This window comes from Tinamus guttatus, unplaced genomic scaffold, assembly GCF_059628265.1.
Source record: "Tinamus guttatus ecotype Peru unplaced genomic scaffold, ASM5962826v1 Tinamus_guttatus_pri_ptg000060l, whole genome shotgun sequence".
NCBI lineage: Eukaryota > Metazoa > Chordata > Aves > Tinamiformes > Tinamidae > Tinamus > Tinamus guttatus.
The window spans coordinates 5,209,375-5,277,803 of NW_028288594.1; the positions used below are offsets into that span (position 1 = coordinate 5,209,375).

Sequence of the window (68,429 nt, forward strand, 5' to 3'; positions counted from 1 at the left end):
CCCGCTGTGTCCCCTGCTTGGTGGCTATGGGGGGGATGGGGTTCAGCCCCTGCGTCTTGGGGAGCAGGGGGAGAGCGGAGGGGCTGGTGCTGCCCTGCAGGAGGATGGGGAGGTGCCCGCGGGGACCTCGTGGCTCCCTTTGCTCCATCCTCAGCGGCAGGCAGGGCCCGTGGGTACCCCTCGGTGCTCCCTGCCAGGGGCACCGTGTGGCCCAGTCTGCTGGGGGAAACTGAGGCAGGGAGCGACGTGCCGGGCTGAGTGCAGGATCTGCCGGGCTGCGCCTGACCTCCGAGGGCTGATTCATCTCAAGGGCCGGTTCAAATCCCTGCAGAGCCGCCGTGTCCCGGTCCCCCTGCCTCGCGGGGGTTGCTGAGCTGATCCGTGCCTCAGTTTCCCCCGTGCTGTGACACCAGCGGCACCCCCGCTGCCGGGGGCGGCAGGCGCAGAGGGGCTGCAGGGCTGGGCCGGCTCACAGACCTCTCCCCCAGGGCACGTCAGGGCGCGGGCTGGGGGGAAGAGCCCCCAGTTTGTCCGGAGGGACCTGGCAGCTCCTGGAAAGGCAGGTGCCGTCTGCCATGAGCAGGAAGGGCTCCCTGGGGATCCTGCCCCACGGCAGCTCCGGCAGAGCCGGCTGGGCTGTTTTGGCTGGGCCCACAGCACCAGGTCGGAAATGCAAACAGGAACGGGGAGGTGTTGGGTGAGAAAATGTCAACAGTGCTGGGCCTGGTGGTTGGCTCGCAGCCTCCCCAGCCTGTTTGCCTTCCTGTGGGCCGCTGTGAGGCGGGCTCGAGCACCGGCCCCACGGCGGCAGGGGCTTTTTGCAGCATGTCCCTTCCATGTCGCTCTCCTGGCACTGACCACTTGCTCGCACAGCAGCTGCCAGCGCCCGCAGCCAGGGCTGGGCTGCCTCCCTGAGGGCACAGGGTGAGCAAAGAGGGGTGGCGGGAGAGGAAGGGGGACCGTGGCCATGCAGAGCCCCACATGTCCTGCCAAGGGGACCAAGGAGGAGGAGGCCGAAGGGAGATGGGAGGGAGGAGGAGATGGTTTTGGGACAGGCCGGTAGGGCTCTATGTGCTGTGGGGCACCCTTGCTCTGGTGCGAGGAGGGGACACCCCGCAGCCCCCTTCCCCCAGCTGGGCCATTCCCGTCGTTTGCACTGTGCTGTTCTGCGGAGAGCCGGGACACCCAGTAAATCTCTGCAGCTCCACGCTGCCCCCGCTGCATCCCCCATCCACCCCCGCAGCGATGCCGGGGGCCCAGTGCGCCCCAGAGCCCGCTATGGGGCACAGACACCCCGCAGCACCTACTGTGGGGCCAGGCCACCCGCTGTCAGTGGGTGCTGAGCAGAAGGGCCCCCCAGCCCTGCCGGCTGCCCCCCCTGGCACGGGGGCCGTCATGGGGCGCAGACCCTGCAGCGCCCCGCGGCCGGCCTGGGGCCTCTCGCGTGGGGGGTGCTGCACCGGGACGCGGCGGCAGGAATATTTGGGACCGGGGGAATGGGGGCCCCGCTCGCCAGCGCCCCTTGGCCTGGTGCCGCCACCCGGGCCCGGCTCCCGGTTGCCTTTAAGGGCGTTTTGGGGGAGGCGAGGGGAGCGGAGCGGGGCTGGGCGTGCGCGCGTCGGGCTTGGAGCGCGCGGCGCGGCTGCGAGAGAGGCGAGAGGAGAAGAAAGGGAGCGAAGGAGCGAGGGGAGGGAGGGCGGCGGTGGAAAAAGCCACCCGGGACCCCCCTCCTCCCCGCACCCCCCTCGCCGCACGGCCCCCAGGCTCCCCAGCGCCGGACCCCGGGCGGCCCTGGGGGTGCCGCGGGGCGAGGGGGGCCGGCGGGAGCCCCTCGGCCGCCGGGGTCCCGCGCGCGGGGAGCGAAGCCCTTGGGCTCTCCCCCTCCTTCCCTGCCCTGCCTCCTCCCTCCCTCCTTCCTTCCTTCCTTCTCGAGGCTGGTCCCGGGCAGGGAGGGGGCGGCCGCCCGCAGTCCGCCTTGACGCCTGCCCGCCCGGGCCACGCTGGGCTCCCGCCGGCCCCCCGGCCCCCGCCGGCGCCCCCCGCCGCCCCCGCGCGCCCCCCGGCCCAGCGAGGCCGCGGCGCCGGCCCTCGCGGATGTAGGCAGGAGAGACCCCGGATGGATTTCGGGAGCGTCATGAACCAGGTACCGCTGGGCTGAGGGGTGCAGGGGTCCCCCGGGGGGGCACACACATGCGGTGTGGGGCGGCATCTCCTGGGGTGGTGGGGTGCCGGGGGTGACACCAGGGCGTTGGGGCTGGAGACTGTCGCTGGGACCCCCGCCGTCCCCCGGAGCAGGGGCTCCCCGTTGTGGGTGCCGCAGGGGGTGCATGGAGGGGCAACGCGCACTTCGCGGGGGCAGGTTTTGGGGTGGGAGCCAGGCCTGCGTTCCTGCAAACCGCAGGGGGGCCGTGCCCCCCATGTCCTCTTCTGCACCCCGTTTGCGAGGCGGCCTGTGGGGTGTCCCCGTGGGGACACCAACACGTGTCCGGGTCTGCGCCACTCTGCAGCGTGGGAAAACCTGTCCCAGGGGAGGCCAGGCTGTGTGGGGAAGGGGACCCCTGCAGCCCCCCTGCAGCCGTGTCCCTGCAGACGGGAGCCAGCACGGGCCGTGTCCGGACATCTGTGCGTCCCGGAGAGCCCCGCCGGCCGGGGGCTGCGGCAGCCCGAGGGTTAACCCCGCGCCACCCCGCTCTGCGGGAAAGTCAATGGTTAAACCCGGTTAATGAGTTGTGAGGAGCCCGCGGCCGGAGCCAGCTCCTCAAATCTCGGCCGGGGCCAGCCCGGGTGCCCGGGCGCAGAGCGGGGCAGCGAGAGCCGCCGGCCGGGGCCGAGGGGGTTAAACTCGCCAGGGCAGGTCCCTGCGCAGATGTTTTTAGGCTGTGCTCCTAGGAGAGGAAACGGCCGAGCAAGGCATCGCCGTTTTGTTTTTAAGGGGAAAACAACAAAAAGAAAACTGCTGCGCTCGCGGTGCGCTGCTACTGCGCTGGCCCGGGTGGCTGGGCACTGCTGGCCAGCGGGTCAGGGACGTCCCCTGCGCCGTGTGCCCCTGTGGCTGTGGGGCTGCTGTGGGGCAGCGGGGGTGGGCGGGCAGGGCCGGGGGTTTTGGTGCTCCTGGGGTACCCGCGGTGGGTCTGGGTAGCATCTGGCTTGGGGGCTGCGGCACGCCAGGTTTTGGGGTGCTGGGGGTCACCCCATGCCCCTGCAGCGGGTGGATTTTGGGGGTTTCGGCATCCTAGAGCTGCTCCCCAGCTGTGCTGTGCGCCCTGTGCTGGGGGGTCCCTGTGCCCCAGCGCTGCCCCAGGCCCGCCAGGCCCGGGCACAGGCGGTGCCCACTCTGCCCCCACGCTTAGCCCTGCTGCGCGCAGGTGGCCTGATGCCCCCTGCCTGGTGCCAGCCTGTGCGGAGCGCGGAGCGCCCAGCCCGGTGAGCTGCCCTGGTGCTCGTGGATGGGTCCTGAGTGGACAGACCCCATCAGGGCTTAGGAGCGCAGCCGTCAGCGCTAACGAAGCCTCCCCGTTAGCAGCCTTGGCCGGCCGGGCCGCCTGTGCTGCAGGCAGGGCAGGGCTGCGGGTGACGCTTTGCAGGGCCCTGGCCGCCCGCCCGCCCGCGGGCTCCTCTGCGCAGAGCCCCTCTGTGCCGCCGGCTCCGGGGCCCGCGCCGCGTTCGGGGTCTGTTCGCGGCGCTTGCCTGGACAGGGGGCTGCTGAAGCAAGGCTGAGCCCTGAAATCTGCCCCATGCCGCCCTGCTGCCTGCTTGAGCGGTGCCCCAGCCTTGTGCACCCCATCCCCATCCTGTGGCACCCAGGGCCGAGTCCCCTGGGGTCCCCAAACCTCCTGCTCCCGCAGAAGCCCTGGGATGGCTCCGTTCCTCCAGGCCACGTCCCCAGCAGCCGGCTGGGCCCCCTCGTCCTCCCGGGGCAGGCGCAGCTGGGTGTGAGTCGCCGGCTCTGGAGCAGCTGCTCCTCGGCGGGTTTCACACGGCAGCTCCGGCTGCAGATAACGCGCCGTTCCCAGCGCTCCGGGCTTGCAGGCCTGGCTGCGGCACCGGGGCACCTTCCTGGCTCCCTGAGGCCGGTCATGGCCCCACGGCGGGTCCTGGGGCTATGGGGCAGCTGGGAGCCTGCAGAGGGGCTGGGTCCCCACCAGCATCGCGGTGTGCAGGGACACCATGGGCAGGGGTGCCATGGGGCAGGGGCACCGCAGGGCAGGGGCTGCGCAGCCTGGGGGCAGCGCCCATCCTGCCCCCTGGCACCTGGGCACTGGCCAGCCCCACATGGGAATCCCCGCTGTGTCCAGTCCCTTTCTGAGGATCCATGTGCTGGCCATTCGCATGCTGGAATCCACACATTGACCAATCCCGTGCCAGAATCCAGGCATGGGCCAATCCCCTCGGAATCCATGCCCTGATGAATCCGGTGCCAGAATCCAGGCATGGGCCGATGCTGATGCAGCCCCCGATCCCGGGGCGGAGGGGCTGGGGCTGCCCTGGGGTAGCGCAGGGGGCAGCGCGGCCGGGCCGGCTCCCGTGGGATGGAGGGATGGAGGGAGGCAAGGTCAGAGGGATGGATGGATGGATGGATGGAGGGAGGGCGAGAGGGATGGAGGGCTGGTGGCGTGTGCCGGGGCCGGCAGCCTCCGCGGGCTGTGGGGCCGGGCTGGGGCCGGAGCCAGGCGCGCGCTGGCCTCCGGGCCGGACCGGTGCTGGGAACGTTGCCTTTTTAGGTGCTGGAGCGCGGCGCGTCCCTGCCCCGTGCCGACCCTGCCAGCGCGCCGGGGAGGCCGCCGGCGGGAGCGGGAGGCCGCCCTGCCCTGAGCCCCGTGTCCAGGCACGTGGAGGCGCCTTTGCCCCGTGACCACTCTCCCCAAAACCCCCTTCCCCCCAAAATACACCCTGGGGCAGAGGTGATGCTGGTTTCTCCCTCTTCCCCCAGTGCAGCCACTGCAGCCGATGGGGCGATTGCTCAAACCCATTTGGAGCCAGGAGCTGCCCTTATTTGGGTTGAAACCGGGGCTATTTTGGTGCCACTGGTTCCATCAAAACCAGTCGGAGCCGGAGGCCCTGCAGCTCCCCTGTGTGTCGCCTTCCTGCTTCAGGCCCTCCTGGCTGCGACGGCTCCTGTCCAGCAGTCCCGCATCCCGTCCGGTCCGACCCATCCCGCATCCCTGTCTGGGGAAGGGGACCCCGCGTGGGCCGCCCGCCGGCTGCTGGGTGCCGCGGGGCAGCCCGGGGCACGGAGCGCCCTCCCTGGCCGTATCTCCCGTCCCATCTGCAGGGCCGAGCGCGCCGGGTGCCTTCCCTCGGCCACGCGGCGCTGGTTTGACCTGCTGCCGCGTTCCTGGCGGGGAAGGGCCCCGAGCAGGGCGCCCGAGGTGTTTCGGGAGGGGGGCAGAGCCCAGGGGACAGCAGGCCGTCCTGGCTGGGCTCCGCGCCGTGGGGCAGGGGCTCCGTGGGGTGCCGGGACCCCGGCTTGTGCCCGCAGCTATTTCACAAGGCAAAGGAGGCTTCTGGGCGCTGCAGGCGGCTGCCAACCTGCGTGCAGCTGCACAGTGTCATCCGCCCCGAACTATCCAAGTGCCCAGGAATGGGACTGGGGAGACGCCAGGGAGTTTGTGAGCAGAGGCACCGGGCAGTGAAGGAGCTCTGAGCCACGGGCTGCTGCGGAGGAGGCAGATCCTGCCCGGCCCCGGGTCCGCGTCGAGGGCTGCTTTAGGAAGGAGGGGGGCCGCATGCCGGGGCGCGAGGCACGGGACACGTCCCGCCGTGAGCTTAACCAGGCGCCCGTGCGTCAGCGCTGAGCAGAGGCAGGGCTGCTGCGGACGCTGTCCAGGACACGGCGGCCGCTCCGCAGCGCCTTGCTCTGCCCTTGGCCTGCAGTGCTGTGAACGGCCCCCTTGCCTGGGGCTTCCCAGCGAGAAGCCCCCGCCGGGGTGTCTCCCGGGGGGATGGCGCCGGGGCCGTGGTGTGTGCGGACGCTGGGAGCAGCGGGACGGGAAGGGGAGCGCGAGCCTGGGAGCCGCGAGACCTCTGTGCTCCAGCCCCTGAGTCAGCCGCTGAGCAACACGGGCTGCGCCGCCTCCTTGCCGGGGGCTCCCCCCGCCCGGCCCTATCCCCGGGGACCCGTTGTGTGACGAGGACCGAGGGGCTCCGTGCGCCGCACAGTGGGGCCCCGCTGCGATCGTGCCGGGGGGAGCCGCGCGCGGGGCCGGGCGGCGCGCCGGGAAACATGCTGTCCTCCCGTGAGGGACTTCTTGCATAAACAGGAGATTTATGTGCGAGGAACGTGCGGCTCGAAGGCCGGGCCCGGGAGCGGGGAGGCAGCAGGCAGCGCGCTGGGTGGCAGCGGGGCCGACGCCGGCGCAGAGAGCGGGGTCGGTGGCCAGAGAAGCTGTCGCTGGGGTCGGCCTGGGAGCTGCCAGCTGCTGGACACGCTGCTGCGGCCTCTCCCCGAGCTGCCCAGACTCATCTTCAGGGCTGGGGAGCTCCTGGGGCCCCAGCAGCAGTGTGGGGCCAGGAGGGCTCGGCCTGCTGGGCAAGGCTGGTCTGCCAGCTGCTGGAAGGGGGACAACCTTTCCCAATTCCCCAGCGTGGCGGCCCCAGCCCTGCTCTCCCAAAGCGTCTGCTGCCCCTGGCTCCTCCATGCTATGGTGCGAGGGGCTTTGGTGCAGCTCAGCTGCAGCAGTGGGGCCTGAGAGAAGAGCTCTGGGAGCCCCCAGGAGCCAGCCATGGCCGCTGGTTGTCTTTGGGATCCCCCCTTGCCTGGGGTGGGATCTCACAGCGAGCAGAAAGCAGTGGGGCAGCCTGGGGAGGCGGCGCATGGCCCAGCTGGAACGTGGGGTGAAGCTCTGGTGGCCTTCCTGAGGGAAGGCGTCCCCCGTGGGGTGGCATGGGGCTGTGGAAGGGGGTCTTGGGGCTGTGGTGACGTGGGGCGGGCTCAGGGCGGCCGCGCTGGCGTCTCAGCACGCAGCCTGTGTCGGTGCCCCCCCAGCATCGTCCTGCTGGGCACTGAATGTACCGCTGAGTCACCATCCTCTTTGGCAACTGAATTTTCCGCTCTTCAGCACGGTTTCGTCAGGGTCCTGCTTCTTGTCCCTGTCCCTCTCTACCCATTTCTGGGGGTCAGAAGTGCTGACGGTGTTTGGGTACCTTGCTCTGCTCTTTGGGGGCCCCTCCTGGGCTGAGAAGCCAGGGGGGCAGTGCCTGCGTCCATGAGGCCGGGAGTGGTTTCCAACCTTTCCGCCCCGCGTGCGGCCGGGGGGGTCCGTTTTGGCAGGCGCGTCGCGGCTCCGAGCGCTCTCGGCTCCCTGCGGCGTCCCCGTCCCTCGCTGTGGGCAGCGGGGACGCGCTGGCGCTCGGGATGGGACCGGCGCCTCTCACCACAGAGCCAAACGTCTGGGGCCGCTCGAGCGCCGCGCGGCGCTGGGAGCCGCTCGCTGCCTCCGCTGCCCCGGTCCCTCTCAGCGGCCACTTGCGTCCCTGGGGCAGCGCAGACACCCCCTCGGCCGGGCTCCCCCCTCCTCGTGTTTGTGGGATGCTGCCGTGGGTCGACAGCCGCCTCCAGGCCCTTCTCATGCCTCCCGTGGCAGCGCCAGGGCTCTGCTCCGGCCCTGGCCGTAGCTGGGATCTGCTTTTCGCGTGACTTGAGTGTGTCGGGATTCACGCGAGGGCTCGGCGGCCCGCGCCGCCCTCCTGGCGTTGCAAGGGTCAGCGCCGGCCCGGATACTGGACAGCTCAGGAATGTTTATCAGAGCTCCTGGGGAAGGGAAAAACAAAACCCGCCACCCAAAGGAAGGGATATGCGTCAGAGATGGGCCCGTGCAACCCACCGGCAGCTGGGCCGGCCGGGCCACGGGCCAGCGCTCACCTCGCCCTGGCCCCGGCCGGAGAAGCCGCTGTGCCGCGCGCGCCCGCTGCCCTGCGGATCCCGCCCGCTGCCCTATGGATCCCGCCCGCTGCCCTGTGGACACGGGCCCTTGTGCCGAGGTTGGTGTCCCAACCTGGGCCGGGCAGGTCCCACCTGTGGGCCATGGGGGGCAGCTTGGTGGAGAGGGGTCGCTCCAGATGACTCGCTGTGACATGGGGAGGCATCGGGGGGCTCGGCGGAGTCCTGACTTTGCAGTGACTGGCCAGGTGCTTGAGCTTGGCAGAGGGATGGATATGAAGTTGCCACAGGCATCGCGATAGCTGATAGCTGGGTCAGGAGGAGGGTGAGGAGGGAGAGCCCCTCAGCAAAGGGAAGGCTGCAGTGTGTGCCCAACCCTTTATAAGACATCAGAGAGTCCACAGAGGCCCACAGCGGCAGATACGGACTCATGTGGGAACTGGGATGCATGGGCTTTGCTGCTTGACTTTCACCTTGAAGGAAAATCCGTGTTTAAGGGCAGCGGCTGATGGGTTGTCCCATGCGAGCGATGGGGCCGAGGGGTGCAGAGCCCTGGCGGCGGGAGCAGCCGGGGACCCCCAGGAATCGGGGGGGTTCTGTTTCGCGGGCGCCCGGCAGAGGCGGAGCGGCGACGTGTGGGGCCGGCGGGCGCCGGGCCGTGGCCGGCGGGGGGCCGTGGCGGTGCCGCTGCGCCTCGTTCCGCACATTCCTGGGCAGGGCCGCCGGGCGGAGGGTCGCGGCGGTGGGAGCCGGCCGGCAGGAATGCAAACACCGGGAGCGGCGGGAGAAGAAAGGGCGCAGTGTGCGCCGCAGAGCCCGCCCGAGGGGCGCGCGGCCCTGCCGCTCGCCCAGCGCGGGGGCCGGCGGATGCAGGTGGGCCCGGGAGCCCCCCCAGCGGCCTCCCTTGCCAGGAGCCAACCCCCTGCTCCTGGCAGCGTCCTCCTCTGTTGGGACGGGGCCGGCTTGGGAGCTCGGCGGTGCCGGGGGTCTCGCCTGCCCAATGCATCCAGCTGGCCCCGCATCCCCTCGGTGCCCGGCGCTCTCCTCACCCCGGCAGAGACGGGGAGACGAGGAGCAGTGTTGTGAAACACCGTTTCTGGCCCAAAGCATTCCCCGCCGGCGAGTCAGGGCGACCCGGGGCAGGTGAGGGCTGCGCGGCCACGCTCGCGGCAGCCTGGCCACCCCCGGGGCTTTGGGGGTGTTTGAGGGGCCTCCGTCTCCTCCCCGTGGCAGCGATGGAGGAAGGGAGCAGAGCTGAGCTACCTGCAAGCAGGGGCCCTGCTGAGGCCTCGGTGCCCTTGTCACCCGTGCTGTGCCCAGCTTCCCCCGTAATCTGCACTGTTCTGGTGCAGGGGCAGGACCGTTGTGCTGGGTTTTGGCGTGCCCTTGGGTGCTGGGCCACCCTGGTGATCCGCAAGGCATGGCAAGGATTTGGGAGAGCTGGGGTCCCCCATGCCGAGAAAGGCTGAAGCTCAGCCCCGTGCTGTCCTCTCCTCTGGGCAGGAGGGATGCTCTTGCACACCTGGGTACAAGCCTGCTATGGGTGCACTGTGGGTCAGGGTCTTCCCTCGTCTCTGTGAACACTGCGGCTAATTTTTGCCAAGCTTGAGAGAGGGGAAAAAGCTTAAAAAAGTGTTAAGTTCTCCAAAGATTCCTAAAATTGCCTTTCTGAGAAGAGAGAGAGACACCCAGCCTGTGCTACTGTTTATCGTGGATTGGAGGAGAGGCATCTGGTGAGCACAGCACCATATTAGACATAAGAGAATCCACCAGGGTAGGAAGCGACAGCCATGGGAACTCAACCTTGTCCTTCTCCAGCTGCAGGAACCTACAAGGGTCCTGGTGCAGAAAGCAGGAGCCGGGTGCTGGTCCCATCTTCCCGCTGGACCTTTGTGTCCCAAGGGGGAGACTGAGCAGCTCCCCCTGTCACCGGTCCCTGGCACCAGGGCTCGGTGGCCCCCGGGGCTCAGGGAGCTTCTTTCATGGGCCCTTTTTTGAGCATCCTCACGGTGGAGGAGCTCCCCAGGCCCCGGGCCGCGGTGTGGGGCCCTGTCGGGGCCGCACGAGCTGCGTGCGGGGGCGCGCGGGGCTCTGCGCGGTCCTCGCCGGCCCCGGCCGAGGCTGCTCAACGCCGGAGAACATTCCAGGGAGGCTGGCGCGGGGCCAGCGCCGCGGGGCAGGGAAAGGGGCCTTTTATGGAAGCGTTTCTGCATTAGAATAAAATCATAATAATAATGCGCAAGGGAAGGGAGCGGGAGGAGGAGGAACAACCCCTGAACAAAACACGGAGGCGGGATTGGTACAGCCGGGAGGCCCGGGAGAGAACAGGCTTTGGGCACCGCAGTGCCCAGACTGGGATGGGTTGGGACTGGGGTGCTTGGAGAGGGATGGGATAGGGTGAAACGTGCTTGTCCCCTGGCAGGGGAGGCAGCGTGGGGTGCAGAGGTGGGGAATCAGCCCGTGAGCAGCGCCGGGCCGTGAGCGCGCTGGCTTGGTGCAGCAGGGCTGGGACAGGCAGGGGATGCCTGGCTGGGGTTTGCTGCCCATGGGGTCGCACAGAGGAGCTCGGAGGGGACGAGCGGTGCTCGGTCACAGCCTTGGGTTGCCCCCAGCTTCTCAGGGCCTCTGAGGGCTGTGAGGCTGTAGCAGCTATTCCTGGTGCCTCCCGCAAAAAAGAGCACTGCCTCTCTCACCGTGGCGTGCTGCTGGTTCCCAGTGGACTGGGGTGCACGCAAAACCCAAGGTTAATTGTCAGTAATTGCTCCTGGTAATTAAGGTAACAATAGCCGAGTTGTTCAGCTGGCGTCTGCAGAGGAGCTCACGAGGCCGGGCAGGGTTTTGTTCCAGGAGCTTGGGTTTGTTGCTGGCATCAGGCCGCCCCGCCGTGCCCTGGCATGGGGCTGCCCCCGCCTGCTCGCCCCGGCGTTGGCCGCTGCCGGAGAGCGCAGGGCGGCCCCGCGCCGGCTCCCGTCGCGCAGGGGCCCGTCCGCCTCCCCGGGAAGCAGGCCCAGCGGGGCACGAGTTGCCCGCTGCTGTCCCTTCCTCCTGCTGCCCATGCCTTGTGTGGGCGATGCAGCAGCCAGGCCCCTTCCCGTGCTCTGTGCTTAGTGTCGAGGCCACAGGGACTAATCTTCGCCCTTTTTCTGCTTTCTTGCAGGCCCCGACCCCGTGCTCCCCGCCGGTCAGCTATGAGCTGGTGAGTGACACCGCTGGCCCCGCGTGCGCAGCCTCCGGGGCCAGACTGGCTCTGCACTGCCCTGGGAGTCTGGGTGTCCCCTCCAAGAGCAGCCCTGGGCTCCTGTTGGGGGCTTAACGTCATAGCCAGATTTCGGGACTGTGCTCCTGTGCTTGTGCAGCGTGAGCAGATCAGCGCAGCTGTCCCAGGCTCCTGGAGCGGGGACTTCCTGGGAGAAGAGACTTTGTGGTTCCTTTGTGCAGGTCAGGGCCCTGTTCAGCCCTGGTGTCCCCTGCAGCTGAGGGAGCTGATGTCCCCCCTCCCTGAGCTGGAGCCGGGACAGTTTCTTGCATGCCCGGAGATGGCTCTAGCAGATGTGCCTTTGGCTCTGGGCGCGCGAGGCTGCACGTTAGCATCCCTTATTATTGTGGCCCCCTTGTTTTGTCCCTCCTGGGAATCTTTAATGAGTGGCCGGAAACGCACAGGGCTGGACGGAGCCTCTGGGGTAACACGCGGCCCTTCCCAGCCCATCCTCTCCAGAAGGAGGCAATGGGGAAAACAGCCAGGCAGCCCTGGGGCAGGGGGGCCGTGGGGCTGGGGCGCTGGCCGTGCTTCCCTGCCCGGGGCTGGGCTCTCCCCGCGCTGCTGTGGGGCGCAGAGGGGCCGGCAGGGCAGCGGGATGGCCCTGGGACGCGGGCGCCGCTGCTCTTTCTTGCCCCAAGCGTGTGCCAAGGCCTCCGTGTGCTGGGGCAGGCGCCGGGGAGCGGAGCCTGCGACGGGATGTCGGCTCCTGGCTTGGCTGCCAGCAGCCTGGCAGCAACTGTGCCCCATGCAGGACCAGGGCGCCCGAGAGCAAGGCAGGGTTCCCCCCTAAGTGGAGTGGGTTAGCGAGAGGGCCTGGCCCCAGCTGGGCTTTTTTTTTTGCCCTTGAGAACTTTAGGTGCAGCCAGGACACTCGTGCAGGGTGCGCGTGGAGGCTCCGTGCGCCCCGTGCGAGCTCAGGAGGGCAGCGAGCACGGGGCGGCGCGGGAGCGCGCTGCCTGCCGCCGCGGCCGTTATCTGCCCGCGTTTAATCTCCGCGCGCACCCCGTCCCGTGCCCGTGCCCGCCAGCCTGCCCGCCCGCCCCGCGGCGCTTATCGCCAGCAAAAACGTGTTGGCTTCGAGCAGGGACCGTTACTGCGGCTGCGGGAGGAAATTGACAGGGGTTTGCCCCATCCCGCCGGCTGGAAATGGCAGCCCCTGCCCCGCTCGCCTGGCTCCGGGGATGGGAACAGGAGGGCACAGCCTGGTCCCTGGGACCCCTGCATCCCCCTGGTCCCTGGACTGGAACCCCCAGATCCCGCAGTTGTGCCACCCTCCAAGCCTTCCCAGCCATGGGGCATCTCCTGCTCCCTAAATTTGAGGACTGGGAGGTTTATTCCTATCCCTCACACCTTTTCAGTGCTGTCCGTCTCCACAGGAGACATTTCACGGCATTTGCCCCTTTTTCCAGCATCTCAGACCCTCTCTCTCCTCTCGCGGTGCCTGTCCGTGGCCGCGGGGTCGAGGTGAGAAGCCCTGGGGACGTTTGCAAGCCCTGGGGGAGCTGGGTTTATCTGCAGGAGCTGTGTCTGGCAGCGGCCCCACTGGGTGTGGGGCTGCGCGGGACACGCTCGGTTGTTTACCAGGACGCTCCGTGTCCTGCAGCACCCAGCGCCCAGTGTGGGGCATGGCCGGGGTGCTCCCCTTGGTGCAAATCACCACAGCGCACTGGGCCCTGCTGCGTGGAGAAGGGACACGGGATGCCTCAAACATGGAGGACTAGAGGCCCCCCGCTGCCTTTTGGGGTCTGCTGGGGTCGGAGGGGACATGACCGTGAATCTGCCAGCGGAGGATCCAGAGGGGTCCTGGGAGCGCTGGGTGCCCACAGTGCGGTGGGTGCAGGAGGAGCTGAGCGCTCTCCATCCGCCCTCGTGCTCGGCTGTAGGGCCACATGGCAATGCCTTTGGTACCCGAGTGGGGCTCCAAGTTGCCCTGCTCCAGGCTTGGGTTTCGAGGGATTCCCGACCTTTAGGAAGAATGGACACATCCTTCCCATGGGGACCTGGGCAGGGAAGGAAGTGGGACCATGGAGCATTTCCTAGGAAGGGCCAGAAATAGCCAGGGGGAACTTTTGAACCCAGCCTTTGCCGTTTGTGTGTGTGTCTCTCAATCTCTCTCTCTCTCTCCCTTTTTCTCTCTCCTTTTTCTTGCCTTCTCTTTCCTCTTGCCTGTCTGCCCACAGTCTTCCCAGGGGGAGAGCATCCCGAAGCAGGTAGACACCCTGGTAAGTGTTTGCTCCCAGGCCTTTGCCAGGAAGGCTGGTCTCGACCTCGAGATGTTACTGGGAGTGATTTGTGCCCATTTCGTTGCCACAAGTCCCCGAGGGACACCTGCAGCCTAAATCCCTCAGTCTGCCTCTTTTGAGACCTGTGTGGTCCCCCAACTGTAGCAAGACCCTCCAGGCCCCCAGCAAACATCCCTGGCTGAGATGAGGGCTGAATTGAAGGCTGAGGGAGTTGCCCAGGGTCGCTGGAAGAGGCAGCATCGGAGCTGAACAGGGACCTGGAGGAGGCTGGGGCTTTTGCTGCAAAGCCGGCTTTCCTGTCCAAGAGCTGGGGAGATGTTATTTAATCCCAGGACATGAAGTTGCTAAGACAGTGTAGACAAACGCCCTGCCAAAGTCAACGCAGACGGCTTCCCCCTGCCCCGCCGCCGGCTCACCGTGCTTCCCTGCACACCGGAGCCGGGGCCGGAGGGATGGAGCACGTCCCCAGCCAGGGTGGAGGGACAGTGGCTCCTGTGAGGAAGTGGAGCTGAGGGTCTTTCTTGCCTAGGGACCAGCATTGCTTCATCTCTTTGGCAGTCCAGGTGTGTTTCTGGCCATCTCCAAGGTGGATGAAGAGCACCAAGAGCTTGAAAATGCAGTGGGGTGTCAGGGACCCCCTTGGCTGCCTTTGCTCTCTTTTGGGGGCATCTCTGATATTTCTCCATCCTGTGTCGTGATTCAGATTGCCCTGTCTGGAGCCAGAAGGGATCTGTGTTGTTCAGACAGTGCCTAGAGTGTGGGGACATGCCGAGTTGGCCTGGGGTGGGACATCAAAGGCTGATAGCCCTGGGTGGACCCTTCCCCCCAGATCAGTGACACCGGTCCAAACTGAGGCTGGGACCAGCCTGACCCAGCCTGCCCTGTGCCAGACCAGATATACAGCTTTGAGTGGGACCTCTAGGGTGTCTTCTCCAGAGGGGACCCTTGCAGCATCTCGGAGCCCGGCGGCGGGCAGCAGTGTTTAACAACACGAGTGCTTGTTGCTATCAGCTGATCGCTGCCGGGCGCTTCCTCGTGCCGCTGGCTGCGGTTAGCGCGGGGAGGGAGCGGGCGCCCGCGCGCCCGCACGGCCGAGCCCCAGGGCTGGTGCCGGGGTGGGAGCCGGGCGCTCGGAGGGGTCCGGCCGCGTTCGGGAGCAGAGCCACCATGCCCTGGAAGTGGATTAGCAGGGGCCTCGCCATGGCCAAGGTAGGGCGAGCGCGGGCAGGCGCGTCCCGCGGGCGCGCGGGGTCGGCTCGCGCTGCGGAGCGGGGCTCTCGCGTCCCGGCCCGGCTTGCGCTCCCGTGCCTGCTTCCCGCTGGGAGAGGGCAGTGCTGCCAACTCCCCTCGTCATCTCTGCCCTGCGAGGGGGCCGCTGTGGGGTAAAGGGGGCTTGCGGGGCTCCACTGGCTGCTTGGAGACGTGTTGGTGACCCTGCATGTGCCCACTGCAAGGGCTTAGGCAGAGCACAGCCAGGCAGGGAGCCTCTCCTGGGCACCCCAAACCCGTGTTTGGGTTCACGGTTGCTCTGTTGTATCCCCCACTCTGCCTGTGGCAGTGTTGCCCTCCCTTTTTGCTCTTTTTTAACTCATTTTTGCCTCACAGCTGTCTGAGAGACCTCTGGGCTGAGTGGGGGATTGGGGGCACTGCAGAGAAGGGGGAACGTTGCTGGCATCAGACCCCCCAGCCCTTGCCCGTGGCCGCAGTCTCCTGGCACGGCTCTCACTTGGGCAGGGAGGTGGTTGGCCTGGAAGGATCCCGACCGGATCGGCTCCCCCAGCGCTGCCGAGCTCCACTGCTTCATGGCTCTGCTCCGCTGGGCAGCCTGACCTTGAGAGGGGAACGCGGGGCGGGTGGAAAGCGGGAGCCACTGCGGCAGGGGACACTGGCTGCGCACGGCACGGTCGAGCACGGAGCTGGGGACCATGACGGGTGAGAGATGGTGGGGGAAGGATGTTGTGGAAATCTGTCCCACCTTGTCCTCCGTGTGCTGGGTGTGAGACTCACTGCGGCAGCAGCAAGTCCTGCAACTCCAGGGCTGCTCCACGGGTGGAAAAGGTGCCCGTGGGAGCTGGCTGGGAAGCACGTACCTGATTTAACCGGGATTGGATCCTTCTGAGGGATTGGGGTGTGCTGCTCGTGCAAGATGAGCCTTTAAAATACTCCTGCTTGTTAGCTGGAGATACTAAAACTAATGAGGTGTGAGTATGTTTTCTCTTAGTGGTTTTTTTTGGAAACTCGGCTTTGTTTTTCGGCTGAGGTCACAAAGTCACCGAACAAACCGGCTGCAGATGAAATTCTTGAGGCCGGGGAACATGCATAAATAGAAGTTTCCTGCTCTGAGAGCTCAAACATTTCCTCCCGGCGCTGGGCTCCGCGGAGCCCCGGCCAAAGCAAACCCTGGTGCCTCGCTGGCTCCTCGGCGCTGCTTGGGAGCGGGCGTTGCTTGCCAGGCCGTAACCTGCCCCTTCTGCCGGTGCCAGGCAGGTACAAAGCTGCTCTATCAGGCCAGGTGTGCACACACAACAGCTGGCTGAGACCAGAGGAATTCGAGACGTGCTTGAGACTGTCTCCCTGCGAGCCATGCCCTCCTCAAAGGCCCTCCGTGGCGGTGTTAGTGCTCAGCTGTGTCCCCTGGTTTTGGTCCCCGTAGTCCCCTGGCTGTAGGAGAAGGGCAGCATCACCAGGGTCTTCAGTGCCGCCAGGTTGCTCGGCAGGACCATGATGGGGGACAACAACGCTTTGGGGATGCTGTGGTGCGTAGCGCAGTGCGTGGAGAGGAGATGCTCCTGCAGCACCTGGCTCTACCAGGACTGTTGTGACGCTAGGTGCTGTCGTGACATCTGGCATCTTGTGCCGTGTTTGCATGGCTGGCAGGGGCAGGGAAGGCAAGCAGAAAGGTTCCTTTCTGATGTGGTCCACGGTGCTGTGGAGACTCCTGGAGCGGTGGCATGTGGGTTTTGGGGACAAGGAGGGACAATGCAGCTGCTGACGGTGCTGCTGGCTGGGTCCTGTGGCAGTGACTCGTTTTTCCTCTCTCATCCTCTAGGATGCCACCAAATCCCCCAGGAGTGGGCAGTCACGCCACAAAACGTCCAGGTAAACCTCAGCCTGCCCCTGTCCGGGACGGCAGCTCCATGTGGAGAGGCCTCTCCTGCTGTAGGGGTCGCGTGGGGACGGTGCACGGAGGGACAGTGTTCCTGCTATGGCTGGAGCTCATAGTAGAGGGGCTGCACACGGGGTGGCTTGTGTGACTCAGTTTCCCCCTCTGGTGACAAGCTCTGCCCTGCCTGGCCCCACCTGATACTTCCTTCCCCATATGGGCCAGGTTGGCTGCTAACACACTGTCCCCACCTCAGGGTCCCCAAAGCTGCACCTTGGCAGGGCTGTCTTGAGGCAGGGTCGTTCTCCAAGGCCAGGGAAACACCGTCTGCAGCCTGCCCTTGGATCAGGAAAGGCTGCGGGCAGCCGTGCCCTGCCGTGCGTGCCCACATGTCCCAGCCTGGGTCACCTAACCCGAAGTTGGGCAGGACTGGGATGGTCACCCATGTCCCCTTCTCCACGCTGCGCCCTGCTCATGGCCCCCTCTTGCTCAGGAGCATGAGCGTGACCGCGGCCATGGAGAGCAGCTGCGAGCTGGACCTGGTGTACATCACGGAGCGGATCATCGCCGTCTCCTACCCCAGCGCGGCCGAGGAGCACAGCTTCCGCAGCAACCTCCGCGAGGTGGCCCACATGCTGAGATCCAAGCACGGGGACAGCTACGTGGTGAGGGACACAGCCCGTGCTGGCAAGGCTGGGGACAGGGTGCTGGATCCTGTATCTTTACCTTCTGCTGGTCTCCAAGCCGGAGAGGAGGGGTCTTTGCACAGGGAATGCTTTTTTCTCCTTTGAAGTTTTCCAGTCTCTCTTGGACTGTGGGAATTTTGGGCTGCTGTTGTGCTCTGTGAGGCATTGCCCATGTTAACATGCCCCAGGAAGCTTCTCCTGGGAGTTTGGGGAGCCTTTGGGGTGGGGAAGGGGTGGAAGGGTGACAGTGGCCAGGGGAGAAAGGTGTCTCCTGACACTGGCTTTTCTCTTGCCCTCAGCTTTTCAATCTCTCCGAGAGCAGACATGACATCAACAAACTTCACCCCAAGGTGGGTTGCACTTGTGGTGAGCAGTGGGGCTGGGAGAGGGGGTGGAGAGCTCAGGAAGGGGTGGATAGAGCTGACTCTGGGCCATGCTCCCTCTTGCAAGCTGGTCAGGGAGGAAAATCCACTCTATTTATTTACTGCGCCTCACTGGTGTAGGGCCAAGGGGTTAGCAGCCTACTGGAAGCGTGGGACTTCCTGATGAGTTTGCCGGGTCTCAGCTCAATGCTAACTGGTGCAAACCTAGCTGCTGGAGCCCTCCTGGTGGCTTCCCCTTGATTTCCCCTAAAGCATCATTCCTGTCCAGGCAAATGTTGGGGAATTCTGGGCAGCCAAGCTGTGAGTGACCCAGGGGTCGGAGATCTGGGCCTTACCTTCCTCCCGCTCGTCTGGGGTCTGGGCAGTGGGATGCAGATTTTGTGGAGAGGCTTTGAGGGGCAGTTCAGGGTGATGTGGTGGCATTGCCCACCCTGGAAACATGCTCTGAGCTTTGCAAACCGGTTGGTTAGAGGGGCTCTGGCAGGGGCAGAACAAGGCATGGACATGACCCCCCAGCCCTGCTGCTCCCCGTTCTGCACAGGTGCTGGATTTCGGCTGGCCTGACCTGCACACCCCTGCGCTGGAGAAGATCTGCAGCATTTGCAAAGCCATGGACACGTGGCTCAACGCGACAGCTCACAACGTGGTGGTGCTGCACAACAAGGTGCGCTGGGCCCCGTCGCGTTCCAGGGGTGCAGGAGGATGGGGAGCCAAGGGTGCATGGGGCATTGGTGGGGGCGACAAAGCTGAGCAGCCACATGGGTCGGCAGGAGCAGGGAATCTGTTTAGTTTGGTGTATCTATGTAAGGGTTGGGGTGCACCTGTGGAAGGTATGCGGATATAGGGCTGTGTGTGGCATGATGTGCCTGTAGGGGTTGGGGTTGCATGTGGCTCAGTGTCTCCATGGGGTTGTTGGGTGCATGTTTGATGTGTATGAAATGGTTGGTCTGATGTATGCAGGGGGTCAGCGTGTGGGCGATGTTTGTGTGTAAGGGATGATGTGGGTGTAGGCAGAGGTTGGCGCGTGTGCGGTGTGTGCACGTAGGAGCTGCGGTGTGCGGTGGGTATGTGGAGGCTGGCGTGTGCCCGCGCGCAGGGCAGCCCTGCCTGGTGCTCACGTGCGTTACTGCCTCCCTGATGCCCCTTTGCTGTTTGCCCGCAGGGGAACCGTGGCCGGCTGGGGGTTGTCGTGGCTGCCTACATGCACTACAGCAACATCTCGGCCAGGTGAGAGGGACTCCAGGGCTGCCTCTTTCCCTGCTGCCCGCCACCCACCTCGCCCAGGCTCCTGCAGCCCCTGGTGCGGCCCAGGGTGGTGCTGAAGGCTTCCATCCCCTCATGTGCTCTTTCATTCCTGCAGTGCGGACCAGGCTCTGGACAGGTTTGCCATGAAGCGCTTCTACGAGGACAAGGTGGTGCCGGTGGGACAGCCCTCACAGAAGAGGTGGGTCGTGGTCTGCATCGCAGCCTCGTTTCTTCCCCCTTGGCCTCGGGGCTCTCTAGAGAGGTTGGGTGCAAGCTGATGGGGTTGCTCCAGTGTGGGTCCTGCCCTGACCTGCCTGTCCCTGCTCTAGGTACATCCATTACTTCAGTGGCCTCCTGTCCGGCACTATCAAGATGAACAACAAACCCCTCTTCCTCCACCACGTCATCATGCATGGCATCCCCAACTTCGAGTCGAAAGGCGGTAGGTGCCCCTGAGCCTTCCCTCTGCTCTGGTTCCCATGCCCTAAGCACTACCCCATGCTGGTGGACTGTTTGTTTGCTAAGAGGGTTGTTTGTTTTTGTAGGTTTTTTTTTCCTTTTTTTTTGGTGGGGAATTTGAATTCTTTCCTCCCTTTCCACCTCTGGGACTGATTATTCCTAGTAGCAGGGCATGAGTCTTTTCCCACAGAGATGCCTCCCTGTGCAGCACTGCTCCTGTGCTGAGGTTTGCAACGCAGCAGTCAGGGCTGCAGGGGGAGGAGGCATTTTGCTCTATCCTATCTCCACCACCTTTGGCACAGGTCCTGTTGGACCTGGCTGGGCTGCAGGGGGTCCTGGCTTCTCCCCGTGCAGCCCTGTCCGGCCGGGGCGCGTCCCTTTTGGCCCATCTCGGCTCCCCGAAGCCGTTCCAGATGTTGCCCGCGGCTGGCTCCCTCGCCGAGCTGCCTGGCCGAGGTGGGGAGCGGCTGTTTGCCTTGGCTCCCGCGCTGTTTGGATTGCTACCCCGTGACTAATCCCTGCCCTGGCCCCTCCGCCCTGCCGGCTAACGAGGCGCCTTCTCTCCCTTCATTGATGTCTTCCAGGTTGTCGGCCCTTCCTGAAAATCTACCAGGCCATGCAGCCCGTCTACACCTCGGGGATCTAGTAACTATCTTCTCTCTCTCCTCTCTGCATGGGGTCCTGGGCTTATTACGCAGCTCAGGGGGGCTTTTGTGAGGGGGCAGATGGAGATTCAGGTCCAAGTCCCTGGTGGTTCCCATTGTCCCATGCCCAGTCCGTTTGTTGTGCCAGGGCTGGTGGGAATTGAAATGGGGGATCCACCTCCCTTGGAAGCAATGCCTGGCCGTGCTGGGCTATCCCAGACTGCGCTGGGCGCTCGTGCTGGGAGGGCTGTAGTGACTCTGTGCATCAGCAGAGGGAGCCTGGAGCTGGTTGTCCCAGGCAGGGCGCAGGGGACGGGGGACACCTCTCCCTCCGATGGGGATGGAGGCGTTTCCTTTCTCTCTGGCCAAAGAGCTGCTCCTCCTGCCAGGAAAGCTTTGATCAAGACATAAAACCCCTTGTATCCCTGTCCCTCACAAGCACTCTCTCCCAAGATATGCTCTCCTCGTGCTGGTTCTTCCTCTCCTGGGTACCATCATGTACCTGATAGGACTAAAACCTGCCTGCCCCTGAGCCTGTATCCCCATTCTTGGAGTTACAGAGTAAATTGGGGAAAAAGGGTATTGAAGAGCATCTTCCCCAGAGCCCCTTTAAATTGTCTATTTTTTTTCCTTCTGAAAGGGACCTCCCTCCCCAGTTTAGCCTCCACACAATTTACCCTGACACCTTTCTCCAGTCCGAGCACCCTGGACTGGGTTTGCACCCCGCACTGGGGTCTCCAGGATTTTTAGTGCTGTCAAAGGCAAAGTAGGAGCTGGTGTCTCCAGACACAGTCCTTGTGCTATATCCCAGACTGAATCCCTCTGCTCCCCTGTCCAGCCTGTGTCTGTGCCCTCATCTTTGGGGTATTCCCATCTTAACCCCACTGAACTGGGAACTCCCTTTCCCGCCGGCTGGATGTCCCCGTTAGCCAAGATTTACTGCCATCCTGGCCTCGCCTTCCAGCTTTTAATAGACTGTTTATGGGACGCTGGTAATAAACTCCAGGTTTATCTTGCCTGTGAAATCCAACTCCCTTCTTCCCTCGCCCCCCACGCTTGTGCCCGATTGCCAGACGCTGACACCACAGCTCGCAGGCAGCTCCCTGGCGTGCTGGGGAAGGAGCACTTTCGGCAGGGAAACTGAGGCAGGGAAGAGAGGAGAGGCCTGAGGTCCCTAAGGCTTCTTCCTCGCTATCCTGCTTGAAACACAGGAGCAGGGTGGATGGTATGGTAACCTAGTCCTGTTGCTCAAAGCCTGATCTGACACAGGGTTTTGGCGCCCTTACCAAACTGGCTCTGTGCCTCAGTTTCTCTCTTCTGTCTGCCTCCCACCTGGGATGGAGGTGCTCTTGGGGCCGGGGATGGGACCCTCCTCTATCCTCAGAGAAGGCATTTCCATGCTTTCAGCCTCTCCTTAGGGCTTTTCCCAGCTAATTTTGGGTGGAGAGGGCTGGTGGAGGCAGTGACGGATGCTGCGGGGGGAGCTCTCGCAGCTGCTCCCTGCTGCCTGCTGCCAGGTTTCTGCATTGTGCCATATGTCCTCCTGCCATCCCTCTCCACAGCAATGTGCAAGGGGACAGCCAGACGGGCATCTGCATCACCATTGAGCCTGGCCTGCTCCTCAAGGGTGATATCTTGGTAAGGAGCCTTGTCCCCAGTCCAGCTTCCCATGCAGGGAGCCCTGGGCAGCTGGGAGACCAGGGGGCTTGGAGCATCCTGCCTCGGCTTGGGGGTCCTGGAGCTCCCCTCCTGCCAAGCTCCGGGGGCTCATAGGGGTTAGCAAGTGTTCACAGCCCGTCTCTGCTCCTCTCCTCTCCACAGCTGAAATGCTACCACAAGAAGTTTCGCAGTCCAACCCGGGATGTAATTTTTCGGGTGCAGTTCCACACGTGCGCTGTGCACGACCTTGACATTGTCTTTGGCAAGGAGGATCTGGACGAAGCATTCAGAGGTAAATGTGCCTGTGTCTGCAGTGTCTTCTTCCTGTTAACGCCCTTCTGGTTCTGTGCTTCTTCAGTTCTGATGCTGCTCCCACTGCTGGGATGTCTGGGCACCCATGGATGGGGAGCGTCACCCCAGTGCAGCTCACAGATCCTGGAAACACCATCCGTGCTAGGCAGGCTGGCCCTGAGACCAGCTTTTCCCCTTATTGCTCATGCACCAGGGCCAGGAGGGCTTTGACAATGAGCAAGTGTTACCTCTTTGCACTGGCATGGTAGAGATGAAGAAAATGCTGCTGCTCCATAGGGTACCCATGGGAGCATAGGGTGGGACCCCAGGGTGGGACCCCAGGGACAGGAGATGGTATGGTCAACTCATTGCCCAGATCTTGCACCAATAAAGTGCAGTTGTTTGCCCTGTGGTTGTTTCTGAGCTGAGATGCTGGTATCTTCATGCTGGTATTGCCAGTGTTTGTGTCCTGCCCAGCTCTTGGCTGTGGAGGGCTGGGGCACTGCCTCATGCTGGAATATCTGGTGTCAGCTCCCTGTTCTTGAGCTGGCCGGGGCAGTGCCTTGTGCTCTGGATGTGTTTGGGGTGGTCATGTGTTGGGTGGATGTGTTTGAGATGCTGTCAGAGGGACAGACAGAGATGGTCCCTTTGCTCTGCTCTCTCTCTCGCAGATGACCGCTTCCCTGAGTACGGGAAGGTGGAGTTTGTGTTCTCCTATGGCCCCGAGAAGATCCAAGGTATGGCTGGCTCTCCCTGCTCTGCCACAGGGGCAGGCTGGATGCCAGCCCCCTTCTCCTTCTCCTTCTTCCCCACCCCTTCAACACCCTGCTGCCCTGTTTCTGTCCTGTGCTGCTCCTCTCTGCTGTTTGCAGCCCCCTGATCATGGTGGGGTCCTTGGGGCCAGGCACCAGCATGGCTCTGGGAGCACCTCCCTGGGGAAGCTGCACTCCAGGACACTTGATGGGCTGGAAGAGAGGGAGGGGACACCTGGGAATGGAGACTTTTCCCCTAAGAAAACCAATTCCAGCACTAGGCTTGCTTGCTATGGGCCCCCTTCCTATCCCTAGGCAACCCAAAACCCGAGCCAGCCCTGTACACCTTATCCGTGTGTGTTGATGCGCTTTCCCTCACCCTGTCCCTTAGCCTCTCTGTTTCTTTTCAGTGCCCTGGACACCCTCCTGCCCTCTCTGCCTGGCTCTATCCCCTTTCTTCTGTGTGTCCATCAGGAAATCCCTTGCAGTGCCTGTCCTGCCCTCACAGGGTACCAAATCCTGCAGAAGGGTCAATACATGACTCTTGTCCCTTGTTCTATGATGCTGACTCTCCTCCCTGGCCCCCCTTTTGCCTTGCCTGCCTCTCCTCTCTGCCTCTTCTCCTCATCCCGTCCATACTGGCTCTGCATTCCCCCTGCCTGACGGTCCCTCATCTTCCCAGGCATGGAACATCTGGAGAATGGGCCCAGTGTCTCTGTGGACTATAACACGTCGGACCCGCTCATCCGCTGGGATTCCTACGAGAACTTCAACATCCAACGTGAGGACAGTGTGGAAGGCTCCTGGGCCGAGCCACCCCTGGCTGGCAAACACCTGGAGAAAGGTTAGGGCTGTGGGCAGTTTGTGGGGTTATCTGCAGGTTCACCCTCCTGGAGAGGTGAATATGGGAAGAGGTGCCAAGGAGAGGTGCTGAGCTCTGGTGGGAGGCTCTTACTGACTTCTCTACCTGCACGGTGGCTGGAGCTCAGACTCTTGCTCTCACAGCCCTGCTTGCTCAGAGCGGGATTTAGCCTCGCTTCACATGCCGCTTGCTCCCAGAGCTTTGGGAAACCATGTCAGGATCCCAGCCCCACTAAATGCCCTTTGGGAGCCAGGAGCTGGCCCTCAGCATGGCCAGAGGGGGCCATGGTGTCTCCCAGATCCTTTCTGGTGGTGCCAGCATTGCAAAGTCACAGACGTAGCCGTGCCTCAGTTTCCCTTGGGGGTAAGGACACCGTGCTAGCGCTGGGAGACTGCGTTGTCGCGCGAAGACCAGGACGCTCTGGAGCGCCCGCTTGGGTGGCACGTGTTGGTCGCCGTTGCCCACGTGCCAGGAACAGGGCGTTCTTACCATCGAGGCGCGTCGGGCCCAAGTCCCAGCGGGGAAACCACCTGCGGCCCAACAGATGCCTCAACTTTCCTGGCCGGGTCCGTGCAGCCGCTCCGGGCAGGCGTCGCTGGAGCGGCGGCGTGAGGCGGGGACAGCTGCGAGTGCCTGAAGGTCACAGGCGCCGCCGCCGCCGCGCACGGCCGCCTCAGCAGCAGAGGGCAGCGGGGCCTGCGGGCAGCCGGGACATTGAGGGAGTCCCTTGTGCCCGGCCGAGCGCAGGGCTGGCCCCGCTGCGGCTGCGCAGAGCTGGCACGGGCGCCCGCCTTGGCGCGGGGCGGTAAACAGCGAGCTCGTGACGCGCGGGCTCAGCTATGCGGCGGGCGCCGCAGGCACCCGCGGTGACCCCATTCCTGCCGCGCGGAGCCGGGTGCCGGCACGGCCTCTCCTGGGGGCAGCGGTGGGCAGCGCCAGTGTTTACATTCGAGCGGGCTCCCTGCTGGTCGAGCGCCAAGGTGCGGAGAGCTCTGGCCTGGACGCGGCCCGAGCAAACGGCTCCCGCGCGGAGCCGCAGGTGTAGGGCTAGGGAAGGGGGCGCGTCCTGCGCGAGCACGGACCCGTCCCCAGGCTCTGACTCTGCTTCACACTGGTGGCACTGGCTGGCACCCCCTTTAGGCCTCGGCATACGTGTATTTCACCTTGCTCTGTGTCCCGGCCCTCGTGCTAGGTGCCTGGTGGCTCTGTCCTGATGGGCCCCTCTCCGCACCATTTTGCCTGGGGCGAGTGTCAGCATCCGAATGTGGGTTTCCAAGAGGAACAGGAACTGTCCATGGGACAGCAGGGTGCAGAGTGGTGTCCCCAGCCCTGCACTGGTGCTTCATCTCGGGAGCGCAGGACACCACAGGATTCCCTGCCGTCCCCTGCCTGTGGGGTCTGCTGCGTTTTGCCTCGCTTGGCCTGAGGCCACTGGAGCTGTGGTGGGGAGAGAGTCGCCGCAGGCTCATGGCAAAGGGGCTCAAGCTCTCTGCTTCCTTCCTCTGCACTGAGACATTCCCTCTTTACCAGCTCCGTTTCCTTCCTCCTCTGCTCTCCCCTGGCCTTTTGCTCCAGCACCCCATGGAGAGCGGGCAGGCGAGGGCTGCGGAGCACCAAGGCGTGTGGTGCAGAGGGGCCGGGATCGGGGCCCTGGTGTCCGGGGAGGCGGAAAAGGAGGCTGTGCGAGGGGGTCCTTGTTTATGGATGTTCTCGCCTTATTTGGTCAGGGAATTGCACGCCACATTTTTGGCACGGCAGGCGCGAGCGAGCGGCGGCCGGGGGCGGAGGGGGGTGAGGCTGGCACGGGGACCGGCGCGGGCTGGGATCAGCTGCGGCTCCTCGCCTGTGCCACTGCCCTTCGCCGCGGCTCGCCGGAGGCTCCCCGGAGAAGCTGCTGCGCCGCGGGAAGACGGGAGCTGCTGTGAGCCGGTGGGTTCCCCCCGCCCCGTGTCGCCGCTGGCCCCCGTGCCGCGGCTGGGCACCACAGCCCTTGGTGCGGGGTGGAGGGCCCTTTCCCTGGGAGCTTCGGCTCCATTCGCGGGTCCCATCCAGGCTTGGAGGGACTGCTGAGCTAGATGGGCGCCCAACGGCCTGGGGTGACCCCCAAGGGGAAGGTAGCCCTAAAACCAGAGGTGCAGGTGGATTCCCAGGGGGTCTCCCGGGGAAATCGCTGGGAATGGCGATGCCTCGGTGCCACCCTCACCTCCAGTTTGCTTATTTTCAGGGGCTGGAGGAAGGGAAAATTGAGCTGCAGCACAGGCAGGATAGGACAGGAATGCCCTGCCGATTGAGCCCTCGTCTCCCTTTTGGGCAGAGGGGTCTCGGCTGGGGCGGGCTGCTGGAGCAGGGATTCCAGCAGGCTCGAGATGCTCCCCAGCTGCAAGGTGAGCCCTGGTAGCGAGAGCAGGGAGCACTGCGATAGCACCCGTGGCCGTCCGCTTCTGCGCTGCGCGGGACAAACTGTGTCCCCAGGTGCCTTGCGGGTCCCCCTTCCCCTCCTGCCTTCTTCCCAGTGGGAGCTGGGGACTGGTGCCGGCTCTGTGGTGGGATCTCCCTGCAGTTGCGGCTGCCATCGGTTGGCTGAGTGGTTGGCTCTGGAGGCTGGGGATGGGGGTACCTCTTCCTTCAGCTGCCCTGGGGTTCAGATGTGTCTTCCCCGAGGTGGAGCAGAACGAAAGATGCTGCAACAGCACCTGGTGCCTCTCCTCCTTAGGGACATGGGCAGGGAAGACTGCAGCCCTCTACCTGGACACTGCATGGTCTCCAATGGAGGGATACCAGCAAGGTCCGAGTGTTGGGGTGCAAAATGCTTTGTTTTTTAGGCACTCTCTACTGTGAGGGAGCTTTGGACCCCTCCAGGTGGGTTGCTCTCCAGGGAGCGGTGAGCGGGGCCAGCCCCAGGGGCACGTGGGGCGCAGAGCCGAGCTGCAGGAAGCCTTTGCCCCCCGCGCTGCTTCCTCGGAGGCCTTTCCCAGCCGGAGGGCTGTGGGGTTGCTGCGTTTGTGGCTGGAGCCAGGATCCCTGCAGAGACTTTCTTGGGGTGCCACAGAGCTGGTGGACAGAGCTGGAAGGGGGACATTTGTTGTTTACATTTTGCTGAGCAAATCAGTGCTGATGCAGGGTGTGGGGTTAGGGTTTGCCCAGAGCTGGACCGGCGGGTTGTTCCTGGGTTTGGAGCACAGTGGAGCATTGGCGAGGGTGAACTCTGGGCTCTGTCCTGACCGCTGTCCTGCAGCAGTGTGAAATTGTGCGAAAGGGCCGGGCACGCGTCCGCAGTGGAGCAGCTCCCTGCGTCCGCGTCGCTCGGCTCTGCCAGCGCGTCCCTGTGTCCGGCCTGCGCGCCTGCCCCGCACGTCCCGGCCGTGCCGTCCCCGCTGCCGGCCGGCCCTGCGTGCCTGCGCTCTGTGCCGAAGGTCTCGCTGACGCTGGAACAGAGGCAATCGAGGCCTGGCCAAGTCCAACATCTGCTGGAGACTTGCTAAATCCCCACCTGAGTAATGCTTCTGGCGCGGGGCTCGCCTGCGCTGAGGCGCGTGCGCGCTGCCCTCCCTCGGTGCCGTTCGACCAGGACGTCCCTGCTGTCCCGGGGTGCTGGTGCTGCCGGGGAGAGATGGGGATCTCCGGCTTGGCCTACAGGAATTGCAGTGCTCCAGGTCAGCCTGGGCTGTGAAACATTCCTGGCTGGTGTTGGTGCCTTCCTCCTCCGGCCCGGGCTCCACCATCCTTCCCCAACCACCTGCCCGCTCCCTGCTTGCCCGGGGAGCCTGCGCCGCCCGCGCCGCCTGCCGGGGCCTGGCCCCGTGCCCCTGGCCGTGCTGCAGGACCGGCAGGTCTCCGCACCCCGTCCCAGGGCGTCTCCCTCGGCCGGGGCCGCGCCGCTCCCGCCGCTCCTCCCGCGCAGCGCCGGCCCCGCTTGACCCATCGGCGTGGGCTGGGCGCGGAGCTCGGCGGGGACGGGCGTGTGGCCGGGTGCGGAGCTGGCAGATGCCCTCACCCCGGCAGGGCCAGACCCGCCGCGCGGCAGCTGCCGGGGCTCAGGGCACCGAACCGAGTGGGACCCCAGTGGGACCCCAGGCTGGGGGCAGCTCCCCGGACAGGGTGGCTGTCAGCGGTTCCCCCCGACATGCAAGGTCCCCGCAACGGGGTGGTGGCTGTCCTGGCAAGCAGCAGCTCACTGAGTGGGGACGCGTCCTGTCACACGTGTCCAGGACCGAGGCTACCAGTGCATGGCCGTGTGTGCAGGCCGGGCACGCGGAGGCGGCGGACGAGCATTCCGGAGGCAGCCAGCCAAGACGGGCCAGGCTGGAGCTGTTAAAGCCATTGCCGAAGCTCCCGGCAGTGCCGAGCTGCTGCTCTCCCCCCTTCGGCTGGCTCCGTCCCCTGGCCGGGCTCGGCGGGGAGGGAGCCGCTGGCTCTCCTCTCGCCTTCACCAGCTGACTAAAGCCGAAGGAATCCGATTCCCCCTCCCCATCCCGCACCTCTCCGTGGTTGTCCGCTCTGGCTGTGACAAGGTAAGGGCTTGACGGGATGGGAATTCCGGGGGTGCGGAGGGCCTGGTGAGGGGATGCTGGCTCTGCACCTCCTCCTGAGCTGCTGGAACCAAGTAGGCTCCACAGGGCATTGAACCGGGAGAGTTTTTCCTTGTTTCTTGTGGTTGGTGCCTGTAGGGAAAATGCTGGAGCGCTGGGACGGGCTGGGGATGCAGGTACCTGGCAGGGCTGGCATGCCAGGCAGGGAGAGAAGGACAGGCTTATCCGCTCCGACAGCTCAGCGCCTTCCCTTTCCCTCTGAACCTCCCTTGAAGTCAAAGCACATGTGTCCAGCTGGAGCTGCCTCTGGGAAGCCAGTGCTGTCAGCCACGGCGTGGGGGAGCCGCTCGGCCTGACCGTGAGGTGCCCAAGGCTGCCAGGAGCTTTGTAAACGGGAAACAACCAATAAATAAATAAAGCAAGCAGAACAGAGGCAGGTTTTGTGAAGATGCTAACTTGGTGCTTTTCACTGCTTGGACCAAAGAGGGCCCTGGACCAGGGGGTTCCTTGGAAATGTGGCTCTTCTTAGCTCCCTGTGGGCATGGACCAGAATAGGGGAAATTTAGACTGTGGAGGGAGTAGTGTGGCAGTTTTGCCTTTCCTTATGCAATTTATATTTGCAAATGCATGCACAATTCTGCTGTGTGTTTTGGGTCAATGAAGCCGTAGAGGTTAGGGGAAAAGTGGATTAACCTCACTAGGCTTCCGAGCAGGACCAGGACACGGATTTGCACGCTGGCCCACAGTCACCTGGACTGGTCAGCACATTCCCAGTGCAGATTTTGGTCTGGACCAGGTAGGGCAGTGCCAGGCAGCTCCTGGGTGGATGTGTGTCATGCTGTGCCTGCGGCTCTGGGACAGGGCCATGGGCACCGTGGTCTAATCAAGTGCTCCCGTGTTCTCGCTGTGACTCTGGCAAGGGTCATTGGCATCGCTCATGGTGAGGAGGGTGATGGGGGTAAGGGCACAGAAAGGAATTGTGCAGATGGAGTGGATTTGGCAAATGGCATTGGGAGAGCCAACATGGAGAGCCGTGGCCTTCAGAAGGCGTTGGCGGTTTGGCCGCAAGTGGTTTCCACTCTTCTTGAACTGTGTATTTATTTAAGAAGGAGAAACTCAAGTGTCCATGGAGGCACTTCCATTTGCAGTTCTGGCTGTTCCTCCCAGCACACTTACAGCATCACGCCTTGCCTGAGGGGACATCCCCTCTTCCCACCCAGAACGTGTAATCGCTCTTTGCGGACGGATGTGACATGTGTGTGTGGCGGCACCAGGGGGTCACGAGCTGGGGGGTGGCCGCGGCTGGGCCATCACCCCAGCAGCTCAGCACGTCGTGCGGGGGTTTCTTGGGGCAGGGGAGACCGCCCGCCCGCCTCCCCGGCCGGCTCCCTCCGTGCCTAGGAAATGGTTAACGCGGCGCAGCCTGCGGAGGAAGTAGTTAATATTCACGGCTGGGAGCTGTCTGTCCGGCCAAGCCGTCCTTCCTTCATGGCAGCTGGCGCTCAGCCTCCCCGCTCCTCCTCGCTGGGGTTAACTGGGGCTGGGGCTGTCGTCACGAAATCAGACGCGGGCATCCCCGAACCCCCCTTCCCGCTGCCTCTCGCCTTCCCCTCCGGCCGCGAGCGCTCCCGTCCCTGTGTGGTCTGGGAAGGAGGGGAAGGGAACAGCACCTCCTCTGTCTCCAGCCCATCTCCGCCAGCTCCCGCCGCCTTTCCCTCCTCCATCCTCCCCTCCGGCGCTCTGCCCCTGGGACGGGCGCTGCACCCGTGTCCCTCCCGGGAGCCGCCTGGGATCCCTGTTCCGGGTCCCCTCGGTAGCGCCTGCTGCCGCCGCGGTGCGGGGACCCGCTCGCTTGCCCCCCGGGGCTGGCCGATGAGGAGGGAGTAGCTCCGTGAGAAGAAAAGCAAAGCCAGGGGGACCAGCGCCAGCCAAAGGCAGCCCCGGGCTGGCAGCTCCCGTCCTGGACGGACACACGGAGCCGGCTGCGGACGCCGCTTGAGCTGCCGTCGTGCCAGGTCCCCTGGAGAGCTCTGGTGCTGGAAGGAGTGAAGGAAGGGGGATTTGCCACCCACTCCTTCTCTTCGCCTGGGATCTTTTCTTCCCCATCCCCTTTGGGTAAGTCCTGACTTTGCTTTTCTTTGAGTGTGATGGGATGGGGGGAAAGGGGCAGAGGATATGGGAAGTCTATGACCGTGGCTCAGAGCCTGGGTCCTCTCTTGACATCATGTCTGGACACACGATGAAACCAGAGCTGTGGGGGGCTGAGCTCTACCCATGGAGTCTCAGCCTGGGTCCTTCGCTCTGTGAAGGACCCAAGGACCCTTTGATTTTGCCCACTGTCTCATGCTTTGGAGATGCTCCAGGGCCAGTGCTCTGTCTGTCCTGGAGCGGAGGGAGCAGGTGGGATGCTGCTTATGGCAGGATCAGAAAAAACATGATGATGCCCCAACTTTCCCATATATGCCGATGTTTGGATTCATGCTGGCGCAAGGTGCTGGGTGGTCAGGCGCTGCTGGCGCCAAGGGAGCTGGCTGGGATTTGGGGACGTGTGTCCTTCCTCTCCCCCCCTGCCTCTCCCCATGTCCTGTTGCCAAACATGGGGCCAGGTTTTCTTCCAGGGCTGAGCCGCAAGGTGATGGGGAGGGAGAGGGCAAATCATTGCCCCCCTGGGGGCAGTTAACAGTAACTGGGGCAGGACGAGCCAGAGTTTAGAGTCCTCCCAAGCATGGCAATACGACCAGACTGGGACTGAGCCCTGCCCAGGGCTGTACCTGAGATCTGACCTTCGGGCTGAAACCTGGCCTTGCCAGGAGCTGGGGAACTGTGCTGCAAATGGGAGCCTGGGATCTTGTTGTTTTGGGGATGGTTGTTTTCACTAAGACAGCCTGTGCCACCTTCCTTCATTCTTATTTTTCGGAGCAGTGAGATTTTATTTACCTTCTCAGGCGACAAATGGTTGATGACCGTATGATCGATAGCATGGTCTAGTGATGACGGGGGGCCTGGAGGTGTCAGGGAGTAGCAGACGCTTGGTCTTGGTATCAGAGCCCAGGAGATGGGGGCAGGGTGGGCTGTCAGCACAGCAACCAGGGGACAAGGAGCTGGCCGAGGGTGGAAGTGCTGCAGCCCGTGTCCTTCCTCACTACCCGGCTAGTGCCCTTGGGCTGGGGGCCACCAAACATCCCCAGAGAGCAGGCGGGCTGGTGTGTTCAGGCGCTCCTGTGAGCTGCACCGTGCTCCCTGCTGACCCCCCTTTCGAGATGTTTCTCCTGGCCCTGGGGTAATCCCCAGCCCACAGTCTATTTAAAGCCTTTCCTATCTATTTTTTCCCCCTGGAGCCATGTGCTTTCATTTATTTTTATTTATTCCCTTTTCCTTTCCCTCCCTGTGCCCTATTTATCCCTGCCTCCCCCACTGGCTCTTGCCGCGTGTCCCGGGACCGGCCAGCGCCCATCCCTGCCTCCCTGCACGGAGGGCCAGGCGATGTCCCGGCTCCAAGCGATGCCTCAGCCTCTTGGGCGTTGACGTCGCCCCTGGACGCTCACTGCTTCTTCCCTTCTCTCTTCATGAGTAGGGATTCCCTCCCTCTTTCCCCTCTCTTTGGTGAGGGAGGTGTTGCTGAGTCAAACGTTGTGGGTTCCTGCCTAAACCGGGTGGATTAAATTTCTCCGAGTCTCCAGAAGAAACTGTGGACTCCCATCCTCACCTCCTTTCCCGCACCCGGGTGCTCGGGAACCGCCAGGGAACTGCCAGGACTGCCCCAGCGCGGGGTCCCGGCGCGTCGTCACCTCAGGAGGGTCTTTGAGGTTTGTCCACCCCCTTGGGACACCACCGGTTGCTGTCAGGGATTCAGGAGAGGAGATCGGTGGCGAGGGAGAGCAGGGAGAAGCTGACTTGGTTTGTTGTGTGCTGGGTGTTATTTCTCCCTGCCAGGGCGGTCGGGCGGCTGCGTCTCGGAGCTGCTGGGGGGCCGGGAGCGCGTGGGTGCGTCGGGGCGGGCGCGCGGCGCAGCGAGCGGGCACGCAGCGGTTAACGCCGCGCCGGTGCCCCCCGTGCGGGGACTCGCTTTCGGAAGTGTTTTGCTCGCAGATAGGAGTGCTCTGATTTCACACTATCGCATTAGAGCCGTCTTCCGTTCCTGAGTCAGCCGCCTGGCCTCCGGCCAAAGAAGAGTCATTTTTTCCTCCAAAAGAAAGTGTTTAATGCTGCTCGCAGGCCCTTCCAGGAAACCTCGGCGGGGAGCTGGAAAAACAAGAGTCTGCAGCCCAGCCGGTGGCATGCGCGCTCGGGGGGAGGGACGGGCACGGCCCCATTGCCGTCTCGGCAGCCGGGGTCCCTGCGGCTCCTCATTGCACCCAAAGGCTGTGCGACCCCCTGGGAAATTGGTGCTGGGCACAGCCTGTGCTGCCGGGGCCGGGTGGTGCTTGGATGGCTGGAGAGGGCCGGGAGGCCAGCGGAGGGGGAGCCGGGGGAGCCGCAGCACGGGGAGTCCTGCCCAGGTTGCTGGAGGGCAAGGCGGTGACGTTGCTGTATCGTGGCAGGGCAGCCGTCGGGGCTTGGCTGCAGAGCGGAGCTGGCTGCTTGCACAGGCCCTGGATTGTGGCATCGGGGCGCGAGGTGCCTCCTCGGCGAGGAGAGGCTGCTTGTGTGGCAGGAGAGCATCTGCCTAGGAGGAAAGGAGCCGAGCAGATCTGTCCGACGTGAAGGAGGGAAGGGAGAGCACTAAAAGGGTGGGAGCTTTTCTGTAGCCAGGGAAGAAAATGTCAAGGCTGGGTGGCTGGCTGGGTGGGAAGGTGGCTCCCGAGTTCATCTGTCCTCCATCTACGGATGAGCACATGCAGCTGACACAGGCAGATCTGCAGCCTGTGCTCCTAATGCCTGTGCAGGCATCGCTCCCGTCCTTAGCACGGCCACAGCCCTGGCAGTCTCCCCTGCGCTGTGTGGCCCTCGGTTCAGCTGTGTGGAGAAGTGGGGACACTGTTATGTGCAAGCTGATTCCTTGTCAGCAGTCCCCACTGTCTCCATCAATGGGTCCTGGAGGAAAATTGCCGTTAACGCTGGATGGAAGCGGGGGGTTGGTGCTGGCTGGCTCCAGAGCACGCAGTGCTGTCAGAGCAGGACACTGGCAGGAAGGATGGCACGCGGAGCCGGGCAGCACGCGGAGCCGCGGCGCATGGGCAGGGGGGTCTGGCCCCAGGGACAGGGCATGGTGGCGCCTGTGGGGTTGCGGAGGGTGCCGAGGAGACGGCAGTGCTGGTAGTTAAGCGTTGCGGCGGCACGGAAGAGATCGAAACCATCGGCTAATGGGACCCATTAGCTCCATGCAGACAGCCAGCAATTGATCTCGGGTCTCGTGTTCATTTCTCCCCCTGCAGAGGTTGGGCACACACAAGGGCCCCTGGACGGGAGCCTCTACGCTAAGGTGAAGAAGAAAGACTCCCTCCACGGCAGCACCGGCGCTGTCAACACCACCCGCCTCCCGCTCTCGGCAACGCCGAACCATGTCGAGCACACGCTCTCGGTGAGCAGCGACTCGGGCAACTCCACCGCCTCCACCAAGACCGACAGGACCGATGAGCCAGGGGCATCCGGGGCGCCCAGTGGCCAAACGGTGCTGAGCCCTGAGGAGAAGCGGGAGCTGGACCGGCTCCTTGTCGGCTTCGGCTTGGAGAGCACGGCGCCCATGCACAACCGCGCACCGGGCCCCGTGCCCACTCGCTTGCCCACCATGACGGGCCGCCACGTGGTGCCAGCTCAGGTGCACGTCAATGGGAACGCCGCGCCGCTGGTGGCCGAGCGGGAGACAGATATCTTAGATGACGAGCTGCCCAACCAGGACGGGCACAGCGTGGGCAGCCTGGGCACGCTCTCCTCCTTGGATGGCACCACCACGGCCAGCGAGGCTGGGTACCATGAGGCACCCCGCGTAGGGAGCCTCTCCTCCCTGCCCAATGGTCCTTCGAGCTACAACGGCACCGAGAAGCTGCTCAAAGAAGGGCTCTATGATGCGGAGCTGCTCTCCAATGGTGGCTACCCCTACAACAACCAGAACACGCTGATGGGGCATCACGTCCGTGACCCACTGTCTCACTTGCGGCCGTCAGCATCCGCTCAGGAGAGCCTGGCCGGCTACCCACAGAGGCAGCCGGGCTTGTCATCCCCGGTCTGGCTCCAGCCCCAGCCACTGGCCAGTGTGCAGCCCTACCTGTACAGCTACGACCCTCCTGGTGCCTACCGCTCCCAGTCCTACCCGGCGGTGGACTTGGCCAAGTACGAGACAAACCCCGCACTGCCCCAGGCCCCAGCTCGCAGCACCAGCAGCCGGGAGGCCGTGCAGAGGGGCTTGAATTCCTGGCAGCAGCAAGGTGGGAGCCGGCCACCTTCCCGGCAGCAGGATGGTGCCTTGGAGAGCCACAGCCCCAGCGTGTCCAGCTGCAGCCCCCAGCCCAGCCCGCTGCAGCTCGTGCCCCCGCACAGCCACAGCATGCCCGAGTTCCCGCGGGCACCGTCCCGCCGTGAGATCGAGCAGTCCATCGAAGCGCTCGATGTCCTCATGCTTGACCTCGCTCCCACCGTGCACAAGTCACAGAGTGTGCCCGTGACCTCCCGTGAAGACAAGCCGGGGCCCCTGGTCTCCTCGCTGTCAGCCCAGCCTGTTTCAGGTCTCTATGGCCAGTCAACTCTACAGGTGGCCCAACCAAGGTCCTTCGGTACCTCTTTGAGCGCCACAGTCTCTGAACCTGTGCCCAAAGCCTATTCTCCTGTGGGTCGTGGTGTTGGGGAGCCAGACTACATGGTGCAGGATTACCGGGAGACCTATTCGCCCTACAGCTACCAGCCGCCTTCCGTGCCAGAGCCAAGGAGTTACAGCCATGCCCCGGCCAGTGCCCCGGTGAGCGTCGTCTCGCTCAGCACCTCGTACAGCCCCACAGGATCTCAGCAGCTCCTGGTCTCCTCCCCACCTTCCCCTACAGTCCCAGCACAAACCCAGCTACCCCTCAAGGGGCTTGAGAGCTATGAAGACTTGTCGAGATCAGCAGAAGAGCCCTTGAACCTGGAGGGCCTGGTAGCCCACAGGGTGGCAGGTAGGATGCTTTGATTCCTTGGGGGGACGGGAGGGATGTTGTCTCCAGTGTGGGGCGGCTCTGAGCCTGCCGAGGGTGGCAGCCTGTGCCTCTCTCCGTGGCCTCTCTCTCTGCATCTTAAACCAGGCTGCTCTGGTTTAAGGTGCAGAGCATGCGCCCTGTGTTGCATAGAGCTGGCTCCTCTCTGGCTGCAGACTCTTCCTTTCCCCTCTGAGTGCTGGCCTTGGGGCTCATGCCCAGCCTGGGTGCCGTCTGAGAGGGAAATGTGGTGCAGGGTGGCAACAGCATCCCCTGTCCTGCTTCAGGTCCTGCTCTCTGGGGCTCCTCAGCTCAGTCTTCTGCCCCAGTTACTGAGCTAGTTGGCCCTAGGAAGTTGGGAAATGGGCCTGGTGCATGCGGGGGCAACCGGGTGGTGGGAAGGCATTTCCCAGCCCATCTGGAGTGGAAGAACAGCATGGTGTGCCCTGTGCAATGCAGAGCATTGGTGCCATGGCTGGCTGAAGGTGTTTGTTCCATGCCATTGAGAGGAAAACTGTGTGCTCCAAATTCTTGCCCTCCCCTGGATCTGTCTCAGGGAGACTTGTGGGAGGGGAGTGCCAGCCCCTTCCCAGAAATGGGCTCCCATGACCCTGGAGCAATGTGGATGCCCTCCTTCCATGCCGTTTGAATGCGCAGTTGTTTAACAGTGGAGCGACTTTTGGGAAGGATTCGGGGCTGTGTCCAGGCTCGGGGCCAGCTCATGATGCTGAGGCTTGGCAGCTCCGTCCGTTCCAGCTCTGTGCTCAGTCCAGAAACTCGCACGGTATTAGAGGGAGGGGGAAAAGGCTTGGCTGGAAAAGTACAAGCAGTCCCAGCCCACCAGGTCCCGGACTGCGGCACTGCGGCACTGGGCTCGGGGGCAGGAGGGCTGCGAGTGACACGGGCAGGGTCTGGGGGCTGGAGAGGTGGCGGTGGGCAGCTTGCATCCATCCGAACCCGGTCTTTGTGATTCAGATGACAGAAGTACTCAGGGACCCAAGAGCTTGTGCAGAGGGTTTAAAAAATGCCAAGGATATACAGATACCCCTGTGTATCTCTGGACTGAATATTGCAATAAGAAGCAATCCAACAAACCACAAAATCCTCCTAGCAGCTACGAGGAGGCGTAAAAAAAAAGAGGTGGAAAAGAGCAGAGAGAAGGTGAGCATGGAGGGGCCAGTTAGTAGTCCCTGGCACCATCCCAATGGGCAATGCCATTTGCAGTGGGTTGGAAATGGATGTTTGCTTGTGTCCATCAAAAACTCTTGCCCCAACTTTAGGAGTCTGGGAGAGGGTCCTGGCGGCTGCTCCAGGATGACACACATCCCCCCGCAGCTCCGGGCTTGCCGGGAAGCGGAGCAGCCGGGGGCTGGTGCCCACCCACGTCCAGCTGTCACCGGCAGAGCCAGCGCGTCCGCGCCCGGTGGGACGTGCACCTGATCTGCAGCGGGAACGGGGCGTCCCGGGGCGGCGCTGGCGCGGGAGCAGGCGGCTGGGCAGCCGGGCCTACGTGTGTTTACATTCCCCGCTGCTATAAATTGCCCAGTGCATCCCAGGGCAGCAATGAGGAGCATCTCGCACCTCCTCCGTGCGCCAGGACGGGGAGCACTGACACTTCGGATTCCCGCTGGGCCGTGCAGGAGCAGGGATGGTTCTTCACGTCCCTGTTGCCTCCTAGATAGACTTCCCTTCTGTGTGCCCAGGGCCCTGGGCCATGTCAGGCCCCGGCATCCTGAGATGTAAAGCCCAGGATGACCATGGCAGGTTGTCCCTGGTTCCCCATCGTGGTGTTTGCTGCTCTGTTCGCTCCGCAGCCGCTCTCTGGCTGTGCCAGCGCGTGCGAGGCTGGTGCGAGGTGGAGGGGACCTGCGCGGTGTCCCATGGGGACGGGGCAGAGCATCAGTTGGGCATTTGTGGTGTGCTGCGAGGGTGCACATGGCTGGGAGCTGCCCAATTCCCGCTGGGAGCAGAAAAGGAACCTGGAGCCAGTGCAGGGGGCTGGACTGCAGGCCCAGCTGTGGGAGTCCAACTAATATTTTCTCTTGTTTTCTTTTCTCTCTCTCCCCATTGTCCATGTGATACGTCTTGTCTGTCCATCTGCCACCCCCTTCCCTGTGGTGGACGGCGTCTGTCTCCAACCCTCTCTTCCATCCCCTTGCACCCCCTGTCTGGCGGCACTGACAGAGTACAACGCCAAGCTCAGGGACCTCTGCAAGAGCAACAAAGCCCCCCGTCCTCCTCTGAACCAGCCACGGTCCTTCTCCTCCTCTGGTTTGTTCTGTTCTCCCTCCTTCCTTCCTTTTCCTCCTTCTTTCCTTCCTTCTCCTTCCTCCTTGAATCCTCTGCCTTCCTTCCTTCTCCTCTTTCCTTTTCCTCCATCTTTCATACTTCATCATTTTCCTGCATGCCGAGTGCTCTGTGTGTTGCATGGACATGGGATGGGGGGAGGCTCAGGAGATCCACACAAGGTTGACCCCCTTTTTCAGCAGGGCGATGCTCAATGTGTCCCTTTGGAGACAATGTCTCCCACACACCTTGAGCTCCTGCAATGGATGGGGAAGCACCTGCCTATGGATGTGAACTCTTCTGTCCACCCTGAGTTTTGCTTCTCATTCAACTCTGGCAGGGTTTTTCTGGGCTTAACCTAGGGCTGAGCCTGGTGTGCCTGGAGCACATCTCTCTCATCAGGGGCTGTTCCTCAGCCCTGCTGCACTAGTTTTGGGGTGAAACACAGATGGTCGTGTCAGCAAAGTGCCCTGGATGAGCGAAGAGGTAGACGTGGCCCTGGCCTGTGGCATGGATGAGGCCGGGGCCGCGCAGCGCCGTGCTGCTGGGGACACTGTGCCCTGCCAAGGCTGCGCTGGGCCTGGTGTCCGCAGGAGGGGCACCCGTGTGGGAATGAGGTTTTTAATTTTCAAGCATCGTTTCCAGCACATTGATCCCCTGGGGGTCGGTGGGAGCTGTGCTCGGAGCCTGGGTTTCCTCCAGGGGCTGCTACAAGCGCCCTGCGATGGTTCCCACTCCGGGCTCCTGAACAATGAGCTCCTTTTTCCTCTCCTCCCTCCCCTTGCTGCTGTCTCCATCTGTTTTCCATTTCTGGGGAGCAGAGAAGCAAAAGTCCACTGAACTCATGGCTGTCTTGAGCGCCGGGCACAGAGAGGGGGATTCAGCACCGCAGAGGCGCTTGGCCGGCGCTGCCGAGCGCTGCCTGCTCCCAGGAGCTGCGGCGGCTCCTGCCTCCCTTTGCTGAGCACTTTATGTCCAAGACCTGTGCACCGATCCCCGTGTGCCCCCTGCTCCCACCTCCTCTCAGCCGTTCTCCTTGGGGTGTCCGGCCACGGGCTCCCTGCCTGGCCCCTCTCCGCCTGCGTGGGCTCAGGGACACCTGAGTGCGTCGTGGCCAGGTGACACAGAGCCGTGGCCTGTCCCTGTGCTGGAGAGGCCCCGTGTTGCAAACAGGCGCTGGGGGCCCTGGCTGCCTCCTGAACTAGAGGAGCAGACAGTGGGCACGCACGCAGCGTGCGGAGGGAGCCGGCCGGGCCCCCTCTCCGCGGTGCCGAATCTCTGCTGCTCTCCTCGGGACAGGACAGGGGATGCTCCCAGTGCTGTTGCTGCAGCCCGTGCTGATCCACGAGCGCGCACGAAGCCGAGAGAAGAAAATGCAGAACTTTGCTTTATTCTTCCCCATTCCTTTTCTTCTTGTGCTTGCAACTTAGGGGCTCGTTTGCTTAGAACAAGTTGAGCAAAAGATTTAGGATGGCCACTCACAGCACTCCCGATCGGCCACCACGTCGGTCGGCATCACGGCTCCTCTGCTGCCCTCCTGTCCTCTCTGATGGCCTTTTTAACTGGCTGCCCCTGCCCCCCGGGCTGAGCCGCTGAGCACCTGCAGATGGGATCGGGAGTCGTGTTTCAAAGCCGCTCTTAGTGGAATTTTCCAGGCCGCCTCCGCGGCTCGAGCCAGCCCCGTTGGCGCGCGGCCCCCGCCTCTCAGCCCGGCCGCTTCTCCCCAGAGCGGTGATTTTATTGTTGTTGCCATTAGCTGCACTGATTGTTTAGAAATGCGTCCACCTCCCTCGCTAGCTCCGAGCTCGTGCCCGGGCCAGGGAAACTCTGACGCCGCTCGCGCGCGGCTCTGCTGGCGAGCGGGGATGGGGAGGAGAGGTCAGCAGGCGCGAGGAGGCAGCCCCGGCGAGCGCCGGGAAGCAGCTGATGGCTGGTTTTCCTCTGTGAGCCCGTGGGAAAGGAGTTGGTGTTTGAAAAGTGCATTTCCTGGAGAATGATACTGTGCTTTTATTTATTTATTTATTTAGTTTTTTGGCATGGGGAGCCGAGAGGATCATAAGCGCTTGCTGGGTCAACAGGAAGGGCTATGGGGACGGTGCTGTCCCCTGTGCCAGCCGCTGCTTTGCTGCTCTTGCTCTGCGCTCTGAGGCTGTGGGATGGTGTCAACCCCTCTCTGGGACAGGGCGAGCAGTGGGTCTGGGGTCAGGGGTGGCCTCACTGCTCTCCCAGCGAGGAGAGGGACTGTATCTAGCTCTGAATCGTTCCTATGATAACTGTCGCTGCCCTCCTCTTGTTGGGGGCATGAAAGGGGGGAAGTGGAGGGAGATGGAGAGAAAAGGCCGGTCTCCCATGTTGGAAAAGCTTTTGCTGGGCGGCAGGGTGGCAGCTGGAGGGTGCTGTGATTCCCTGCCCCATCTCATCATGACCCGTCCACCTGTTGGGTGCCCCCTCTACCTTGCTGCAGAAATGCACCTTTGCTGCTGCGGTGGCTGGAGCCGCTTCTGGCCAAACAGAGATGCTCCATGAGCATGGCGGGAACTAGCCCTCTCTCCCGGGAAGCACCCGTTCCCTGGGGGCACATCCTGGCTCTGGGGGCTCAGGCGGGCAGTGCTGTCAGCTGTCGTGGCTCTCTGGGCTGCGGGGGATGCTCGAGGCCCCGGTACGGTGCTGCTGGGGGATGCTCTGCCCAGCTGAATCGAAGAGCCAGGTGGTGCTTGGAGAGGCTGCAGCAGCGAGCTGCTAGCGACAGGAAAAAAAGCAAGCTGTGCTTGCCTTTCTGCTGGACTGTGGGCCACTTCTTTCGGGACTATCTGATCCGGTTTGGAACAGGCCGTGCCGGGGGTTTAGGTGCTGCCCTGAGACGGGGACAGGCGAATCTGCCGCCCTTGCGGGTTCTCCTGCCGGTGCCGGCTCAGCTGGTGTCTCCTGATGCGCCGCCCGCGCTCTGCTTCCCCGCAGGGGCGCAGTCCCGGGAGAAGCCCCCCGACGAGAGCGCCGTCCCTGCCCGCAAGCGGCCGCCCAGCGAGAGCCGCTATGAGAAGAGCTCGCCGGAGCCCGGCTCGCCGCGCAGCCCCACGCTCCGCTCGCCGGTGCACAGCGTCTCGCCCGAGGTGGTCAGCACCATCGCGGCCAACCCCGGAGGGAGGCCCAAAGAGGTGCGACGGGCGGGCGGCTGGCGGGGGAGGCGGGAGCCTCCGCAGCTTCCCTTGGCGGGAGGCTCAGGGATTAGCTTTTCAGCAGGGAGCCCGGGAAACCCTTCCCTTTGCCCCTTCTGCTCCCGGTGTCCCGGCGGAGCGGGCCGTGGGCTGGCACTGACCTCTCCCCTTGCTCTCCCGCAGCCTCACCTCCACAGCTACAAGGAAGCCTTCGAGGAGCTGGAGGGCGCCTCCCCCAGCAGCCCACCTGCCGGCGGCGGTGAGATTTCTCCCCCCACCCCAGACCTCCCCGTCTCGCCACAAACCCCTTACTCCGACCCCCGTAAGTGCCGCGGCTCCGGGAGGTGGAGGGGCTCGGCAGGCGGCTAAGCCAGAGAGATGCCGAGGGTCAGACGGCTCCAGGCACCCACCACCATGTGCATCACTCCTCCTCCTCCTCTCTTTCCTCCTTCCTCCCCTTCGCATCCCACCACCCACTGCCCAGTGCCTCCCGCTGCTCTGCAACATCCCACACCCAGCACCTTCCTCTTGGCTTTTCCCTGTCCTCCGTGCACGGGGGGCAATTCGCAGCAGGGATCCTCCTGGACAGGAAAGGGGCGACAGGGTGCAAGGCAGCATCGCTCTCCTCAGACTGCTCCAGCACTTTTGCATCTTCCCTAATTGCACAGCATAAACCCAGGGACGTTGCTGCAGCGGGACAGCGGGGATAGCAGCTGGGATAGGTGCTTGGGGCAGTTTCTCATGCACTGTCACTTCTCACTCACTATTTCCAGTGCAGGAGGGGCCGAAAGGCTGAGAGGTATTTGCAATAGCGGGGTTCTTTGCATGAGATACTTCTCTGCTCCTCTGGTTCCTTTCTGACTAACCCCGACCTGAGTCACGGTGGTTTGTGCATACTGGGTTTGTCTGACTGGCTCTAGCGGCAAAGCCCCACGTGGAGCAGCACGTCAGCACGGCGGGACTGGGGCTGGAGCAGAGCAACGGAGCAGCCGCTCACCTGGGAAACACAGCAAGGCGGCTCACAAAGATGGCAATTCCCCCCGAACTTCTGTGGGATGAGCTCTGAGGGATGCTCTGGCCCTAGGGATGCTGGGGCTGCCTGCAGCCCGCTCTGATGCCGTATTCTGACAGCACTGGTCACTGTGGACAACCGTGGAGCTTGCCCAGATGGGCTTGCGAGGCTGTTTCCAACTGTGTTGCTGCTGCTTCTCATCTGCGACATGCCAATGTCTGAGCCCTGTTTCATGGGATGCAGCGGATGGAGTGTGGGAGCATCCCCAGGGCATCTGGCAGCTGGAAAATGGCTCTGTTGTTCCAGGGGGACATGGAGAGCTTGGCCCCAGGATGGGAACTCCTTGGCATGGGGACAGTGGCTCCTTCTGGGGATGAGTCACTCAGGGAGGTGACGGGAAGGGCCTTGCTGGAGAAGCGCCCCTGAGGCCGTGTGCTTTGTCCAGCGCCAGCCGGGGAGGCCTGGGAAGTTTGTAGCTGAACCTTTCAGGCTTAGCCAAAGTGCCGGTGGGGTGGATTTGGGAGCGATTCCCCTCCATGAGGAGGTCGCAGTCCTTGGAGGAATTCCCAGCCAGGGGAAGACCCCACAGTTCATCAGCCAGTGGAGGCGTGAGCTTGATGCCATGGCTTGTGGCTGGGCCAGATTTGGGGAAATTAAACACCCGCCAGGGCCAGGGAACAGGCTGCCATCTCGCCCTTGCTTGGTTTCCCAGTGACTCGGCTGCGCGGTTGCCTCAGCCCGAGGCCGCCGTGAGGACGCGGCCTCTGCGGGGTCTGGCTTTCCCCCCACCACCCGCCACCTCCCAGCCCCGGGCGCTGCGCCCCGGCTGTAAGCGGGGCCGTGCAAGCACCATGCCCCAAAACTCCCTCCAGTCCGTCCTGCTGGAGGCGAAACGCCTCCCCGCAAAGCCTCCAGCCACCCTGGGGCTCAGGTCTCCTCCGATGGGTTAGAAAGCGGGATTGTTTGTGGCTTGGCTAAAAGGCGACATTAAGGAGACAGGAGTCAACCCTGTGGGGTGGGGTGGGACAGGATGCGCGGTCAGCTCGGAGAGAGCGACTGTTCCTCTGGCTCATCCACCGCTCCCACTGCACCAGGAAACCCCAGTACTGCCGGTGCATCCATATCCATACCCATACGTGCATATACAGCTCTGTCGTATATGTGTGTATGGATACACACCACAGACCACATCTGCATTTCCAGCTCTCAGAACATGCCATATACGACCATCCTCACCTGCCTCTTGAGCTGTTCTGAAGGATGTGGGATTTTTTAGCAGTTCTGCTGCCTGTTTTGTGGGGTGTAATGAGCTGTTCTGGGCCAGCCCGGCCTCAGCACAGCCAGATGGGGATCAGAATGGAAGAGCTGATGGGGGGAGGTGGTTGCCCTCATAGGGGTGACAGCAGAGGCTTGCACCTGTGGTAGGGCCCTTTCCGTATAGGAACACTGCTGGAAGAAGGGGTCTGGGCTGCCTCAGCAGGAACTGACCCTCCCCTCCGGCCTCCCATTCCTGGAAGAGGCTGCTGCTTTCTGGGCACCTCCTGCCCTGGGAACGTCCTCAAACACTGGTGCTGGTGCTGTGCCCCAGGGTGACACCTCTGATGGGGACTGGCTCCCTGCCCTGAGTCTTCTCCTTGAGTGCCTCTTTGCAGCCAGTGGGGTGAAAAGGTTGTGGGGGCGGCAAACCCCCAAGCAGTGACACCATGGGCCTTTCTGAAGCCTTATCTGCCCTCCCTCTGTTAACGCTGCTGTTTTTCCTTCCTGTGCCATCAGTGCGTTCTCCGCCTGGCCTGGCCAAGACGCCGCTGTCAGCGCTGGGGCTGAAACCCCACAACCCAGCTGAGATCCTGCTGCACCCGGTGGGAGGTGAGCGCGGGGCCGGGGCTGGAGATGGTTCTCCATGGGGGATGTCCATGGGGATATGCCTGGTAGTTCCCTTGGCTGGAGAGGGCACTTCTGCCTCCCGCCTTGGGCCTGGCAGCCCTAGAGGGTTTGCAGCTTCCCCTGAGTCATCTGGGACCATTTGCCGATGTGGGAGCTCAGTGCTGCCGTGGGGTGCTCATCCCAGCAGGGCCATATGGCAGAGGATGAGTGGTTGCGTTGATGAATTCCCCATTACTGGAAGTCTTTGCTGGCAGAGGCTGAAGAAGGCTGCGTCCTGTCTCCTCCGCAGAGCTCCCTTCATTCCCCCTCCTTCCAGTGCAGCTGGAGAGTTTGCCCTTTCAGGAGCGGAGCCTGTCAGCCAGGACAGTATCCAGAGCCCTCTCCATCCCCAAAACAGGTTCCTGAGTGCAAGGACTACAGCTGCCCCATGCTGGGCTCACTCAGCTGTGCTGGGGATGCGTCCCAGAGCTGTGGGCTAAGGCAGACACCTTGCGGCTCGCCAGCCCCCAGCCCGTGCTGGGGCATCTCAGAGCTGAGACCCTGCTGCGCCCTGGGGGAAACAGCTTAGATGTTGCTCCCCTGGTGCTTGCTGATTTTTTTTTTCAGAGCTGCCCTTCGTAGTCTCTTTCCACCAGTCTTCTCCCGCTTCCCCACCCCAAAGCAGCTCTCTCAGGTCTGGAAACCACCCCCAGGATGTCAAGCTGGTTGCAGTCACCCCAAAGAGCTGTGTCTGCGGTGCAGGGGATGGGTTGGGTGCAGGGTGAGGAAGGTGCAGGTCCCTTCCTTTGCTCTCCATGCGCCCTCATCAAAGCAAGGAAAAGCCTCTAAACTCTGATTTCTCTCTCTCTCTGTCTCACACCTCCCTTCTTCCATTTCTCCCCACATCCCATCACTCCCCTGCTCCTCCATCTTTCAGAGCTAGAAGGGGAGGCGGGAGTTGACTCTGTTGAAGGTAAGAAAGGCTTTTCTTTCTCTGTATCTTTTTTCCCCACTCCTTCCGACTCTCTGGGCCCATCACTCAGAGAAGGCTAAACCTGTCTAAGATAGCAGGTTTCCCTTCACTGGAGGGGCCTCTAAGTCACTATTTAGAAGTGATTTAGGAGCCTGAGTCTTGATGATCCCATGCCCTTTTGGGAAGGGAAACGTGTCTTGTGATGTGGTTGGATTCTCTGATGTCTCTGATGTGTGGGGTAAAGAGGGGCCGATGCGTTTCCAGCTCCTGGTGTTTGGAGTTCCTCTCTGTGGGGTCAATCCGCTACAAGGTGCTTGACAAGGAGCTGTGTGGTCGCTGCAGTCTCTCCTGGCTGCGCACCTCGCTCTGTAGCCACCTTGTCCCAGGAAGCACGCAGAGGTCCATCGCATAGGGTGGCAATGGTCCAAGGAGGCTGAAAGCTCTTTGTCTGCGAATGTGGCGCGTGATGTCCTCGCTGGAGACACACTGCGAAAGCTGGCACGCCTCAGCCACCACCAAATCAGCGTGCCCGGGAGCTGCGAGCAACAGCCCCGTTTCCAGGATCCTTCCCTCCCCCTCTGGCCGTGCTCCTGCCATTTGGAGGAGAGCGAAAATAAACCAAAGAGCAGCACAAAAGGTCACAAGGCGCAAAGGCCGCAAACATGCCGCTGCCTCAGCTGGGCGCCTGCCCGTCCTGTTGGGCAGCGGCGAAGCCCGGAGAGCCGCCGCGCATCCGCCGCCGGCTGGCGCAGCCGTGGGGAGAGGTGGCCCAAATTCCCACAGCGGCCTCCTGTCCCGTCCCCAGGCTACGGTTCCGACAGGACGCTGTGGCACGGGCTGAGCTGCGACGTCCTCGGTGTCCTCCCTGCCCGCGGCTCCGTCATGCAGGGGGATTTGCAGGGCTCCCGCGTGGGCTCAGGGCTGGCTCTGCCGCTCGGAGGTGTTGCGTGGCGCTGGGACGGCGCGTGGCCCCGGGCAGCACAGGCTTTGGGAGCGCCTGCAATTACCCAATGTGCCGGCTTCTATCTAATCGTTGTTGGGTGGTTTTGTGTTCTTGTTTAATGAAAGTTCAGGCCTTCGGGGCCAGGATGGGAAACTATTTGTTCAGAATCCTTTTTGGTGATGTCTCTTTTCGGTATGTTTGCTACGTTTTTCCGTGCCCCGTGGGAACAGTTAGTGTTTCTCCACAGAAATTCCTTGAAATACAAATATTAGCCCAAACATGAACATTTTGAAGGTGCCAGAGAAAGAGTTTGCTTAAAAAAAATTACACAAAAGTTCTTCCATTTCCAGAATTTCCAGATTTTTCAGATGGCTTCTTGGAGGCCTTAAAGGAAGAAAAGTAGAGATAAAAATAGACTTTCCCCTCAGATTTTCCTTCTAGACGTTTCCCAGAAACTTCACCTTTTTGCCCTCCAAAGACCCAAATATCTCCTCTCCTTCCCACCAAAGCTCTCAGGAGTCAGACAGAAAGGAGCTTCTTTGGTGTCATGTTTCTCCTGCTGCTTGTGTGATGCTTAGCCCGGGTGAGGGCTTTGGGCAACCCAGTGCTGGTGGGGATAAAATAGCCACCAGCAACCTCTTGCAAAACCGCTTTCCTTCTCTCAGCCTTTGAGATAATGCAGTGGCTTTAGTGGGGCTCGGTGCGCAGCCCTGAGCAGGGACGTTGTCGTGGCATAAAGGAGGTGGTGGCTGCTTTTCAGATTGCCCTGGCAGCGCATGAGTTTAGAGCCTGGCTGCCGCCTCCAAGGAGCCTTTGAAGAGCCTGTCCCAGTTGTGGCATGGGCTGTTTCTGCCAGGAGCGCAGCCCCCCTCGGACTCGGGGAGGGTCTGGCACACAGGGAGCTCCTCTCTGGAAGGGATTCCCAAATAACTGCCCACCCTTGGATGACTCACGGCCTCTCTATTCTCTCACCATCTTCCTGTCTCCAGAGCCTCTTCCAAGAAAACACAAGAAAGCGAGATTGGATTTTTCATTCTAAAAAAATCCTGCCTCAAACTTCCCAGTTGTTTTTTTCTTTCATGTAGTGAACCAGCCCCCAGAGACGTGTGCCCACAGTTGTGCACCCTCCCTTACTGTCACATATTTATTCTCGCCCACCCACCTGCACTTGCTCCTGCACATCCACGCATGGGCTTTCCCTTCCCTTTGCCCTTCTTGCTAAGCCCCTGGCTTCTGCCTCAACACAGTCTCCCTGCATTAGCAGGAGGGGCTGGTATTCACAGCCATTTCATCTTAACCTCTTGCAGACTGACTCATTTGTACTGTCTGGCTAATTTTAGGCTGGGGTGGGGACAAGGGGGGTGATGTGTGTAGCTGGGAAATTAATTTAATTACCTAAGCAGTGCTGAGTTTCTTGCAGCTGCCTCGAACGTCCCTCTGGATGCCAAGTGCCCTGTCCCTGTCACTCCAAGCCTTGTGTCCTGCCTCATCCATTGATATCCAGCCCACGCTGTCGTCATTGGGTTTTCTGTTCAGATCTTTCCTGGGATGGCTGAACGGGGCTGGGCAGAGAGCTCAGCCCCAGGAGAGTGACTCATCCTCCCCGTCTGTGGATGGGGCACTTGCTTTGATTCTCTGCTCACGGAGCAGTGTGGGGAGGGAAGGAGAGAGGGCTGTGACAGTCATTTTCCTTGCAACACCCCTGGGTTCAGCTCTGAACACAGCCCTGTGCATTGGTGCTGCTGGCTGGAAGCAGGCCGTCTCGCCCGCAGGGTTAGCCAGAGCCTGGTTGTTATGAGTAATGATAATAATAACGTATGTAGCGCTAATTACTACTGCAGAGCCGCCCAGGGCATGGCCAGCCTGGAGCTGGCTGTGCAAAGAGCTGGCGGAGCAGGGGACCTGTGAGGATGCTCAGCCCAAAGCATTTTAGGCAGTCCAGCGATGTGGTCGAGCGGGGAAGAGGGTATGGGAAGTAGCAGGAGACAAATGTCATTGGACCCGCTCGTCTTGTGCCTGGTGCTGCCAGCCCTAGTCCTGAAGAGGAACAGGGTCCCCTGGGTGCTGTGTGTCCAGTGGGGGTAGACTGGGGGTGGGGACAGTCTCCAGGCTCCAGAGGAAAATTACTTTTTCTGAGTATGCCTGCAGGAATGGGGAGGAAGCATTGAATGCTTCAGGCGAAATAGCTGGGATGCTGCCCTGGTCTTTGCCCCAGAGGTGGCACGGGGCAGAGGCTACGGGGCGCTACTGTCAGTCCTGCTGTGAGTCAGTGCGGGCTGGGCCGGGCCACCCGTTCTATTTTTATGGAGTAGGATGAGTGTGGAGCACAACGTGTGCTGCTTGGCATCCTGGCGGGAGAGGGACACTGATTCAGAGCAGGGCGGAGGGGCAGTGGAGTCGGAGCCTGCAGTGAAGCCAAGTCACACTGCAGGAGGGGACCATGGCCCTGCTTGCTCTGGGGAGGGGTGGGCACGGTCCTGGCTCCCCATGTGCTTGCTGGGCCTTCAGGAGCTATTGGAGTAGCCTTAAAGCCTGTACAAGGCCCATCCTGTCTGTTTTTACACAACTCTTTGGGGATGGGGGAAGGAGATAGTCGGATTTGTTTTAGGCTGTTTGAAATGGTGGTGCAGAGGCATGGGGAGAAACATGCAGCTGGAGGAGCCCAGATCAAGCACCTTCACTGCTTGAAATGGAGTGACTGGGGCGAGCATGGCACCATTCCCGCACTCTCGACCCCAGCGCCAGCCGTGGGCTCATGTGTTTCCCTTTCCCTTCTGCTGCAGAGCCCAGGAGCTACGTTGAGTCAGTGGCACGGACAGCCACGACAGGCAGGGGAGGGAGTCTGCCGACCGTCCAGCCAGAGACCACCGAGGCACCCACCAGGAATGGTGCCTTCCCCAACTCCTTCACCACCCCCAGTCCCATCTCCACCAGCAGCCCCATTCACAGCGTGGACGGGTAAGAGGGCATCTCCTTGCGGCTCTGCGTCCTTCTTTACCATCTGGCAAAACTGGGGGCCCCCTCTGTCACCTTCAGAGGTGGTTGTGACATGACACTCCCCAAGGGCACAGAGCTGGGTCACTGGTGGTCACTGGGCCCTGGGCAGCATCTCGCTGGGAACATAGTCCCTGGGGCAGGAGGAGGAATTGGGTCTGTGTTAACACTGCTGCGGCTGGGCAGAACGTCCATCCCTTGTTGTGCTGTGGAGCCTTCCAGCAAGTGACATATTTTGGGTGGAAACTGGTGTGTGTGGGAGGACCTGAAGCTGCCTCCTGTTGCTTTTGTGTGGCTGGCAGGTCTTGGACTGCTGTCCTGCTTGCTGCCACTGTGCAACCCAGTGGCTTGCTGACTCCCTGCCTCAGTTTCCCTGTGCGCTGCTTGGAGACGTGGCCAGTGAGCAGCCACAAGTTCCAGCAGCTACATCCCTCTCCCCTGCCCATGTCTCCTCAGAGCCTCCATCCGCAGCTACCCGTCGGAGGGCAGCCCCCACGGCACGGTTACGCCTCCCCACGCTTCAGCCGAATCTACTTACCGGTCGCCTGTTGCCTCCCAAGTGCCCTCTGCTCACAGCAGCTACCAAAACTCGTCTCCATCCTCCTTCATTGCGGTCCAAGGAGGGGCCCCGGGCACAGCGTATGGCAGCCCCGACTACCCCGACAGCCGTGGCGGCCTCACGCCGGAGCCCCAAGCCCGGCCGCAGCCGCAGGTCAGCGTGGTGGGGGTCCACACGCTGCCGGGGAGCCCCCGCACGCTGCACCGGACAGTGGCTACCAACACGCCGCCCAGCCCGGGCTTCGGGCGCAGAGCGGTCAACCCCGGCGTGACGGGCGCTCCCGGCAGCCCTGGCCTGGGCCGGCACGTTGTGGCAGCCCACGGCAACCTGGCCGCGGCGCCGGGGAGCCCCGGCCTGGCCAGGCACCAGGCCGTGGCGGGCGGCCCCCCCGGCAGCCCGGCGTACGGCTACGCCGCCCCGGAGGAGAGGCGCCCCGCGCTGTCTCGGCAGAGCTCCTCGGGCTACCAGCCTCCCTCCACGCCGTCCTTCCCCGTCTCGCCGGCCTACTACCCCGGCACCAGCACGCCCCACTCCTCCTCGCCCGACTCGGCCGCCTACCGGCAGGGCAGCCCCACGCCGCAGCCCGCGCTGCCCGAGAAGAGGAGGATGTCGGCCGGGGACCGCTCCAGCAGCCTGCCCAACTACGCCACCGTCAACGGCAAGATGTCCTCGCCCCTCTCCAGCGGCATGTCCAGCCCCAGCGGCAGCAGCGCCGTGACTTTCTCCCACACCCTGCCGGACTTCTCCAAGTTTTCCATGCCAGGTAAGGGATGCCCAGGGGCCCCCTTCCACGGTGACAAGAACGTAGAAAAAGGCATAGGAGAAGCTTTGGCTTCTCCTGGACGGGATGTCTCAAGTCTCCCTTCCCTGTCCTGTCTTTACCCCTTGCTCTTTCCTCTTCTGCACTGGTGAGCAGAGAGGAGGTCAGGTTGTGACTTGATTTGTTCCTCCTGTCGGTGTAGAAACCCATGGCACTTCTGGGGCATGGGCCGCTTCCTGCTTTTCTGCTTTTAAAAGCAGCGAATCCAAACAGGAAAATACTGACTTAGCATCAGAAGCAAACTTGCTGTCATGCTGGCATAAACAGTGCGGGAGTTTGTGTACGGGGACATCAAAGTCCCGGGAGGCCGCTCACATCCGCGTGACCTTTCTCTCCCGTGGGGACTCGCTGACCCCAGAGCCCCTTTCCCTGCTAGTTTTGCCCCGGAGGGACCCTGCTGCAGCACATCCGGTGGCCTCCTTATTTTGCAAAGCCATGCCCAGGGTGCCAGCGTGCCTGGAACCGTCCCCCTGCTCCTGTTAGGAGACACCTCCATGACGCCAAGATCGGGCTGATAGGACAAGAGGAATAAAGCGCCGGCGGAGCAGCGGCTCCAGCGGCCGGGTTGGTTTCGCAGCCCTTTGTGGGCGCCCTGGCCGCATCGCTCTCGTTTGCTGTGGGCTGCCAACCTCCGGGCCCGCAGGGAGGAGGGATGTGTCTGAGCTGTGAAGAGCAAGTGTGAAACCGTAGCAATTAGGGAGGGGGCTGGAGACCAGAGCGAGCTCTCCACAGGCAACTAGATTGCAGAGGGCTGATAATGCCTGAGGCGTTACCTGACCCGGCCTGGCAGGTTGTTTACTTGTCTGTTTGTGAAAAGCAGGTGGTTAGAAACGTGGAGTGAGCAAAGCACAGGTTTCATAACAGGAGCGCTGGGTCCCATTGGGGCTGTGCCACAGACAGAGCCTGGCAAGGTCGGGCTGCTCTGGGGCTGGGGAACAGCTGCCTTTCCTGAGGAGCATCTGCCTGTCGGGTCCTCTGCATGGAGCTAAGATAAGGCAAGGGATTTATATTTATGAACAATACAGCTCTGGAGAGCGGTGAAGATCCTCCAAGGTTAGGGGATCTCCTCCCCACGCTCTGAACATTCCATTCTTTTCCTCAGACAGCTTTTGTTCACCTGTCTGGCCAACTTTTAAATAATGAATGGCTTCTTTTTCTCAGCATACATGCAGGATAAGCTCTTCCCTGCATAGCTTTTCAAGGCTTGTGCCTGGGTTTAACTTTAGGTGCAGCCCCATCAGCTCCAGGTGCAGATCATCCTGCCTGTGTTTGGATGGAGCCTGCCACGACCAGAGGTTAAGGCAATATACTTGGGCTAAAATGGGGTGAAGATATTAATGCTCTTGAAGATCAGCTGGCAATGCTTCACTGCAGGCAGCAACTGTTGAAAACAAAAACAGGGTTTTATTTAGAGTCTCTCTTGACTTTTTTTCCTTTTCACCTTTCCTTCCTGCAGACATCAGCCCTGAGACTCGTGCCAATGTCAAGTTTGTCCAAGACACTTCCAAGTACTGGTACAAACCGGACATTTCCAGGGAACAGGGTGAGTGAATGCTCCTGGAGATGGCTTGGATACTCCTGGGTAATACTCCTGGGTAAATGGCTTGAGGTGAAAGTTTCAGCCAAGTGAGCCATGTTTGAAAGTCAGGATGTACCACTGTATTGGAGGCTGGAGTTGGAGAGAGCTGCAGGATTATGAGAACTAGAAAGAATTTATTTGAGGGAAAATCCTGGGGCTGGGTAGGGAGTGAAGTTGGGTGGGGGTGCTGGAGCTGTGGGAGAGTGGATTTGAGGCCCGAGTCAGCTGCAGGCATTGCACTCCCCAAGCCTCCCTTTGAGCACAGCCTCTCCCAGCGCGCAGCGGAGCTGTGCAGCTCGGCGTGCGGAGCAGCCGCGTCTTGCACGGACACTGCTGAGACGGGTCTCAGAGCTGCCTCCCTCTCTCCGCAGCCATCACGTTGCTGAAGGACAGAGAGCCAGGGGCTTTCATCATCCGCGACAGCCACTCCTTCCGGGGAGCCTACGGCCTCGCCATGAAGGTTGCGTCCCCACCTCCCACGGTCATGCAGCAGAACAAGAAAGGTATTGTGTGCCCTGCTGCTTCCCACGCGGAGATGCCTTCCACTGTGCGGGCAGCCGGGGCTGCTGAGCATGGTGTGCCCTTGGGTATGTGCTGAGGCGGCAGCACCCCTCCTTCCCTCCCATCTCTTCCTTCATCCATCCCTCCGGTGGCATGGGGAAACGCTGGACACTGTCCGCCCTGAGCTGGGAGGGTTTGGGGGGCATTAGCAACTGGTCCTTGGCATGGAGGAGTGGGCACAGCCCCCCAGCCCAGCAACAGGGGAGCCTGACTCGAGGTCAGCCCCTTGCAAAGGAGCTGATACAAGGCAGGCGTGCAGAAAGGCAGGGCCCCCTCCCTTGAGCTGGACAGGGACGGAGTGCTGGATTCCCATGGGATCCTGGGGAGGCGAGTGACAGAGTCCAGGTGGGGGCTGCTCCCATAGATGAAGGATTACGTGCAGCTGACAGGGAGGAGGAGGGTGGCTGCGGTGTGAAAACCTCCCATCTCTTCCCAGGAGACATCACCAATGAACTGGTGAGACACTTCCTCATCGAGACCAGCCCGCGGGGCGTGAAACTAAAAGGATGCCCCAATGAGCCCAATTTTGGTGAGTGTTCCCCTGTGCCTCCCTATCTGCAGGGCTGGGAACATCTTTGCTTTGCTGGACTCTATCAAAGCAGAGCAACCAGGTGTCTGGGAGGGCCCCTGCCTCTGCCACTTGTTCTTGCATAACTGAATCCTGCAGGGCCTTAAGAAGCCTCTGGTGTCATGTATGCACATATGTGCACACTTCATGTGTACATAGATGTACTTACCTTTACGCATGCCTAAATTTCACTGAAGAGCCCTCTATCTACATGAATATGGCATGAATAAATGCACACAAATGCACCAAAATGCATGTCTATACATGTGTGCGTGTGCGCACATCTGAACGTAAAGTGCACATGCTGCTTGGTCTCCTGCACATGCACACACATGCAGTTGTGTGCAAGTCAGAGCACAGCGTTGCACAGACCTTGTCAAAGTGTATCACAGATCCTCAGCTTTGGAAGTGCACAGCAAGAGAAAGAGAAATGATGCTGTTGGGCAGAGGGGAGCTTGGAGACTTCCCTTGTTCCAGTTATCGTGTGGCTAATGTGCTCCGAGGCAGGATAATCGGTGTCCCCAGCTGCATGATGATTGTGTCCTGTCTCTCTGCAGGGTGCCTCTCGGCTCTGGTGTACCAGCACTCCATCATGCCCTTGGCCCTGCCCTGCAAGCTGGTCATTCCTGACCGAGGTGAGAGTCATGCTCAGAAGGGAGCCAAGCAGCAGCATTGCCCCTCTGCAGCTTGGGATGAGATCTTGGTTCCCCTGCCAGCCAGAGCGACGTTCCGGGCTGTATTTCCCCAGCAGAGCCAGTCCTGGGACACATCCCTCTGCTCTCCATGTTGAGGACTGTGCTTCTCCACTGTTCCCCTTCCACCCTTGTGCTCAGGCAGCCCAGATCCAGGCTGGGCTCTTCCCTCGGGATGGCATGTTGGGAGGCAGCATCCATCCTGAGATAACCAGTGATTGGAAGGGGGATAGTGCATCTGCCCCCACAGCCCAGCTGCCAAGAAAGGGGTCACTTTTCAAGCAGAGGGAAGCAGTGACATCTTCTCTCTTCTAGATCCTACTGAGGAAAAGAAAGACTCTGCATCAGCCACCAACTCCGCCACGGACCTCCTCAAACAGGGTGCGGGTGAGTAGGCAGGGGCTGCCCGGAGCCCCGCTGCCATGGGGTGAACATGGCTGGGAGCGATCACACACCCTGTTTCTGCTCTGTCTCCCTTTCCAGCCTGCAACGTCCTTTTTATCAACTCTGTGGAGATGGAGTCGCTCACGGGCCCCCAGGCCATAGCAAAGGCCGTCTCGGAGACGCTGGTCGCCGACCCCACGCCCACCGCTACTATCGTCCACTTCAAGGTTTCCGCGCAAGGCATCACCTTAACAGACAACCAGAGGAAGTAAGAGCTCCTGGAGCCGCATCCTTGAGTCCCCAGGGCCCAAGCTTGTGTGGGACTTGGGTACCGTGCTGGGAACTGACTAGCTGTGACCCAAGGATTCCATTGGTAAAGGACTTCCCTGGGGTGGCATTAGGCTGCTATTTGGCAGGGATGAGCTCTGCCCTTGGCTCCTGGCACATCCCAGAGGAGACCTAGGGAAACGGCCCCCATGCAGATGGGTGCTCAGCAGTGATGGGCTGGTCCTGCTTGGGACTGTGGTGATGGGGTGGAATCAGGAACCTGGCTGACTGTGGCTCCCTGCCTTGTGTTTCAGATTGTTCTTCCGACGACACTATCCCCTCAACACTGTCACCTTCTGTGACCTGGATCCCCAGGAAAGAAAGTGAGTGCCCTAGCCCAGGAGGAGCTCATGCCCAGGCCCTTCTCCTCCTTCCAGGCTCCTGAGCTGCTTGGTGCAGGATCTTTGTTTGCTCAGTCCCCGTTTCCCTGGAGGAGGGTAGGGTTGGAGGGTGCCCCCAGATACCTTGGGGAAATGCCAGCTTCTTGCAGTGACTTCTTGGTCACTGCAAGGGAGATGCTTCTGGGTCGCTGCAAGGGAGATGCTGTGGAGAGCGAGGCCATCCAGATAATGTGCACAGGCTCTTCTGTGCACCCCTCCTGGGCATGGCTGCAGACCATGGGCCTACTTGCAGACCCTCCCAGGACTGCCATCTTTTTCTGAAGTACCAAACCTGTGAAAAGTCCAGACCATCCCCATGTCTTCATGATGACCCCAGTGGAGATGGCACTGGAAAACTACCTCCTTGCTCTGCAGGATGCAGGAGATGCGACTTCTCACATCTCTTCTTCTCCTTGCAGGTGGACTAAAACTGATGGCAGCGGCCCAGCCAAGTGAGTACTTTCTGAGCTCAGTTCCTCCCAGCCTCCACTGGGGTGGCCCTGGCTTGTGTTTGAGCATTAGCTCCAGCCCTGGCTGGGGATGCTCTATGCAGGGGGTACTCTTGGGTGGCCATGAGGTCCCCTCTCCAGCCATGGCAGGCCCCTGGATTGCTGCCTGTCACAGTGATGCTATACGTCCTGTCTCCTGCACGCAAGTATGTTGGGCTGTTCCGGCAGGCACTGCCCCAGGGCACAGAGGGATGCTTCCAGGGTTGGTGTCCCCATTACCCTCTGTGGAGGACTGTTTCCTTGGGCACTGGGCTTGGGGCAGCAAATGCCAACAGAGAGACCAGGTTCTTTGCACTCACTGGGCTTTGCTAGCTTGTCTTGGGAGGGAAAAGCACCCAGGATGTGTGACAGGCCAGTGGGATGGGTGAGAAGAGGTCTGTGGGGATGTGAGCAGGCAGTAAATGACTGTGTTAGAGACTCCACATGGTGACTGGCTTTCCCACTCTGGGGTTGTGAGAGGTTGTCCCTCAAGGGACAGGCTCAGCCCCTTGCTGGAGGAAAGTTTCATGCAAGCATGTGACTGCGATCCCAGGGACTCAGTAAGCATATTTTGGCCCCAAATTCCTGATTGGAGCAGGTATGGACCACATTGAACTGGACTCGCTGGAAACCATCCTGGTTCTGTTAGTGGGAGACTGGTTCATGGAGCAGAATGGCAGGGTAACATTAACCACATGTGATCCATGCAGTGCCATGGTGACCCTGCTGGCTCTTCCCTTCTTTTCTTCCTCCTTTTCCTGAACTGCAGGAGCACAGAGCTGTTGGCTGAGCCCAGTTCCAGGGGTCAATTCCCACTAATTTTAGCCATTATCTTAGTGAAGGGTTTTTTATTAGGATGCCCAGCTGCTGGGATATTTTCCCTCTGCAATTAGAAATGCCATGGCCTGGGCCTGTCTCACATTCTGTTCCTCCGTATTTATAACTTGAGTTTTCACGTTCTAATTAAAAAAGGAACATTTTATTCACTATGGGAAGGACAGACAGGAATAACTGCATGGTCTCACCCAGCTCTGTGTGCAGCAGCAGAAGGGTCTGCTCTCCCCATGTCCTTGCATGGCCTTTCCAGTGTTAGAGGATCTCCTCAGTGCCTACCTAACGACTGGCCAGTCACACATCTGTGGCTTCACCCAGAGGGAGGCAGTGCTGGGACCATTTGGAAGGTCCTTTCCTGGGGACAACCTGGGGAAGATGATAGGAATGGTCAGAATGAAGGAGCCAGGAAGGTTGGTGGAGAGGTGTTTGAAGGGAAATGCAGTATTGGTCCTCAGAGAAAGTGCAGCAAAGGGACAGGTAGGTCAGTGTTCATGTAGGCTGGTTGTCAACGATGTCTCGCACTGTGTCGTGTGAGATGGAGGCTGAGAGGGCGAAGGTGGAGTGGCCCATGCAGGAAGAGTCTAGTATCGCCCTTGTGTGAGCAGAGCTGGGCAACCTGTGAGATGCTCCTCAGGAAGGGCTCTGCGCAGAGCTCTGAGGCAGAAGGGCTTGCACACAGCTGCCCTGGGAGCCTCGGGCTCCCCACCAGGGATCAGAGTTCCCGTGTTACCCTCAGCAGTCCCTGCGCCTCCCCCGGGTTGTTTCAGGACTTCTCTGAACCTCTTGCCTTCTTCCATCCAGGCTCTTTGGCTTTGTGGCCAGGAAGCAAGGGAGCACCACGGACAACGTTTGCCATCTCTTCGCCGAGCTGGATCCGGACCAGCCAGCTGCAGCCATCGTCAACTTTGTCTCCAGGGTCATGCTCGGCTCCGGCCAGAAAAGATGAGCCGGTGCTCGCGGGTGATTCTTGAATTTTGGAGAAGGACTTGGAGCCGGTCCGAGAAGGAGTGCAAGGAAGTGCATTGTGGGAGAGGGAAGTGAATTGGGGGGGGGAAAGGGTTGGAATTTTGGAGGAAAACAGCAAACAACAACAAAAAAAGAAAAATCACAACAAAACCCCTAAGAACTCGACACAAGCCAAACACACACATAGAGGAATCAAAGCCACGCACCTATGTAACAGAGCCGCAGAGTCTTGCCAAAGGGGGAAGGACGTGGATGCATGTCCCATCACAGGGAAGGTGACTGAAGCAAAGCCGGCAGCGAGAGGTGCGTTCCCAGCTTTTGGCATTGCAGTCCTGAGGCTGGACCAAGTGGTGATGCTCGCTCTGGACTGAATGCAGGATTATGCCTGACATGTTCCACCTGAAAATGAAGAAGCCACCGGAGAAGCTCCGTTCCCACAGCTCCATTTGCAAAGGTCTGTTGCATGTTTGAAACAACCCATAGGAAATGAAACCTTGCCAGCACGTAAGCCAGGTCTGCAGGACAACGGAGGAGATGATCTTGGAAACCTTCCCATGCCCGGCTGCAGCAGAGGATCTTTGTGGGCCCCTGCACTTCTCCCCAGACCTGCAGGGCACCTGGTGACTTGGTGGGACACGTGAGGTCTTGAATCCTCCCACCCCTGGGAGCTCGGCCTTGGGCTGCTCGCCCAGAGCCCGGCCAGAGTCCGGGGCTGGTCACAGGTGAGCAGAGTGAGTCCACCCAGAGAGGGAGAGCTGCAGCATTTCCACACCGCTCCCCAGGCCTGCTGGTGCTCAGGCACGAGCCTGCGGCACGCGGCATCATGTCCAGGTGATCCGTCTCTCCGGCGTCTCGGAGAAGGCAAATGCACACTGGGAACTTCCTGGGTTGATTTAGAGTTGCCTCCTGTCCTGCCTTCCCCTTTTCCCTTCTGTCACTAGTCCTCTTTGGCAGTTTTCTTCTGCGGCCTGTCACATTGTTCTCTTAACAAAAAGAAAAGGAAAGAAAAATATTGTAATAATAATAATAATAATAATAATAATAGTGGATGCTAGCACAGATGGGTTTTCTGTGCAAGGCAATGGACCCGTGGCTAGCCCTATCTCTCTCTTTGGAGATATGCAAGCAGTTTTTAAATTGCATGGACGTTCAGTTGCACGAAAGACAAATGACTACAAGTAACTGAGGCGCTTTTTACATTTTATTTTGGAGGCCACGTTAAAAAAAAAAAAGAAGAAGAAAATTAAGGGAAAAAAATATAAGAACCTGCAGTCACTGGGCAGATTTGGCTTGGTGGGGAGGTAATAGGTCCTCTGAGAGCCAGCCTGCTCGGGCAGTGCACCCTTCGTAGTTGGCATGCTGGAGGCTTGCACCTCCAAGAGTCCTGTCGTTTTGCAGGGACTTGGGTGCTGTCGGCTTTTCCCTTTGCTTTACGAGGCTCATCCAGGGCAAGAGGGGGCGAAGGACGAGCAGAGCCCCCGGCCTCAGAGCCACGGCGCCAGCTCCAGCCGTGGGGGAGCAGGTGGAGGTCCCCAGCCCTGCTGAAGTGCCCGGTGGGGTCTGGCTGGCGGTGGGGACGCAGGGAGCACAGAGCATCCCGCTCACAAGTCCAGGGGCGTGAGGAATAGTCTGGAAAGAATGGCTGGGTTATTGAAAACAAGGGCAGAGCCCCCTGCTTCCACTTGGAAGCCCCCAAGCCATATGGCCATGCTGTCTGGATCCCAGCCTCCTGGCACGCTGCATGGGTACAGGAGCCAGGCAAATGCAAAAGCCGAGAGCTGCTTTGGAGAAAACTTCAGCGCAAAGTGGCCCAGATAGGCGGCTGGGGACAAATGTTTGAAATGGCACTACAGCCCCGCAGAGCCCCAGAGAGCTCGCCTCCCTCAGGCCTCCCCAGCCTCAATAGCTATAATATATATACGAGCTATACTGATAAAATATTGTAAGCTAATGAAATTTTAAGGAGGAAAAAAAGGTTAAATTTACACTCCAGAAATATTTATTTTTGCCATATTGCTTTCCGCATATCAGATCTCCCCCATGATATCTGCCTCCCTCCTTCCGCTGCCCCGGGGGAGCACCTGCATGTTGGGAGAAAATCGAGAGCAGGGAAAACGCAGCCGGGGCAGAGCCGCGGCTCGCGGGCCCGTCCCGGGCGCGGGGCCCTCCGCGTCCCCCCCTTTCCCCTTTGGGCTGCCCCGAGCTGCTCCCGCCGGGAGCTGCGGCACCCGCGAGCGTGGCGGGCGGGCGGGCGTGCGTGTGACCGTGAGCGTGTGCGTGTGCGTGTGCGAGAGGGCGAGCGGGCGGGCGGCGTGGGCGCGCGGAGGGGGCTCTTGGTGCTGGAGACGTGTCACAAAGCGTGGGATGTGGAGCGGGGAGCCGGCCGCGAGGCGGCGGCAGGACGAGGGGGGTCCGGGGACGCTGCTCCCCATCCGCACGGACGTGAGGATCTTTTAATTTTGGCGTTTCAAAAGCGATTCCCTCCTTCTGCGAAATTCAAGTAAGATGGAAAGAGAAATCTCACCCGTAATCTCCTCACCCTGCCTTTAACCAATTAGAGAAACACTGTGTTTATAGATATATAAATATATATTTTTGAAAGTCTCTATTTTTCAGACTTCATTTTCTCACCGCTAAAGAAGAGATAATAATAATGTAATTTTATTTTAATCTGCTGCCTCGGAATCCGGTGCTTGAAACTCCTATTCGTCTTTTTCTCCCCATAAAGAGAAGCAGATTAAAGCACCCCAGAGATGTCATGTTTAAACTGACCACAGCAGATACCTGCCAATAACATCACGCCTGCTTCAAGCTGTGACCCGCTCACAGCTTAAATACTAACTCACTAGCTGAAGACAGAGATTTAGACCACGTCCAAATCTCCCACACTAATAAAATCTTCCGACGATTATATATATATATATATTTTTAACACAGAGCTAATCACCTTCCAGTGGCATAGCCAGGTGTTTGTCAGCTACTTTTAAAGGCACTTTTCTTCTTTTATCTCCTTTTTTTAAAAGTTACATTACCATGTGTAACTACCCTTTCTGTCTCCAATTCCATCAGCTGGTGTTGAGGGATCACCCAGGTTCTTGTGCCAACTGGGACCGGTGGGGACCTAGTACTATATTGATATTTTTCTTTACGAAAGGGACAGAAAAGATTCTTTGGTTTTTCTTTGGTTTTAAATGCAGTCATGGTATTTGAGATTCGAGCTTGTGCGAGTTAAGCCCAGCATCTGTTTCGTTGTAATCACACTGCCGTTTTCAGCAGCCGGACGTTATCTCTCTCTCACACACACAGACACATCCCTCATTCATGCACAAAGAACTGCATATATTCTTGCCAAAGATATCCTTAAAACGCACTTTTCCCCACATATATATATATTTTTTTGCGTGTGTAAATTTATTGTACGTGCCATTTTTGTGTTGGTTTGTTCTTCAGAGAACCCCTTTCCCACTCCTCTTCCTTTGCTGTTGATTTTGCTGCCAGAAACGCTCCCAACGAAGGTTTGTTTGCTGTGTGTCCCAAAAAAGTGGGTGATCTATGGCAGAGCCGGGGGGATCCCATCAGTTGAGGACCAGCAAAGCAAGTAGTGCCTGGCCCTGCCCATGGCACATGAAATGTGGATTCCTGTTCATAGCATTTGCCTCCAGCTACAGCATGTGCAAACGATTTTTGGAGAGAGCATCCGTGTCATTGCGTGCTGAAGGGATGTGTCGTGGACTTAAGGGGTTATTCAAGCAGATGAGTTGTGCAACGCTTGGGGTTGCTCTAGATGCAGCAATTGCCACCTGGATCTCCCACCCTCGAGCACGGTGAGGACCAGGTTGGCTTCAGCCCCCTCTGCCAGCCCAGGGCCGCGTGCTGGCCCAGCCCAGCCTCTGGCAGTGATTTTTTTCATCGATTTTGAAAGACTGAACCAAAGGGCAAAGTGCGCTGGGGCTGAGCAAATTCCCACCCATCAGGTCGGGTGGGAGGAGGAGGCAGTTGCCCCAAAACCCAGACAGCAGCAGCAACAGCAGAAGGCAAAACCTTCCCCTTGGAGCAGGCAGGAAGATCAGACAGCAAAGGAGCCCGCAGGCGCTTGTTTGATTTCGTTCGTTTGTTTTGCAAATTGTGAGGTTGGTTTGGGGTTACTATTTTTTCTTCCTTAAAAAGGAAAGAAAAAATAAAAAGGAAAAGGAAGCAACCCGATGTTTCTGTTGGCGGACCTTGAGCCGCCGTGTTACACGTGTTATTTTTGTTGTTGTCTTTGTTACTTTGGGAACGTTACAGATTTATTTGCTAATCAGTGTTAATGAACAGTTTAAAACTTTTAGACTTTCCCATTTCTGTGTATTTATATAGATGGAAAAATACGTTATATTTTGTATCTTTGTGCCCGTAACGTGGTCGCGTGTGTAAAGATGACTTTGGTCACACCATGTCCATGTGCGAATGTGACTCTGCTTTCGTCTTCCCCTTTGTACAGAGGTCTGATTCTTTGCAGTTCATTGTATGGCTTTATAAAGTGGTAAAAAACAAAAATCAGTTATATAAAATATACTGTTGCTTGGAATGCCAGCTTGGTGTCTGAATTGCTGGAATTGTATCTTGAAATTTAAGGGAGTGCAGGAATAAATGCTTTGTTCTTTTTGCACAGGGGAAAAAAAAAAAAAAAAAAACAAAAGGAAAACGCTGGTTGCCGTGTTTTCTCCCAGCCGTCTTTTCCTTGATGGCAGATTTGGGGCCCCAGGACAGAGGCGCGGGCGGGCGTGGGAACGAACAGGGGCTTCTCCGCGTGTCAGCCTGGGACCGCAGCTTGTGTTCGCCAGATGGCTGTGGAGCGAAGAGCCCAGCAGCTTCTCCAGCGGCTCCGGCTCTGGATGGGGGATCTCTGCTGCTTGCTGGGCCCCTTGCAAGGGCTGGGAGCAATTTGAATCCTGCTGTTGGGTCCCAGTTTGCCATTAGGCATGGAAGGGGCATGAACGGATGGTATCCTCCATCCAAACCTGCTTCCTGCAGAGCCAGGGAGTGTCGTTGTCCCCATCCCTTTTCTCTTGATGGACTTGACATGTAGTGCCCAGCCCTGGACATCTTCCTGGAGACCGCCTGTCCCTCTCTGGGGGAGTGGGATGGGGCTGATGGCAACACTGGATTTTTGCTGGAGGGGTTCAATCCCAACTCGAAGCTGTCCCATTCCCGGATGCCTAGCAAAAGAAACCAGCTCTCCCAGAAAGCTTCATCTCTGTTTTTTCCACTGCTCATGGATTCCCAGCATCTGTCAGAGCCCGCAGCCCCCAGCTCTCTGGCTCTGCTCCTTCCCCTCCTTGCTGAGTTGGTGGCCAAGACCCGGCCCCCGGGATGGATTGAGTTTAATTATAAAAGCAGTATCAGTCAGAGCAGCGGCAGTTTCCCTGGCGCCAGCGCTGCTGCGGCTCGGGGGCTCAGAGCTCCTCTTGGGAGCCCAGAGCACTAAAAATACCTCCCGCCTTTCTCCAAAATAGCTCCCGGGCGAGGAGCAGGCCGAGGGGGTGGCCTGTGATGGCAGCCCGTGCCGTGGGGGGACACTAAGGCAAGAGGTGGGCAGGGGGGAAAGGAAGGGGAGGCGAGGGGAAGGATTCTGACACCAGAAGCGGTGGCGAACGTGGCCCTGAGGAAGCCGGGCTGCTCAGCGGGAGCTCGGCCTGTATGTGGTGCCTGCCTGGCAGGGCCTTCGCTGCCCCCCTCGCTGCTGCAGCGAGGCAAGACCCACGGCCCCCTCGTCATGGCAGCTAGGCAGGAAATGGCTGCACTTGTGCTCGTTTGTCTCCCTGCTGTTCTCCCCGAATTCCTCCTTGGCAAGCGGGAAGCAGCCGCAGCTGCCCGCGCGTCCCCAGCTCACCGCTCTCGGCCGACCCTCTGGGGTGTCCCCTCAGAGGAGAGTGGAGGTGGCTGACGAGGTGGCAGGACACAGACAAGACCCTTCTGTGGAGAGCCATAAACTGCTGTGCGTTTCCTGCCTTCCCTCCCTGGTTCCCCCTGCTGCCTTTTCTGTAGTTAATTCCCTATTTCCTTTCCAAAATTCCTCAGGAGCTTCTGGTTTGTGTTTCTCCTCGACATGTTCTTATCTGCCGCCCGCTTTCCCTCTCTGGGTTTCCCAGTGCGGGCATTTTGGGGTGGGTTCTCCCCCTTTGCAGCTTCCTGCAGTCCCCAGGCCAGGCTTGCATCAACAGGCACTTGAGATGCGGGTCCCACCAGCTGCATGTTGGGAAACTTGGTCTCCCTGCTGCATCCCCCCATGCCTATCAAATCCCTTTTCAGGTTCCTAAATCAGGGATTTTCTTCTAAATGCAGCCCCTGCTCTTGAGGGCTCCGGGCCACCCAGGGAGTATTTCTTGTGGGACTGTGGAAGGCCCTGAGGTTTCCTGCTCCTCTGCCATCAGCCTCCCAAGGGAAGAGCTGGGCACACTGCTAAGTGGAAAAGCAGCCAGGAAATCATGAGTTGAGACTGGGGTGCTAAGCCTGTCTGAGGCTGAATCTTTCTAACTGATCTGCTTGAAAATGTGGCCCTGGGCACCCACTGGGTTTTGGGGTTACAGGATGTTGCTGGCAGCCCCACAGCAAAGGGCAGCTTCGCTGAGTCCAGGGGCAGCCCAGGAAGGAGGGGTGCTCCTGGGCAGGCATGCCTGGAAGCGAGTCTGTTACCGCTGCCAGCATCAGTCTCCATTGACTAAACCAGAAACATCCCTCAGACCTGGGGCAAAAATGGGGTCATAGTGGTGGGGATGGGGCCATTTCCTATTCTTTCACTTTTCCTCTCTCCCAAGCTCCTCAACAGTGCTGGGCCTCCCTCATAAGTGTTTCCAAGAGGGCAGAAAGCAGGATCCTAAGTCAGGCAAAGGCAAATAGTCATATAGCCTCTCCAGGGCAGAAAACATTCAGCATGGGCACTTGAATGCACTCTGTAAGTCCCCACGAAAGCTAGGGGCAAATTCTGACTGTAGCTTCATCCTATTTGGAAAATGGTGGCCCTGTCCCCATCTCATGGCAACCACTGAAGCCACGCTACCCCAATCATGAATTACTTGTCAGTCCATATTAGACCCTTTGCTACAGCAGCATACAGAGCACCAAGGCTGAGGTATTCACCCTCTTGGACCCAGCTGACGCCACATCACTGCCTTCAAAATACCTGTGTTCCATTTCCTGGAACAATTTAGGAGCTGTAGTGTCATTGGCAGGAGTAATTAGGAAATTAGGACGTTAAGCAAAAAGTCAGCTTCTCTGGACCTAGAAGCCTCCCTTCAGCTCTTACCTTGGTGGAGGACTAGGGCAATTACAGGGGACACATCCATCCCACCACAGGCGGGAGAAGCTGGTGGTGAGCAAAGCCTTCCCAGAAACACCCTTAGGAGCCTCATTATTGCTGAGGGGAGATGTTTCTGTATGCAGGGGAATGGAAATGTACAGTGCATGCATGGGTGCTTTGGATAGGAGAAGCTTTTTGAGAGGGACAATATGATACTCAGTGATTGTGCCCCTGGTGAGGGAGGGGAGCTGAATCCCAGGATGTGTTCAAGGGCAGGGAACAGAGGGACTGAGTGAGTCCTTCCTTGGAGCAGGGACAGGAAGCGAGGACTGGGCTGTCCTGCCTTGTGAGGATCTAGCTCCATCTACAGGGATGTGCCTCCAAGTGATGGAGGCCTAGCACTGACGCACACCCCGGTCAGCTGGGTAGGAGACAGTATCTCCCTGCCTGCAGCCTGCAGGCCCACAGTGCTTTGCCCTACCAAAGGCTAAGTCACTTCTTCTAATGCACCCAGTGGTCCTTTATTTCCCACCTTGCTTGTGGTCTGCTTTACACTACACAATATTGATGACCTCTAGCCAAACGTGCCTATGTGTCCTAGTCGTGGGATAATTCAAGCAAGTGTGCTCCCAGGGTCACTCACACATTTTTTTCTGTTGGCTCCCATCTCCTATTTCCTCTGTCCCATTGCAGTGGCCCGAGTCTCCATCCTGTGAGTGGAGGAAAGATTTAAGTACCGGGTGACCTTTGATAAGAGAATGAAATAGTTCTAAGGAAGCTCCAGTTTTCCTCACATTCTCCAAGAACCTGGGGGAAAGGGAGGGTGAAGAAATGGATCTCAGCCTCCCATCCTTTCCTCCTCATTGCTACGTGAAGCTCAGGCAGTGTCCAGCAGAAACAGACCTGCAGTTCACCTCCAGTCTAAACCAAGACTTCTCTGAATGTCACCTGGGGCTTGACATATCAGCAGATGATCCCACCAGGAAATTCCCAGTCAATGGCAGGGAAAAGACAGTTTCACCCCTTTGGATTCCAAGGTGCTTCCTCTCTATGTTTCTGCCTTCGGGATAGAGGGGGAACAGGTGTCTCCTTCCCGGTGATTCTGAGATAGCAGTATGGCTTTGTCAGGACTGGTGGATGCCACAATTACTCTTCTGCCCCTCTGGCAAGGGATGCATCAAGAACTGCCTCTGGACAGGTGGGTAGGATGCAGATCACCCTGTACACTTCATCCCCCAAATAAGTCTGACACCTCCCCTGCCTTGGCAGGACTTTTCAGGGATGGATGTTCAGTTATCTCCTGGACTGTCACACCTGGAATTTAACTTGCAACAGCAAAGCAAAAAGGAAAACATGGCAGAGGTGCACATCCTTGTGGTGATCCTTCCCCTCCCCAGTGCACTGGAAGGAGACAATGTGAGCGCCATCAACCTCGGGATGTCCTGTATTGCACCTTGCTGGTGGTGGTGGTGATACGGGCCTGCTCTGTTACTTGCATCAGGGCAATGTGTGTGGGAAGTCTGTCCGCCTGTTGAGTCAGCCCCCTGAGAGAGCCGGTAGGAACACACGTGCACACAGAGATACCCTTGCATACGTGTGTATTCACTATGGGACAAAAATGCCCCTCTCATCTTTTTTTCTCCCATTCCTGTTGACCTCAAACTCCAATGCTATCTTTTCTTTTTCTTCCCCCTGGACCCTCAAAAAAAAAAAAAAAAAAAAAAGAAGAGAGAAGGTGAGGTATGCAATATTTGCAAGCTCATTGTTTTAAGTCTCCAACAACCGTATATAACAAGCCACCAGTGAACAGCTTCTCGTGACTGTGCACGGAGCCCTTGCCAGAAGAACTGGACTCTAATGAGAACAATATGTGGGAGGGGAGATTGCATTTGAATCAAAGCAATGAGTTCAGCAGTGATTTCTCAACTCTGGTGCAGCAGAGTGCTGCTGGGGTGCACTACATGTGCTCGGGAGAGCTGCGGAGGGGAACAGAAACGTTGTTTGATGTTGAAGCTGAGTGCCCAGACACTTCACTGTCTTTCCTGCCTGAAGGGCAGTTTGCGTGAAAGCAATTTTTCTTAATATGAGATGTTTAGCAAATATTTTAGTCTCTAATTCACAAAGAAAATTGATCAGTCAAATGTTCCTTTTCTTTGGCTTTACTGAGATCTCATTTTTTTCCAGTGCTGATGGATGTCATTGCTCAGCTACTCTCATCTCTGTCTGCTCTCCAGCTGGGAAAGCAGAGAGGAAACATTCACCCACCTTTTGGTTCACCCACCTGGTCCTTCTAGAGCTTTGCTGGAGTTTTTGATGGCTTCTGAGAGATGGCTGCATGGATTATACAAATGGAGTGATTTCCAAAATGCCACAGTTCTGCCTGGCTTTTCAGGTACATATAGGGACCTTGGAGATGCATGGTCACATCCATCTCAGCTGAAAGCTGTCAGCTGACACTAGAAAGTCAGGCTCACTCCCACCAGCTTTATCTTGTGCTCCTCAGCTTCCCGTGGATCCTGTACACTCACTTGCTAGGGTAAAAAGGGTGTCCATGAGCACTGTTTAGGCAATATTGTCCCCTTCATGCCTCTCCCTGGCCCTTGTTTCTGGTACCTCAGGAAAGATGCTTCTCTTGCTCCTCAGCTGGAGAGATGCTGTCCAGGGCCATGGGGACTCTCCGAAGCTGAGAGGAGGGAGGAAATCTGTTTGAGGAGACAGCAATCTCCCTGGAAGCACCGGAAAGGTTTGTAGGACATGCTTAGGATGCCTGGGACATGTGGAGCAGCCAAGTTGACGTTTTGGCCCAGTGCCACTTGGTAGGATGTGAGGAGAATCAGGAACCTATGCCAAGGTCCTATTTTAAAACAGCCCCCTTTGAACCCTTTGATATAGATAGCAATGGAGATAAAGTTTCACACGTCTTTATAACTCACATTTCCATGTGAGAGAAACCTCAGCCTTGCTCAAGCAGGCTGCTGTCAGCCTCAGCCAGCTGAGATGCAACAGCTATCCTTCATTCCCAATGTCCCCATTGCTCCTGTCTCAGCTGGTGCAGAGGAAGATCCTAAATACCCTCCAGCAAGGAGAAACTACTCGCCTCCCAGCTTTTTCGGGGACTTGCTATCCTCCTCCTCACACCACTGGGAAATAGGAAGACAGCCCCTCTCTAGACACTTTGGAAACTGCTTCACTATGGAAAAGAAAATGACTGTGTAGAAAGTGGGGCATGACCTCAGGAACCCTACCACCAGGCCACCCTGCCTCACAAATCCTCTCTGAGGTTAGGGTAGTGCTATGCCATTGCTACTCTCTCCCTCAACTTAATTTTGACCCAGTTTCATTTCAGAGTCACCAGATGTTAGGAAACACAGGTAGGGATACTGCAGGGCTAGGTAATGCAAATCCCAAGACAAGGCTGGTGCTCTGAGCTCTAGTGCCTGCTTCGCTCTGCCCCCTTAACATTGTTCTCCCCCTCATTTCCTCCCTTTTTCTGGTGTCTCTGGAGGTCCTGGCCCTGACACTGAGCCTGAAGAGTTATGTTAGTCCACTTGTGGTAGTGAGAACTGAGCTCAGTGCTGTCAGTGGGAGGTCAGCCTTAGGAAGGAGGCTGCCGCAGAAACACTGATGGCCTCTCCTGCCTCCCCCGTAATGTGTCGCGGGAGGCCTTTTATTATTCAAGAGAGAAAACTCTGTGCATGTAAGACCCTCTGCTCTGGAATTAATAGTCTTGTGCCCAAGGAGAGATCGTTTCCCAGCATTGTGGTCTCACACCACTAGAGGTCGGCCGGTCCCTAGCAATGGCACTGCTAAAAGCAAGAGAATAGGGTAGCAGGCCAAAGATGACTTCAAATAGCTTGGCTGATGGACTCGTGTGTGTGTCTAAGTGACAGATACTTCCTCTCCTATTGACATTTCTCCTGGGCCCAGGCCAGCTTTCCAGGCTTGGTGCTGCTCCCCTTATAGATTGGTGTGTTTGACACGCTAGAAGAATGTCAAGTCTTTAAGGGCAGGGAAGTGTTGGAATACCTGAAGTCCCAGCTTTTCCTGGAAAAAAAAAGTTTCAAGCAGACAGCCAGTGCTCCCAGAGCTCTGACAGCCTCAGACACCAACCCCAGGCACTGGCAAGATGAAGAGAGACATTCTCAGCCTTATGAAGACGAGCCTCGGCACTGGTAGTGCTCCCCTACTTCTTGGTGACCCACAGGGAACAAAGACTTCTCGTCATACCCTCAGGATCTTGCATTAAGTGTGAAACATTTATAACCAGCCAAGTCTGGGTCCTAGCCACTGTCCGTACAATTACGATCAGGAATTCACATCATGGCAACATCTGCAGGCATTGATGAAGATCCAGCTCCTGCTTCACTCAGTTCTGTCCATCCACAGAGTAAGGGGAAAAGCTGGCTGGGCACAACTTGCGGCTGGATTGAATTCTGTCTCTTGCTGATGAGAGTACTGGTGAAGGCAATTTACAATTAAACTGCATATATTACTTGGAGTCCTTTTTCAGTTCAGGAAAACTGTAAACAGCAGGTGATAGGTCTGCTTTGATGTTGCATTAAATGGACAGTGAAAGACAGGAGCTTTGATGCCTCAGCTACTCCTACTGCAGCTCTCCAGTCTGGCTGGCTTACATGGCCCCAGCGCTTCTTCTAGGCCCTTTATCCAA

At 60.2% G+C, this 68,429-nt stretch overlaps 1 protein-coding gene across 1 annotated transcript; it reads left to right on the forward strand.

The window, feature by feature from the left end:
* The first annotated feature begins 2,074 nt into the window (after positions 1-2,074).
* On the forward strand, positions 2,075-57,001 carry TNS1 (tensin 1). The gene is made up of 30 exons (XM_088519569.1): positions 2,075-2,143; positions 11,037-11,075; positions 13,319-13,360; positions 16,431-16,480; positions 16,978-17,149; positions 17,470-17,520; positions 18,095-18,217; positions 18,716-18,780; positions 18,914-18,997; positions 19,128-19,240; positions 19,842-19,902; positions 21,464-21,539; positions 21,723-21,852; positions 22,523-22,588; positions 23,286-23,447; positions 33,370-35,079; positions 40,342-40,538; positions 40,722-40,860; positions 43,324-43,416; positions 48,113-48,287; positions 48,780-49,645; positions 51,159-51,245; positions 51,653-51,784; positions 52,279-52,371; positions 52,968-53,045; positions 53,418-53,489; positions 53,586-53,754; positions 54,068-54,136; positions 54,613-54,645; positions 56,317-57,001. The coding sequence occupies exons 1-30, from the start codon at positions 2,117-2,119 to the stop codon at positions 56,459-56,461; spliced, it is 5,319 nt and encodes a 1,772-aa protein (XP_088375695.1). The 5' UTR covers positions 2,075-2,116; the 3' UTR covers positions 56,462-57,001.
* Positions 57,002-68,429: the final 11,428 nt, after the last annotated feature.

Coding starts and splice junctions, on each gene's coding strand:
- TNS1 (XM_088519569.1), top strand. CDS start 2,117: ATGGATTTCGGGAGCGTCATGAACCAG. Junction 40,539..40,721: donor CCGGAGGGAGGCCCAAAGAG/GTGCGACGGGCG, acceptor GCTCTCCCGCAG/CCTCACCTCCACAGCTACAA. Junction 53,490..53,585: donor CCTCCTCAAACAGGGTGCGG/GTGAGTAGGCAG, acceptor CTCCCTTTCCAG/CCTGCAACGTCCTTTTTATC.